Below are 72,089 nucleotides of genomic sequence, written 5' to 3'. Positions count from 1 at the left end.
TTTTTAATGGGAGCACCCAGCTGATCCGTCTCTGATCTGGGGCTTTTTGTTGGCGAAGCTGGTACCCAACAGTGCCTTTTTTCTGTACTTTACTCTCTCTGTGATAACAAAAGTGTCATTTCAGTTCTAACCATGGGAAAAAGTTATATCATACACTTCTAGACAATATATCATGAGTCATATTTCCAATGCACATAATATGTCAGTCAGTCTTTCTTGCTTTACTGCATATACAACTAGTAAAAAGAACATTAGCTGTCCCTGACGCATTAATAGAATAGTAAATAAAATAAGATGTTGGGCAAAAATGAAAACTATCATTTGAAACCCCTGGACTGGACCTCATAAAAGTAGAAAATAAAATGTACAATAGAATTATATATATATATATATACATACATACATACATACACACACACACGCACAAAGTAAACAGCTACGTTTAGCTGTTCCTGCTCGTCTACCTATAAGTGCTGTAAGAACTGTACATGTGCTGCCCTCTCTTGGCATGCAACGACTTCACCTTTGGTGGCTTAAACCCATTGGGATTTTTTTAAGTTAGCCTTTTTGACCCCTTGAGCTTGCTGTAGTGGCTCAGTGTTACAGTGCCTCAGCAGCAGATTATCGCGGTCGTGATGCTACCTTCCATTAGTGAGTTAATGTAAATTCCCATTATGTTTTAGCATCGAGCTAAGAGCTTGTTAAATAAAATCGATTTGGGAGTCAATGAATGCATACTGTTATTATTTCTTTACACATAATGTGCAATTCACATACTATTAGTTTCATACCAAGGTTTCGGACATACTAAAAAGCATAATGTTTTAGTAAACTGAACAGCATGTTGGTGGAATTTTGGAGTTTTGGAGAGACATGTCACTGTCTTTCTCTCTATAACATTACTGTAAAGATGCGTTCTCAGGTATTGAAATTTGGCACCAACTGATTTGATATGGATCAATACTCGGTAGTACTGACTTAATTCAGTTGATACCCTTTAAAACAGCGTTCAGTTCCCAAGTTAAAATTACTAAAGTACTTCTGTAAGTTCTGTAACAAATATATCTAAGTAAGTTTCCTGCATTACTAAATTAAAATAACTCCCTGTCGACTTCTGGTTTCACATTGGACATGAACAGCTGTCTCCTGAATGAAAGTCCTGTGCTTGTTTAACCCGACCGGACACCTTCTCCCTATACAGACTTATCACTCTTTATACTAGGGATGTCCCAATCATTTTTTTAACCCCGATCCTGATCCGAGTCATTTAATATTTAGTATCTGCCGATACCGAGTCCTGATCCGATACTTAGCCCTAACTAATATTTTCCTAGATAATACAGCTGCATTAAGAAAAAAATTACCTGCATCCAAGCAGTTCCTTAAAAGGGTTTTTTTTTTTTAGGGCCGGGACTTTAACGCGTTAATTAAGATTAATTAATTACACAAAAATTAACGCGTTAAAAAAATTAACGCATTTTAATCGCACTTATTTTTGCACCGCGGAACGTTTCTCACTGGATGAGTTTCAGGCGTACCGATTATACTGGAGCACATTTATTTGACGAGTTAAAAAGCCGCCGACGCTGATCACTGCCCATGGATCTATAAAGTGTTAATGTAGCCTGAACGCAGCTCAAACCGACCCGGTGCCTCAGCACTGCTACCAAGCTTTGATAAACACACCGGATCTGCGCCGGTTTACAGTATCCTCCCGTAGTTTAGCCGGTCGCTACCGTTTAAAAAGCGCTCGTCGCAGTGGAGCTGAGAACAGCGGAGTTTCCTCTGCTGCAGCTGAACAGCTGACATGTGGTCAAGACGTAGGTAACCTACAGACCTGTCACTGTCTCACGGTGCATAAGACTTCAACCTCAGAGCTCTCTGTCTTCAGACTGTCCTGACCTGTCCCTGAACATCACACAGGGAAAACATAGAGCTGCCTGTGTTTTATTAATGTTTACATCAGGTTGAGTTCAACAAATCAGTTTATGCTACTGTGATTTAAGTAGTTAAATACAGTAATCATCACAGTGTAGTGGCAGGAAAGACCATTTACCAAATAACGTTACTTAAACATTTTTCATTGTGCTGTGCTCTAAAAATAAACTAACAAACTAGTGTAGAGTCCTGTATAAGGAATGTTCAGCTTAAATTTTCCCCTTAAATTTAGGTTCTCAGGAAAATCGCATCTTATCAGGTAATCGTTAATCGATCGATAAGGTCCATCAACTAACGATTAATGGATTAATCGATAATTTGCATCCCCAGTCTGTTGGTCTTGGTTAAGTACCACCTTGAAAAAAAAATAAACAATGTTTTGTTGCTTAAGCTTATGTATTCAGCCATTATTCAATGGTATACTAAAACCCATATGAAAAAAATTGCTTCTCACTGTTCTCAAGTCAAATATTTATATGCGATTAATTACAAAGCCTCTAATTAATTAGATTAATTTTTTTAATCGGGTCCCGGCCCTAGTTTTTTTTTATTTTGTTGGAACAAAGTAAATACTTTCATATGGCTCTTTCTTATTCTGCATATGCTATTGCAACATTGGTTTTCATTTGTTTTTTTAACAAAAACAACCAAGTAAACAAAGTCATTAACTAAACCCTGCTCCTCTACCAAGGAGATGGGCTGTTTATCCAGATGAATTCAATGACCTTCTCTGTAATATTTTTGGCCATGTCGCTGACTCAAGGACATTTCTCTTTCCTTTTGAAAGTATTGGTGAGTGTTTGTTGCTTCGGTGCCTTTGCCTGTATTGCTTGAGTGAACTCGTTGTGGTCCTTTGAGTGTTTGTTTTTTATGCGCAAATATGTAGTATTAAATGCAGCTCTTTTGTTACCCCCTCGCGAAACTAGGCCTGATCCCGACATCCCTACTTTATACTACTTCTCATCACTTCATCCTTTGCAGCAGTAATAACTTCTAAAGTCGCTAGATGTCTGCACCTAACAAGGAACACATATGGGTTGTGATAAGCTGCTTGAACTTTTCACCTACATGGTTGTTTCCTGTGTTGAGGACAGGCTCACTTCAAACAGAGCCAGCATTCCTCACGATCATCCAGCTTTCCCCTCCAGTACATAATTGAACCCTCTTTATCCTTTAGAAGTTATAAATAATCCATGTTGAAACATTTTGGCTGGAATCAGTAGCAGGATGGAGGATATTTGGCTAACAAGGGGGGGAAAGAGTTGTCTTGCTGCCATTTTGGAGCTGCCAGTATGCAATTTACTGTACCTAATGCGGCTTCAACAATCTTAGCCCTCGACTATCAGCTCTGCCCTCCAGTGATATTCCTGAGCCAGCTCCTCTGCACACAGGATGAGTCACATTGTGAGAATCTTCCCAGAGGTTCAGTGATTTAATAATTGAGCCTCTCTTGTGTTTCCTTCATGATGGAAAGCACCCAGTTGATAAACCCACCGGCACACCTGCTGTTAACTGTTTAACAATTATGTCTGTGTGTCACTCAGTGGCTCAACTGATTGCCAAGGGGAGTGTACAGGTGCCCTGTCGAGTATTTGACAGTTATCCATTAACTGAATAAATCTGACTCAATTGTAGCCATGAAGTCCTGAAGGAGAGAGTTTAACAACCCAGTGAATTATTAACCCCAAATCGTCCAAATCAGCCATGTATTCCATGACTGATTTCATCTTGTAATTGTGCACCTGAAGAGAGATGAGAGGAAGCCATCAGGGAAGCCCCAGCAACAAAGCAATGAATTGATAATCTCGCCCTCAGCAGTGTTTCTGTAGTGCCATATGTGCTCTAACAGCCTGTGGGAAGTGACACGGGGGCTCTGAAGCCTAAAATAGGGTAGGCCTTGTCTGATAACCAGAAGCCAGAAACTGGAGTCAGCAAACAGAAAAAAAAAAAAAAAAAAAAAAAAAAGGAACCATGCTCAGATTTACACCAGCAGGCCAAATCAGATTGTGTGCACTTAGTATCATCGTTCAAGTTCCACTGTTGACATGCTTTGCTTTGCTGCCCTCGCCATGTTGCTACATCAGAGGGAGGAACTGCTGTGTCATTCCGATAACACAGCCTAAGATCTGGGCTCCAATACAACACTGTATTATTGCAAAGCTTCTGTGGCTGTTACATAGGGGAGATTTCCTATCTGCAAACTTTTTTTTGTTTGTTTTTAGTTTCTGAGAAAGAAAACAAGAGAAAAGGCAGAGAGACACTGGTAACCTGCCATAAAAACATCTCTAATGGTACCCATAATGATCTTTGAGCCGCTTTGTTTTAGAAATCGACCAATTATTTTGTGTTGTATTTGTTTATAGCACCTACCATCTTTGAATGATGCAGCAGTTTAATTTAAATTAAGTACTTCAGATGAAGGAATCGGATCCACAACATTTTGAATTACTCTAGTCAGAGGCCAATATGACGATTTTACTAAAGCTTTATATATTTTTTTCTCCTCAAGTGTTTAATTGAGCTACTATCTTATTTTTGTGGAATAACAAAGTAATTGATCAATTGTCAATATGTTGGATCAGTTAAATTGAAAGACAGGGTAAGTAAACTTGATATAGCTAGCTAACTTTAGCTGTACAGTTAGCTGTCTCGCTGTGGCCAGTGCAGTCTGTCACTCAGTGGAGCTGTTGCTCTGAATGGCATATGCTAGTGTTTTACAGCCCAGACCAATCCTGCAGTGGAGAGTGCAGGAAGATGCTCTAGTAATGTTGCATTTCAAATTATCTTCTGTGGCAGCAAACACAGCATATAAACCTTTCCGTAACTATTATACTGCAAACTGAGCTTATACACACTTTACGGCCGACAAAAGTAATAATAGCATTCAAGGGTAGGCTGGGCCAGTAGTAGTAGTCGTAGTTGTATGTAGGTGCATGTTAGACACTGTAAGCTTAGATATCATCACCAACATAGGCTACCATCACTGTAATAAGGGGCTTAGATGTTACCGGTGCTGTCACCATGCAATTTTGACCAGTTCATACACAAGCATGTCTGCCATCTTGGACAGCCAAGTACACCAACACCACTTGGATGCTATGCCATGACAGGCAATCGCACACCACCAGCCGAAAAATAATAATTAAAAAATGTAGTAATCATCATCAAAAATTAATTAATTATTAATTATTATTTCCATCCGGTGCACATCAGAACCAGGGTAAGTAATAAAGTATAAAAACTGCCACACCAGCAGCATTTTCAAGGTTAAGAAGCCTTAGCTAAGTGGGCTAAGCAATAATTAGTGTTAGTGTTATCGAAAACATAAGTTCCCATTAAGTGACAGGACGCGCTGGAAGTTGCGCCCATCACCTGCACAAGTTGTCATGGGGGATGGGAACAAGGTGGATAACTGACGTCAGAAAGACGGATTCATTCTGTAACACCTTTGACCATATATGTAGTTTATTTAGTATTATTTTGCACTGGGATCTAAATGTGTGTTTCCCATGCTGCCAATACAAGTATACAGTTTATTCAATGCTATAAAAAAAGAGGACACCTGATATCACTTGAAAGAAAACATATGGATGTTTTCCTGCCAACTAAAGTTAGTTAATCTATGGTCAGAGAGGTTTCTGAATGTTTAACTTTTTTACAGCAGTCTCTATGAATGTTTTTGAGTCATGTTTTCAACATTGAAATAAAGCAGACCTTTACCTGTGATGCATGCAACTTGTCTGGTTTAAGATGAGAAAGAGAACTCAAAAATTTGAGCAAGACAGTTGAGATGTATTGTTGGAGGGAAATAGTAAATAGGAAGGAGAATCAAACCCTTCCCTTGATAAAAGCTGCTCCAGCTGTCCAGATGTCTAATCATCTCTCACCATCCTGTGGAGGGGATAAGTTTTAATGCTAGGTCAATTCATAGCCTCATTATGGTCTTGTGAAGTCAATAGATTAAAATATCTGAAATAGTGATCAGGCAGAAAACAGGATTATTTGTTCTTTTAGAAAACCAGAATGCTTCCAGTATCATATGACTTCATAACATGAAGTTACATTTACTTGAATAAAAAGGAAAAGAGAAAAAAATTAAAGTTTCACAATTGTGTTGTGAACAGCTGCTTAACAATGCAAAGTCATTTTATTCGATACCCCAACCCTTTTCATAGGGATAGAGAGCCAACGTCAGACTGTACTACAATCACTGACAACTTGCAAAAAATTACTGGGGGAATTCTGTTCTGAGAATTTATTGTGAAGTATGGCTGATTATGATTCAGGCTATGCCTTTGTTTTTATGCATAGGGTTTAGCAGATGTCAGTAGATCAACCACATAACCAAGAACTGCTGCAGGCCTTACATTGAGCTGGAGGACATTTATAGGCCTTGAAAATGCATTTTCAGAGCGGAAGACTCTTCCCCAAAAGAGGCAATTATTCTTGACACTGGCTTTGTGCCTCCTCAATTCTCAGCAAGCCTCTCACAGAAGGCAACCTGAAGGCCAAACCCTGAGACATGTTCGATGTCAACCAAACATGCAGGTTTTTTGATGCAGGAAGTTTTTGGGAAATTTTATTTAAATGAGTTTTCTAACACTAGTACAAGTCATTGTATCAGAGCGATCCTTATCAATAATCAGAGGTTACTATTGGACTGATTGTGTTCATGCAGCAGCAGCCCTGATCAGTTTTTTTTCTGCAAGTAGATTCAATTGCAACAAGATTCACAAAATAAAATAAAAAAAAGAAAAAATCCTTGAAAGTGGCAAAAGCAACACTCTTGGTCAAGGACATTTGGTCTCCAATATAACATACTATTGAGGGTTTAAAACCCAGAGAACTCTTGTGACTGTTAACTGGAAAATTGCCAGCTTTTTTTTGTCAAGACTGTGTGAAAGGCCACTGATTTGTGACTAAAGCAAAACTTTAAACTATCTTCGTGGGCACAGGAGGGGATGTGAGGACAGAGAAAGTCAAAATTCTTAAAACCTTTTCCAAACGATAGTTACAAATATGTGGTACCTTCCAACACATCCTCCTACTTGAACTGTAACAGGCTGTGTACGGACGCAATTGTAGGATGCTGGAATATTTCATATGCAGTTTTCATGACTAGATTTCAGCAGGAATAGATGGAGGAGCCACTGATGAAGCACGCTGAATCAGGGAGGGAATCAGCTGAGTGCGTAGTAGAATAAGCACAAACACACTTGCAATTCAGTACAATGAAGGCTACCGTACCAGACAGGAGTGAGCAGGCGTGAAGGCGAGAGCCAGCAGATGGATATTCACACGGTGCACACACAATAGCAAGTGTGTCAACGTAGTGAGTGTCTCCGAGCCACAGGAAGCCACAGGAAAGCTGATTGAAAAACTCACTCTGTATTGTGGAGGCGGAAAGTCTTTGCCAGGCAGCCACAGGCAAAACAGTATCCAAAGAAGCAGCAGAAAATCTCAAAGCCAGGGACAGAAGGCAGGTGAGTTTACCAGGGATCAGACAGACAAGACGGGTTGGTTAGAGGCAGGCAGGGTTGGCAGCAGGAAATCCAGAGAGAAGTGCAGGACAGTCTTGTATAATAGGGGAAGAACAATCTAGTAAAGAGTGTTTGTGAGGCTGGGGTAGATATACCGGGCTGATAGGTGATGAGGAGCAGCCGAGAGAACAGGTGAGTGGAGGTGGCTGATTAGGTGAGGATGGCTGGTGACAGGACAGGCAGAAAGGAGCAGGTGACCAGCTATGCCAAACTGTGACATGAACAGTTAAATAGGTCAACTGCCAGGAACTCCAACAATATATTACTTTTCCCAAAACAACATGACTGTTCTAGTGAACCAATGACATGCGTACAGGACCTTTGTCATACGCTTGCAGTTTGGTTAATTTTGGACACTAAAACTACTTTGTTAAGTTTAGGAAAACAATGTGGTTTGGTTGAAATCACTGCGTTACTTCTGTAACTAAAGTTACGAATGTACTGACCCACGTACCTACCCAAGTTACATTACGCACGTGACGTAACTTCACTACGTTAGTAAGTTAACAGAACTCACCGCTGACTTCTGGTTTCACACTGGACATGAACAGCAGCATACTGAATGAAAGTCCTGTGCTTGCTCAACCCGACCATCCATCCCGTTCTCGTCCCTACATGGACTTTGTTACACTTTATACCTCTTTACCTCACTTCCTCCTTTGCTGTCATAATAATTACTATGGCTAAAATGCACTGAACAAGAATCATGAATACGGGTCGCAATAAGCTGCTTTTACAGTTGACCTACATTGTCATTTTTCTGATGAGGACCGGCTGTACCTTCAGGTGCACTGGGAGCTTCTGCGACTTCAGACTCTAAATTGAATTCTTCTTATTCATTCAGTGAATAAATGGACCGCCACATTATTTCAGGCAGAGATTCCAAATCATGTATATGAACCAATCAGTATCAGCTAACTCTTAAAGGGGAACTGCACCAACTTCACGCCTCAAAGTCTGTTTCCAGGTTTTTGAGAGTACTGCTGCATGTGTGAAATGTGACAGTATGAAGCCTTTTTATGGCTCCAGCGAGAGGTGAATGAAGCCTGATAAATCTCTCTCAAGTGAAGTCACAGACTACAAGTTTGAAAATTAAAAGAAAATGTGGGGGTGTGGAAATAGAAAGCAGTGAGCTTCCCAGACAAATCTGATCTGTATCTAATCATCCTACTTGTTTCAGTAATATGCCTTTACTGTGCTTTGCGCTGAATCTCTTGAATGCTGTCTGGTTTCAAGTAGTCCTCTCTAAAAGGCACAACTTATACCACAGTTGTTCAAATGGACCAATTCTAAATGCATTCTACTGGCAAACAGATCAAAGATAAATGCCAAATGTTGGTTGAAAGAGGAAGTCTCAAGGGCACTTTAACCTTAAAAGCTCCATGAAGGTTCTTTTAAGGCAAAGCTTTACAGTCATGCTAAAGCACTTGCAGAATCTGTGAATTACAAGTTAAGTCTTCTGGGTCTCTTAAAGTACATGTGTTACATCTTGTGACATCGTTCATATTTTAAGTGACTGCTGACTTGCCATTACTTGTGAAATATTTAACTCAAGTCCATTAACAGCAGCAGTTTCTACTATAGAGCAGTATAAATATAGTGGCACTAGTCTGACTGTGATACTGGTTAAGAAGAAACACTTTGCACTATTTTGTTATTGGATTTTTGATTTATCTTTATGGAATTAGTCTTAATATTAGGTCAAATAAATGATTCTCTCCAAGATATATTGGCGCATCTTCACTTGTTAAAGGCAATTTTCTAAATTTCACTGGTGCCTTGGTTACTGCTGTTTTTCCTTTTTAGCATAAGCGAGCAAATGTGGAAAAATTATGTCATGTCCACACTGATGATGCAATTTCTTCAGGAAAAAAGTAAAAAAGTATGATTCATCTGAATGAGGAAAACTCATTTGCATCAGGAATGAGGGTAGGAAGTATACTCAACCATTTGAACTTGAGCAGAGTGCATTCTGCCTGCAGCAGACTCTCTCAGCCCCAATCTCTGCATCTGAATAAATCATACAAGGAACACATCTGGTTCCTTAGAGAGAGAATTGAAGACAGGGAGAGTGAGAGCAATGATGAAAAATAAGAGAGAGCAGTAACGATGACGGGAGATAAGGAGGCGAGAGGAGAAGGGAGAGAGGGAATGAAGAAAAGATGTGAATGATAGGGAAAAGAAAAGGCAATAAGAGGAGGAGGGGGAAAAAATGAGGCAAGGATGCACTGCTCTCCCATTATAGATGTAATCTATGATCGCACCAGAGCAACGATCGCACCAGAACAACGCTCCACTGCTGTTTTTCTTCTCCCCAAGTGAGGAAATATAATATTCATACTTTGCATTATAGGCTACAGCTCAAACTCATATAGATTTTATAAGCGCTTGAAGATTTAATCATAACTTAAGCAGACATACAAGAAATGGAACGGTCACAGTTTTAATATTGAAATTTGTTGATTGATTCACGTTGTCAACTCATGCATTGACAACATGCAAGAAAACATTTCACCTTAAAGTTGCCAGTAGCTGCTGGTAGCCTTTCAAATATTGTTTTCTCTCCAGTCTATAGCTAGCTAACGCTAACTAGTAAAGAGGAAAAGACAGCAAAACATCCTCCAGAGCACAAAGACCACGTTGGGAAGAGGTTGGGATGGTTGGGTAACAGAGGCCTGACTTTGTGTCCTTTGTGTAAACAAAAGTTGAAGCTGACTTGATTTTAACTTAAATTACATAAGTTACGTGACTAAACTTAAGTACTTATTTTAATCAAAACATGATATTTTCCAAAACCTAACCAGGTAGAGCATATATTTTGAAGTTTAGAGACACTGACTAAGCTGCTGTATTTGAAGAGTCGGGAGTGAGAACGTGTTGGCCTCCACTGCAATGCTCCCTCAGAATGGATGTTACCAATGCAGTAAAGTAAATGTAATAATTCAAACACAAACGTCCTGTGCTTATTGACCTGTATTGCTTAATTCCACACTAATTCTGCAAAATGTTCTCACTTTCAACTCGTCAAATACAGCAGTTTGATCAAGCCTTAGGCTTCAAACTATGACGCTCTACTAACCATTATAGTGTCAGCTTTGCACATGCGAGGCACTGATGTCATGTTAGCATTAATATGTAAGATACAGTGTCTAGTGACACTTTCAAAATAAAGTTTGCTGACATACACTTTTTGCTGTATTTGACGTGTTGGGAGTTACAACAGGCTGAATTATGACATACTACATGCATGGCCTAACACTAATCAGCTAGATGTTTTGGCTGACTGTAATGCTCTTTAAGCCAGTCTAACATAGGTACATAGGAACAGTGGTCATGATTGAATCAACCCCTATCACGTTACACATGCGATTTGATTCATTGTTATAAATATTCAAATGATTTTTTCCTGAAAAATTCAGTTTTGGGTCATGCAGTGGACTTTCCGTCCAGAGACCCAATTTGGATCCCTTTCGTGGTAAAGAGTCAAGAATTTATTATTTTTTTCAAGTTTTGTTATGTAAGTAAGCTGACACGCGCAAATGACGTGTTGCGTCATTTCTGTAACTTACATTACAAAGTGGTTAGCATTGTAACTTCAGTAGATACATTTCAGCACAATACATGAACGTCAACACTGTTATTCTTTCACATTATGTTGATAATTGTAGTTAATTGTTGAATGTTTTCAACTTAAATTCTTACATATTGCACCTTTAAGGGCATATTGGGAATATCTTGTTTATCTGTCTTTTAACATTTCAGCAAGTTCTCATCTCGTATAGTTTGCTCCCTTTGCCATATAAAGAACTTTTCAGTGTTTGCTACCTTCCATCAGTAATATGCACGCTGAGATCTGATGCTTGTTCCAGCTGTCTTACATTTCTGGGAACAGTGAAGAATTGTATGACTGGCCTTTCGCTCTTAAATCAATAATAAAAGTTACTGTTCATGTGATGGTTCCGGTTTCTTGTTCACCCACTTCAGTTCTGTTGAATCCAGCTGAGACACACATCAAGGAGGACATTTCCACACATGCGAGATGAGGGCTGTGAGAGTGATGCAGCAGCTCAGAGTCAGGAACATGCTCTTACTGTTCAATAAATAGGACCTTTTACAAAATGACCACCGACAGGTCATTTTGCAGAGAAAATGGACTGGTTGTCGTCTGAGCATGGCTGCGCACACAATGGACACATTATGGAACTGTGCCTTTTAGATTTCTCAGCTGTCTCCTCTGTAGCGTATGCTCAGAACTGCGAGTGTATTTTCTGCACAAGAGGATGCAATTTAAAAATTCCCTCAGAACACACCTTCAGCTGTTTAACAGCTAGTGGAGTGTTGGCGAGGCTGCCAAGCAAGTGACTGTAGTTCGAGACGCCAATTTATCATTTGTAAGTGTGACAACACTGGATGTGTTTGATGAAGGACCACAATGTTTCAATATCTGTAATCATGACCACACTGGATATGTTTAACGAGACCTCGGGACAAATTCCAGCCGTGTTTGTGACGACAAAACCAGGTGTTTAAAGCCAAACCATTATGCTTTTCTAACTCTTACCAAGTGGTTTTTGGTGCCTAAACCTAACCAGAGCATAATCGGTGGTTTTGCAATGGCTAATGGGTTGTGCATTCGAGTAACATCAGTAAGCTCCTCAGAGAAAAACTCTCCACAGCATTCCCAAGAGGTGTCATGAAGGGGAGAACCTTTCTTTTAAAGGGGATGACAGTAACAAATGTGATGGGGCATGGTTGTCACAGCCTCTACGCTGTTATACTGACAGGTGGGTGTTATTCCGTTTGATCCCACCTCGTATGGTGAGCAAGGCTCTGAAAATACTAACGTTTGTAAAATCCCCAAATTCTAGGTAGCCTCCTTGTCCGATGGTGTGAAAATCAAGTGTATCATTGATTTTGTAAAGGTAAAAAAAAATAAGACATAAAATAAAAAAACACCCATCTACATAAACCAGTTATGCGTTTGAGTCAGAGACTAAAGCTCTTTCCGGGCTGCAGTATGCTTTGTGCTGCTAAAGCACTGGCATCCACCTACAGGCTCTGTTTATGTCTTGATACAACACACTCATTTTCACAGTATGACAGAAAAATATGGGTTTATTTTCTTATTGTGAAAGCAACCCTACACTGTGCTACAATGGGTTATGACAGTGACTGAAACAAAAAGCACACATACTATATATATATATAGTATACAGTAGCTTAGCAACCATCTGCAGCACAAGTGAGTTCACAGCTGAAATCATGGAAGCATACACTGACTGTCATTTGAGATGTCACTGACATCCACTCACAACATAACAAATTCAACCGTTCAGACTTGGCATCATTAGTGCCCTGCATGCAACAGGAATCTCTAATTGCCGTATTTGTTTTCCTGATATTGACAGCCTCAAACAGTGTGGTAAAACGGGGGATTTTTTATGCTATCGATAACATGCTACACATTGTCAATAAAAGAACATTATCCAGGAAAATGAAGCATGTTAAGTTCACAGTTTGTTTCTCCGGGACCCTGAAGGTCTACTTATCTGGTTCAAGCTGTGAACAATTATGCACAGCTCAAATGATCCTGTGAATGCTACCGAACATGGAGGATTATTTGTGGATAAAAATGAGCATGTGATAACTAAATGCGAAAGTGTGACATTAGCATTTGAATGCTAATCAAGCAGTCTTCATCTCTCTTTTTCTCGCAAGCACAAAAAGTGTTGCAGATTATAATCAGTACATTCAACATCTGTGTATTGAGTGTATGTGACTATGTATTTGTGAGAGAAATGTGTATGGACTGCTTTGTGTGTTTCTGAAGCCCTGGCACAAAGGGATTGATAAATCTGAGACAACCTTGAGAAGGCTTCATATGTACATGCAAAATGATGTCTGTTTGCACTATTACTGTATATTAACAGGAAAAGGTTGCAATGGTATGTAGAGCATTAACAATGCAAAGGATTGTTTATTGGAGAAATGTCTGGAACTAAACTTTATAAGTGTGTGGTTTGATGCATATGTGTTTGATTTAACAAATTGTTTAGCACTCAAGCAAATATAAGTAATATAAACAGATATCAGTAAGAATAAATTATGTGGAATACGAGCCACTGGTATGAAGTGACACAAAACACAATGTTGAGCATATGCTGCATGCTTTCTTATTTTACATTTTAGTGGGATTTGCAGTAGAATATTGGTAAAATTCACATTTTCTCTTCACAGATAAGACTGTCTTGGGGCGGCTGAAGAGCGGGTCGTCCAGTAATCGGAAGGTCACTGGTTCAGATCCCCGGCTTCTCCGGCTGCTCGGTGAGCATCCTTGAGCAAGATATTGAACCGCAAATTGCTCCTGATGAGCAGGTTGGCACCTTGCATGGTATCTTCTGCCATCAGTGTACGAATGTGTGTGGGTGAATGTGACAAGTTTTGTAAAGCGCTTTGAGCTGGTCAGTAGACTGGAAAAGTCCATTTACCATTTCTAGTACCAAGACATTTTTACATAATATATAAATAATGTTTTTGATTGCTACTTTGGACATTTATTTATTTGTCAGATATTTATATATATTTAATCAAATGATTCAACACATCCTCAAACCTAAACGACTGAATAGGCTGATTGTCTCTGTCTCAGCATCTCCAAAAATAACATGACCATTGCTGTGTCACAGCAAAACACGTACAGGACCTTTGTTGTCCAGTTGCAGTTTGGTTTGGTTAAGGCACTAAAGCTACTTGGTAATGTTTAGGAAAACGTTGTGGTTGGGAGTTACTGTGACTTCTGTTACAAATATTACCTGATTAACTTGTGTTACTCCATGTATAGGAAGTTCATTTACTGCATTAGTAAGTTAAAAGAGCTCACCGTTGACTTCTGGTTTCATACTGGACATGAACAGCAGTCTCCTGAATGAAAGTCCTGTGTTTGTTTTGACACAAAAACTTTAAGTATGGGTCATAATAAGCTGCTTTTATTTCTGTTTCTGATGAGGACAGGCTCCCATTTCTTTAGAAGTGAAGATAATGTTTATGGACTTGAAAAAAAATAAAAATTCAAACTAAAACACAACACAGCAAAGTTGGAAATATTAACAAGGAATATTTAAAATGGACAAACGCAAAACAATTTAATTACATAGCCTTCTCAACCACAGCAGAGGCACAAATTCTACATAAAATGACAAAATAAACACACTCCGTTTCTGAAACGCTACATATGAAGTCTCGTGGGAGGTAAGAAACGCCAGGTAACAAAAACATGCCCAGTGGAATCAAGGGGTAAGAGGCTTGGAGCTAAATGCTAATGCCAAAATGGCACCATGCTCACTTGCTCATGTTCCCAAAAGGAAAGATTTCAGGTGTGTATATACATATATGTATACAGTATATAGTTCCTTTATAACTATAATTATTTATATTATTTATATTTATAAAATAGATAAAGCTATGAATTGAAGAAGAAAAAGAGCAGGGGGAGTATAGAATGAGACACAAGCTAAACGAGAGTAAATATGAGCTTATTTTCCCTCAGAAACAAAGTGAGGCACAGAAAGAGAAGGATAGGATAGGGAAAGAGTCCGCTAGAATAAGAGTGCAGATATTAGTACATTTATTATGACTCACAGAGAGAAGAAGCTGTCTCTTTGACTTAGTGTTATCTCATCTGCTGCAGTGCCGGGAGGTCGGTGTGTGTGTGGTTGTGTGTGTCTTCATACACTTTTGTCTATGTAGATGTGTTTGTGTTTACATGTCTGTGCGTGCATGTGTATTCTTTTACTCACTGGCTCTGAACACCATTATTTATGTTTTTCACCCCGAGTTTACAGCACTGCTTTTTTCAGCATTCAAATGGTGGCCATGTTCCACAAAGTTATTGTTTTTGGTTTTTAAACCTTACTTTGACATGTCAGTAATCTTATCCCATTATCAAAGTCTATAAATTACACGAGTGATTCCTTTGCTGCTCAGATTGGGCTCTTGTGGGTTTGATACACATATGTGTCCACGCATCTGTGGTGAACTTTGCATGAGCTTTCTCAGCCATTGTCGAGCAGTGACACACTCCCAAGCTGCATGTTTGGTTTTGTTTGTTAACCCACTATTTAATCCACTGAATAATACATGTTGCCTGGCTTCAATCTCCCCCACCATCACTGTGATCTCATCTTCCTAAAAGTTTGATTTTCCCTTTTGGACCAAGACTATTGACCCTTTTCACTGGAGACAATTTGTCAAAATGTCTGCCGTGACTAGGGCTGCCATGATATCAGATTTTCACTGGACAATTACCAGAGCCAAAAGAATAACAATATTATGCCAATATATGTAGAAATTTTGAAAAATAAACAAAAGTCAAAGTCAAATTCATCTTAACTTTGTTAATTGTGTGTTTTGCGTGTTTTTTGTCAAATGAATACCATTCTTTATAAGAGTGTAATGAGGTGGAGAGAGAGTCTGTGTAACCATAAATTTGCACAGCAGTAGTAAATCAATGAGTAGCAGCCACACAGCAGATCCATGCCGCACACTAGCATGTTAACAGTTAACTGTTACTGCAGCTTTATCTTCTTTTTCTGTTGTTAGATGTTTGGCAACCAGTGTTAACGTGCATTACCGCCATCTATCATAACAAAGTGAGAACAGAAAGAAACAGAAATGATTTAAGCGACGCTGAATTATTTACATGATATTATCATACTGTATGTCTGTTATTGACGCGATATCACTATCTAATGTCAGCGACACACCTATTCCTGACTCAACCCTCATGTGTGCTGGCATTACATGAAGATAATTCTTAAGAGAGGTGCCTAAGAGAGGAGGTTTGAGATTTATAGATCACAGGTGCACAAGTTACAAACTCGATTCCTAGAACCTGCTTAAGCCATTTTTTTTTTAATTTCTTTTATTAATTTAACGTGAGCACACTGTCAGAAATGATCTTAAAGCTGTGAAGCCACTCCTCCAAAACACATTGACATGCACTGCAGACACAGACTGCCGTAGCTCTCGCTGGCCAGCAGGTAGATGTGTTAGTTTATAACAACAATAAATAACAACTCTGTTAAATGCTACAGTGATGTAAACACAAGCAAAATAGCTGTTATTAAAATTCCTGCTGTAGGGGTGTGCACAGTACTAATGTTAGCCGCTGTAGGAGTGTGTTGTTGTGGTTCTGTTCTTGGGCACAGGGACTGTGTGCCCTGTGCTACTTCAGTTAATGGCTAAATGACAGTCTGTCACTTGCTGCTCACTCGTTCCTTGGGTCAGAGGTTGTGGGCTAAGTGCTACTGAGGTATCAAGCTGCTGAAGAGCAGGCTCAGTTGCTGTGTACTGTGAGCACAGCACATTGTTTCTATTGCCAACCATATCCAACTACCTCATGTCTCCCTCACATAAGAAGACACCTTATTATCATAATGAACACAAAAAACACAGGCTAACAGCCACTGATACTGTTTTTTATTTATTTTTATTTGTCAGTGCATTTGTTTTATTATTATTATTTATTATCAACTGTTGTCAGGATGATGTTCTTACAACTATAACTGCTGCTGGATTCAACCCTAGCTTCAAGTCTAAATTTTAGTATTCATCTAAGACCATTTTTATAATGCCGTCAACTTTTACAGAGGAGCAATAGAAAGCTTCCTGACTGGAAACATCCCAAACTGGTTTGTGCATGGCCCAGGACAGGAAGGCTCTACAGCGGGTACCCGTCCACTAAGCATTAGTAACATCAGTGAGGTGAGGTGTCTGCACAGAGCCCAAAGATAACTAAAATACAACACCCACCTGTCAGGCTGATGAAGGTTCTCAGTCATCTGGGGCATGGAAATTCTAAGTGTGTATTGTAGGCAACTGGACTTGTTTCAGTTTCCTGAAGATGTTTCACCTCTCATCCAAGAGGCTTCTCCCTGTATGGGAGTGTCCTAACAGAGTTGTTAAGGACACTTGTGGGTCGTTGACCCAACCGGCCTTCATGTGCGTTGCTAGGGCTAGGTGAGCCCAAGTGTGATTGGCTGTTCAGCTGTCTGGGGAGAGAACTCAGTACTGCATTGTACCTGTCAGGTTAACACAAAGAGGACCCAAATGCAGAAATGGAGGCAGGCAGATTTGCAACAACTGTAATGAAAGCTGAATCCAAAATTCAAAATAGTAATAAAACAGGAGAGATCTACGAACAAAAGCAAAACTAAGTACAAACCAAAAACAAAGTGCACATCAGAAAAAACACAAGGAATCAGGAACCAAAAGCAGCAAACACACGTCAGGAAGATGGGGCAGGGATACCCAGGAACACAAGGGCAGAACAGATGAACCAATGATGAGTGAGCGGAAAACACTGACATAAATATACAGGGGCTGATTAATTGATGAGACACAGGTGTACACAGAGAATGGGCAGGGAAAACAGACAAAGGGAGGAAGTGGAAAGACAAACACGATACGAGGATACAACCTACAAAATAAAACAGGAAATAACCAAAATAAAACCGAAACCATGACACCCCCCCAGCCAAACCTCCAGACTACAGAGAAGCTTCTTTCCATAGGTTGTGAGACTCCTCAATCCTCAATTGTTTTTTATTTCCTTATGTTGCATAAAGGGACTTAAACTCAAATTCCATTCTACAACCCTGGTGTTGAAAATGACTAATAACTGAACTTTAAACCTCATCCCTACAATGAGCCCCCTGGAGTCAGGACAGAGTTAGTGTAGCTTTGCATAATGACCGGAAGCAGGGGATACAGCACACCTGGCTCCATAAAGTTCCAACCCTTAATTAAGATGTTTTAATGTGTCATTCAATCCGTGCATGAGCAGAAATACTAAAACATGTGTGGTTGCATGCTGGTACTGGTTTGATTTCAACACTTAACACTCCATCTGCCTACTACTGACACGGTTGCAAGATTGGGTCAATCAGCACAGGTTTTGGTCTCCCTAAAGGCACACATATTGCAGCTGCCACACCCAAATGTTCACAAAGGAGTAGTTAAAGCACATAACTCAAGGCTGACATTATAGCTCAGGGGTGAAGACTGCAATGTTCCAGTCTGATTAAGATGTAATAAATGGCCTTTGTTGCATCGCCACTCCTCATCAGTCTACTATCAAATAAAGGCAAAATGCCTTTATTAGGGGTTGTTGTCCTATATGCATATTATTAAGTGTATCTGTTCGATCCACACAAACTACTTATTGTGTGATATCTTGTATGTACATGTATTCTGGCATTTTTCAGTATTTATCATTTAGAGTTAGGTTCACTGTGGGAAAATAACTCAACACATGGATCACAGGCGTATTTGACAACCAATAGGATTAGGTAGAAATAGAAGAAGCAAGCATAAAATTGATTTCTGCCATATTGTTCTAACCGACTGTGGACGTGATGTTCATGTACAGTACATTGCCTTTTATGTCCTGCCCGCTTCATCTATATTTTCCACTTCTAGCTGTATATTACATTAGCAGTGATAAGCAGAGAGAGCAGAGATAAGATCGACAAAGAGAGAAATTGTTCACATGAATCATGTGCAAACCTGCATTTATAAAGAAAAATATATAAGATTGTCCTGACCGATACATCTCCCTCTATTATCCTCGATTGTGCCACAAAAACACAGTTTTCATGCCTAAAACATGCATATACATTCTGTAATCACTGCCTGTGGAAATTACAACACAAACAAACCCAGCTGCTCATGCCTTGGAAACTCCCTTTTTAATTTCCTCCACCTTGCCTCAGGCAGTTCTTATCATAGGATATAGAAGTTGTTTACTTATTCTATTTCTAAGGGACCAAGTACAACAAGAACCCTTTCATACATGGTGGAATAGTGAACAGATACTTGGATGTCATTTTTAGCCATTTAAAGGATAACTACCGTTTTTTACAACCTGGACCTTTATTTCATTTGAAGTCGTTCGGACGAAATTAGATTCAGTGTAGCGCCGATATATCCATATAATGCGAGTGACAGGGCATCGACACACAGCCTCTATATAACACACAAGTCTGGGCTCGTCTGTTGTCAACATCCGGGGTCTGTAGGTTGACCTACTACCTCTGACCTGGAAGATGTCGTCTCTGAGCTGCGCGCGCACCCGCGACAGCCCGGCTTGTTTACCTGTAGCTGCTACTGCTAGTTTGACCCCGGATGTTGATAACAGACGAGCCCAGACTCAGAGGGGAATAGCGCTAGCATATCGTAACAAAATATTAGTAAAATGAACTAGTTTCGTGGCAGATAATGCGTTATAGAGGCTGTGTGTCGCTGCCCCGTCACTCGCATTATATGGATATATCGGCGCTACACCGGATCTAATTTCGTCTGAACGACTTCAAATGACACCAAAGTTATCTGGGTGAGTAAATGATAATATGTTTTGCTAGAAATAAGGTCCAGGTTGTAAAAAACGGTAGTTATCCTTTAAGTTAAGCCATTAAAGACAAGATGCACAAAGTACCTTTAGAATAACTGTTAAATTCTGCTTCTATTAGAAAACCAGATGGATAAAAGGTTTTTTGACTAAATTATACATGCTTTTATCCAGATGTTACTGACATTTTTCATTTTACCTTCTTTTCTTTGACTGAAAATACACCGGTATTGGTGGAATGGTGAAACAGGGAAAGCTACCAATTCCAGCGCTCCAGGTGACAACTTGAAAAACGCTGGATGAAGCGAAAGAGGCAAAGAGAGCTGCCTCGAAAAAAGGAAGGTGGCGTGCAAGTGTGGTGACATAGAGGAGGCGATATCTAACTGCAGAACAGATGGGAAGATAGCTAAACTGACAATGCTTAGGCCCAATAGTCAGAATATACCCTTTAGTGCATTTCAACTTCTCGAGTGGACAGATGTATTTTCAGTCACAGAAAATAGAAGAAAAATATAGATGTTGAAAAAAAAAATCATAAATATGGAGAATAGTTTTTCTTACATCTTTTTTTTTGTTTGTTTGTTTTCTTTATAAAACGATTCAACAGTTGGAGTTAGGGTTTTCCCTGAATCACTTTGTATACCATGCATGCATGGTGTCCACTGCTGTGGGAATTTAAACAACTACCTTAAAAGAATATATTTAGAAAAAAAAAAATGATTGAAGTGAATTTTTACCAAAGCAAAAACAAAAAATGAAAAAAATAATACTTGACACTATGATTTAATTCTTTGTGCATGAAAGGTTTGAACGTGTTAGCATTTGATGCACTGTAATGGATCAGCTTAAAGAGAATGTTCATCTGTTGTTGCTTGGCAGGTAACAATAACAACATCCTCACAGTTATAAAGCAGCACTAAGCAAACTGGACACAGATTTTTGAAAACTCAGCCTTTCTTACAAATAGCAGCTTTAAGCTGTTACTTTCAGTTTGACTTTCAAGGTACTGAACTATAACTCTTTGGCTAGTCTGGCAGGGTATTCTTCTAAACTTGTGGCTTTCACAGAGAAAGCTGACTGCCCAAAATGAAGTAGCCTAAAACCAAAGGATGCAGTAATATCTCTTAAAGACGAAAGTTCTCTGAATGCAGTAAACAGTCACATAATGTTGGAGGTGCCGAGCCGTTTAGAATTTTACACACAAGTCACAAGTTTGAAGACGAACCAAAATTCTCAAAGCTCAGAAGACAATGTTTCTCTAGTTCCCTACAGCAATACTGAATAATGAATTGGTTTTCATCCAGAATTTTTAAGGTTTGTTTGTATAAAGACTAGTGGTTAAACATCTCCAACCTGCTCCCAGCATGTAATACAATAAGACATGGAGGAAAGGATTATAGCATGCATAAAAGTCTCGGCTGCAGCCATAGTGGACAGTTTCTAATTTGTCTAAAACTAGGTGTCATTTACACTACACTCCCCATTCTTTTCATCATCTGCTGCAACTGGCTGCTGCTGGTTCACGTGAGAAATTATGGCATCATTTTAACCCAGGACCTAACATGTACAGCCCACTGTGAAGTAAGGCTGCGAAACAGCTTTCAACATGTGCACAAAAACTGTTATTGTTCATGAGATAATAGATGTGATCAGCATACTGTAAAATCAGAATGTCAAACATTAGGTGGACAGATTATCTAGCTAGAACAGTGTGACTTACAGTACAGTGCTGCTCGCTAGAGACAGTCTCCATCAATCACATTGTCTAAAGTTACACAGATTGAATACCATTTAAAAATATTTTTTCACCTTAGCTGTTACGTGTAACACAAAGCGACACCCTTGGTTGTATTTAATGGTTGTTATCATTCTCTGACCACGTTCAACACTCCACAAACAAAAGTAGAAGATCTGAGCTTCATATTGAAGATATCAGCAGCTGTTAGTAACATATGTTGAAGTCCTCAACTTTGAACAGGGGGCCTTCCTTGACATTTCCAAACATCTCATCTCTGCTGTCACTACTTCATGTGTCTCTCATGGCGGTATAACGAGCTAAACACAACAGCTGCAACATCTGTCACAGTAGGGCACATGACCCCAAATCAGCTGTTGGGGGCTGAGGAGTCTTGTCATTTGTCCAACGACTTTAATAAAGGGTGTACTGACTCTTTAGAGCATCTCTGTGTACAAAATGTTTTCTTTTTGCCTGCTTTTACCCCTAGTTTTTATATCTTCAAGATTTTCCTTCTCTATACCAATTCCAGTACTTTGTAAGGGGGCTTAGTTCTCCAAAAGTATCCGCCACCAGTTAGTGTGATAAAAGAAAGTTTGGTCACTTTGTGAGTGACTCCAGATATGGCCAGCCTCTGTGTGTCTGTGCCTGGGGGTGAAAGAAGGGAAAATGGATTGTAAGGACATCCTGGCAAAGACGTGTGGGGACACTGAAAGTAGCAGGAAGTAGACACTAGAAAATGGCTTAGCAGAATATGCCACTGACGAATAGCTCCACTGTGACACCTGCAATTTCCTGCACTCACTGATGAATAGGCAGCTGTTTTATTATCTAGTTGCCATATACGTAGATAAGAAGCAAGTTTCAATACCAAATTCAGGGGGCTCATTTCTGTTTGCTTGTGGTCAAACTAAAAGACAAGCTGTTGGCGATGGACATTTATTTGGCGAGGGTGGTGGTGTAGTTACCCCTCTAGTACAGTACTATAAAGAGTGAGAATAGTCTGTTGAGGTGGTTGGACAGGTCATACACTTGAGTTTCCCTCTGGAGACCAGGGATTGTGTCCCGTTTGAGACCAAGAGTCAAGAGTGAAATGTTTTTTTAAGTTTCGGAACGTAAAGAAGGCGAAGTACGTAAATGATGTGACTTACATGACTAAGTCCTCTGAATTTTTGTACTAGTCATGCTGCTCTTTTCTCTTCAGCATGGATGGCGGTTGATAACAGAGTGGTCCCTCTGACCCTGGCAGAGCTGGGAGCTGTCCCACTTCATCAAACATCAGAGACAGCAGCAATTTTGGAGGTATGCTACAGTAATTGCAGTACACAAATGCCTTGTTTGGCAGAACGTCGGCGTAAACTGCTGTTGCCAAGAAGCCTACTTTCACTTACCTCTGCTGTCTGTATTGTGGTTCATTCCATGTGTCTTTACAGCATGTGTGAGAGTGACCTTGCAATAAGACAGGAAAATAACTGTCTCACAACTCTTTGTCTGTCATTATATGCAGAGCAAAGTAAACACAAGTACTGCTTAAAGCCAGGCTTTCCCCGTCCAAACATTAAAGCATTTCCAGCCACCTACTCTTTCCCTCCTGACGTCCTGTGTCTGTCAGAGAAACGCTCATTTTTAACGTGAAACTGCATTATTGTGTTTTTACCATTTTAATCAGGTCTGTTTATTTTCAAGAGAAGAACTCTGCGAATCAGTTTTTTAAAAAACGCATATTTTCCCCAGACTCGTTATCTAGTGGTCTGCAGAATCCCGCTCTGCCCCGCTGTGTTCAGATAACCTGAAGGTTGACGTGAACTAGACTCTTAGTTACTGAAAGCAAGTGCAATAAAACCTTTGCAAGTAAAAAGCCAAAACTCAATCAATGTACCTGTTCAGCCTGCATAAATGTAAACATGTAGAGCGCGATCTTTGAATCGGCTCTGTTTGTCCAGTCACAAGCACAGCTCAGCAGCTTATTGTTACAAACAAGTTTAAAAGAAAGCTGTCTGTATGTGGTCTAACCGTTTAGCTTCGTTTGCAGGATCTGATACTGAACCACATTCCTCATTCTTTCTAAACTTCACTCACTATGTTGATGTCAGGAATATGATTTAATTTACTGACATTTTAGATTTGTTCTAATGAGATATCATTGACTTTATTTAGAAACGGAAATAACGGAATCCAAATATTTCTTTGCACTTCGAATTACCCATGCACAGTGTAGTCTATAATTTAGCCTAATCTATAAAAAAATAAAACGAGGAGCTATCAGGGCCCACGGAGGTCTGCTGCTTCATCCCTCTCACTGCATGTAAAATGCATTTACAGACAGCAATTACAGAGAGCCATAAAAGGTTGGGCAACACTAAAAAGAAAAGGCCAAATGTTTAGATGAAGGGCTGAAGAGAAGTGCTTAATTACATTGTATTGTTTTTTTGTTTTTTTTATATAGTAGGCCAAGTTCCAGTTCCAAGTTTTATCTTTACTTTAAAGGAAATAAAATAAATATAGTAAGACTACAGCTTTGTGTATATGTGTTTTTGTGTGTAGACACGCTGCCCCCCATCCCAACTGGCTACTACTTCCACCCAGCTGAACACTGTGTTTACAATGAATAGAATGAGTGAGATAAGTGCTCATTTCATAAACATGGCCCAGTTTTATACCCTTTATAATGTGTGGTTGTTGTAGTTCATTTGTTACATACCCGTGTACAGGCTGTGTGTTTACCTAATATAATCATAGTTTTCTTTATTAAAGGTCCCATATTATACTGTTTTTCATCAATTTCACACAGCTGTCAGAGGTCCAACAACACTGTATTCGAAATGTATTGCCCCAGACCCATCTGTGGTCTGCGCTCAAGTGAGCTCTACTGAGAGCAGCTGTTTCTGTGCCTGCACCTTTAATGCTAATGAGCTCCGTCTGTCAGCACCTGCCTTGCCTGCTACACGCCCCTCTCAGGGAGAGGATGCTGCTTACGCTAGCGGTAGCATGCGCTAATGTTTACGGTGGATGTATCACTATGGCTCGCCGAGATGCTGTCGTTCAACCACACCAGTTTGACCCAGAATCGGACCCAGAAGGAGAGGCTCAGAAAAATACAGACTCTGCGGCTGCAGCAGGACTCCCCAACAAAACCACCCGGCTCTCATCCCCCACTGACCTGCAACAGGTAACATCTAAAAACAGCTAGCGAAAGCTGTGTTTGTCTCCAACACAGTCTCCAAACTCTTGGACACTGTCCGCATAGTCTCTGTCTCCAGTCTGCACATGTTTCCAGACTTTTTACTGTGACAGCCAAGCTCCCTTGTAATATTAACAACATTAAACTCGCTTCAAACGCCACTGCATAGCGGACCGAAGCGGAGCTAACTACACTGAACAAAAATATAAACGCAACACTTTTGTTTTTGCTCCCATTTTTCATGAGCTGAACTCAAAGATCTAAAACTTTATTTATATACACAAAAGATCCATTTCTCTCAAATATTGTTCACAAATCTGTCTAAATCTGTGTTAGTGAGCACTTCTCCTTTGCTGAGATAATCATCCCACCTCACAGGTGTGGCATATCCAGATGCTGATTAGACAGCATGAATATTGCACAGGTGTGCCTTAGGCTGGCCACAATAAAAGGCCACTCTGAAATGTGCAGTTTTGCTTTATTGGGGGGGTCTGGGGGGGTTCAGAAAACCAGTCAGTATCTGGTGTGACCACCATTTGCATCACATCTCCTTCGCATAGAGTTGATCAGGTTGTTGATTGTGGCCTGTGGAATGTTGGTCCACTCCTCTTCAATGGCTGTGCGAAGTTGCTGGATATTGGCAGGAACTGGAACACGCTGTCGTATATGTATCGTATACATGTCGTATCCAGAGACAATAAAAGGCCACCCTAAAATGTTCAGTTTTAATGCCACAGATGTTCATTTCTCTACCATAAGCCGTCTCCAATAAAGCAAAACTGCACATTTCAGAGTGGCCTTTTATTGTGGCCAGCCTAAGGCACACCTGTGCAATATTCATGCTGTCTAATCAGCATCTTGATATGCCACACCTGTGAGGTGGGATGATTATCTCAGCAAAGGAGAAGTGCTCACTAACACAGATTTAGACAGATTTGTGAACAATATTTGAGAGAAATGGATCTTTTGTGTATATAAACAAAGTTTTAGATCTTTGAGTTCAGCTCATGAAAAATGGGATCAAAAACAAAAGTGTTGCGTTTATATTTTTGTTCAGTGTAGTTAGCCAATTTCAAGCTGACTTCACCATATTCGTAGGCAACTGTAAATACTATCAAAACATGGCGACACTCACCTGTGGCTCGGGTGCAGTTGCTGGGTCCCGTGTGGTTGGGACTGATCCTTTTACGAGGGTCAGTGTCGAGGCAAAGCCAGCTTTGTACTGACCCTCGTTACTGAAGCAGTCCGATGTGAAGTGGTTAGCACACACAAACAGACTTACAGGAACCGTAGCCGGCATGTTGTCGTTAAAAATGAAACGCAGCCACTGTCTCTTCTGTTCTTCTGTAGCTGGGACAGAATATAGGCACTTATGTTGATTTTGAAAACCAACAACAGAGCAATTTGCGTGTCTAGCTCTAAGCGACGACATTGCTAAACACTGCTATCTTACCGCTGGACACACCGAACTTCACCTCAGGGATGAACGCCCCCCTCTCGGATATCTCCGGGGAGAGGGGGGAGTGTTTTCACACAGAGGAGCCCGGCCTATGAAAATCACTCCTGTCATCACGTAAAGAAAGGAGCTGAATCTGAACAGCCTGTAGGAGCCCCGTTTTACCAGTGGGTGGGCTGCAGAGACCATGCAGGACTCGTTTGCTTTCCTCATTCTGGGAGTTGGTAGGCTCAGGGAGGACCAGTTTATATATGTAGAGACCAGAGAAAACATGTTTTTCATAATATGGGACCTTTAAAGGATGATGAGGCATGAAGCACTCAGTCCACAGAGCACCTTGGACGATCTGATGTACTCATCTTCATCACTTCGTCATCGCTTTTGTAGACAAGGTTTGTGTGTATGTGGCTTATTTATATAAAACAAATAAACCTCAGTAGGTCAGTTATCATTTTGGGGCAAATAATACATCAGATTTGCCTTGGATTTAAATATTTACAGATATAGATATAGATATATATGTTGTGATTGGATGCTATGTCAAAGCTAAAGAAATATTTGAAATCAGGATTAAGAAAATGTCTTTGTTACTACACTTTGGAAAAGGAATTTTGCAATTTTGGAAACTTAGTGCGTTAAAGGACAACTACCGTTTTTTACAACCTGGACCTTATTTCTAGCAAAATATATGATCATTTACTCACCCAAATAACTTTGGTGTCATTTGGCGTCGTTCGGACAAAATTAGATCCGGTGTAGCGCCGATATAACCATATAATGCGAGTGACGGGGCACCGAAGCGCAGCCTCTATGAGCATTATCTGCCAAGAAACTAGTTAATTTCAGCAATATTTTGTTACGATATGCTAGTGCTATTCCCCTCTGAGTCCGAGCTCATCTGTTGTCAACATCCGGGGTCTGTAGGTTGACCTACTACCTCTGACCTGGAAGATGTCGTCTCTGAGCTGCGCGCACAGCCGCGACAGCCCGGCTTGTTTACCTGTAGCTGCTACTGCTAGTTTGACCCCGGATGTTGATAACAGACGAGCCTGGACTCAGAGGGGAATAGCGCTAGCGTATCATAACAAAATATTGCTGAAATTAACTAGTTTCTTGGCAGATAATGCTCATAAAGGCTGCGCTTCGGTGCCCCGTCACTCGCATTATATGGATATATCGGCGCTACACCGGATCTCCGAACGACGCCAAATGACACCAAAGTTATCTGGGTGAGTAAATGATCATAAATTTTGCTAAAAATAAGGTCCAGGTTGTAAAAAACGGTAGTTATCCTTTAAGGGTGTGTCCAAGTCCAGTTTGCTAGTTAAACGGCGGATAATCTGGGTGTAAGGGTTAACCCTAACCATAACCCCTGCGCACGACGCAAAGAGGTAGTATTTAGACTCTGAATTAGTCATGGGTGTGTTTTAAGCAAAACATTACTCAAACTCAAACCCAGACCTGACATGTATTACACAGCAGCACTCGTCTTCAATGAGGGACAAGGATGTGATCCTCAGCTGCTGGACCCTCTGCCCCGCTGTTTCACAATCATCTGTCCCATCAACAACTCTGTTTGACTGCATATGAGAAAATACACTGATGTTTAACTGAGGAGGAGGAAGAGCACTGCTGCGTCCCTCTGTGTGTGTGTGTGATTCTATGTTCGTGGATCAGGAGGGACGGGTCATAAAAAGTATCATCCTGATTAATAACAGGTGACCCCCCTGGTGCTTCGGAGAATATGTCTTTGTGCATGTTTGAAGTTTGTGCTGTACACTTTGTACAAAACTAAACCACTAAAATATCTTGTTCGCAAGCCACCGTTATCTAAAGTACGATTATTGCTGCCTCACTGTTTAGAAAACAGACACACATGGGGCATGGAAGAGCAGATAAACAGCCCTGTTTTCCTTCTAAATCCCATTATAATTTGTTGTGGTGTGATTCATTACGCCAGATTTAAAAGCAATAAAGAGGTATGTGTTATTCTTCTGGATTGATAATTATATGTCAGCATTTTTGTTTTGATGGTCAAAGCGGGAACTTAAAATTTTATGAGATGTTTTGGTAAGCATCAGAGTTAGAAATGAGAGATGTATGTTCAGCTGGGCCCTGAGCCCTCGAATCTCCTGAATATGGATCATTCCTTCACTGTACTTTTTTTGTTTTCTATTTATTTTGTTCTCGCCAAAAGGCATCAAGGTAAAGTACTCTGTCAATGAATTATTGGATGTTGAAGAGAGAGAGGGAGAGCGGGGAAGAGAGAGAGCTCTGCAGATTTGTCAGTAAGGTTGCCAGCTGAGAAGTTATCTACTCTGTGCTTTGGGAAAGTAATCAATTTCTGCCTCTTCTGCTAGAAAACAGCTTCACACTTTCTCTCCTGCAGATTTATTGGCATCCCTTGCCATACTTTAAGCAGTTTGGCCCCATCTAGACATAATTTATTCTTTTTTTGGTTACATTTCTCAAAATGGAGTTATATAAGATAGAAGAACCAACTGTAAGTTGATGTGAGGACATAGGAAATCATAGTGGCTGTGAAGAACGCTTTTTACAATGAGACAAATGCAGTTTAAAAGCAGCATCTGGCACACATTACAAAATGGCAAAAGATCGGGATTCAGCAAAGTTGGAAGCATAGCAGGTAAGATGCACATTAAACTCCAAAAGATACAAAGTTAATTTACTATCAAAGATGTTGTGTCATGACAGGTGCCAGAGGAGGAAGAATTCAAATCTACACAGTATAACAACAGGACGATGACATGATGACAAGTCACACTCTTGTTTCCTGGTTCCACATCTATGAACGACTGTGTACATCTGTGTTTGTGTTGTACTTGTTTATTTATACAATTGAAAAGGATGTTGAGTTGAGCTCAATAAAAGTCGTTTTTAGCCAGTGGAAAAAAACTGTTAGCTACTAAGCTATTCCATTAAACAAAGCGTCAGCACAAAGGAGATTTAAAGAGCTGTACAGGTTGTAGGTCAACTTATATCTGACAACTCTTGTGAAAAATGCTTGCTGTCAATGTTTACTGTTACTAACTACTTCTGCCACAACTTCCATACTGACTAATAAATGGCAACACTTTTTGCCCAAACTAAGTCAACAATGATAGATATCTATATCTACTCCATTTTCAGCCTTGATTTAAAACAGTTCAATTCAAAAGGTCCCATATTCTGCTCAGGTTTATGTTCTTATGTAAGTTTTGGTCTATTCTCTAGTATGCAACTGCATGTCATCATTATGTATTAAACTGCATAATAAATAATGTTAGAATTCTGTTTATTGTCCAACAGAAGCTGCTGCACAGCAGAAGAAGTTTTCCTCTTCTGTGTTTTATATTTGCAGACTTTGTCTCAAAGTCAAAAATATAAATGCAAACAGCAGCACCATAATCAATGTCTGGGTCTCCAACACTGAAATGAGAAGAGTGTTGCACAGCTGATAGCAGCCTGAAATTGAGGCTGGTTTGTTGGAGCAACAGATAAAGTCAGTAGACATTGGCTGCTCTTTCTGAATCAACAATACAGCTAGCAGACAAGAGAATGTGGCAATACACTGAAACTGCAGAAGAAACATAGTGATTATTGTCGGACAGCATTTGTATTGTTGAACTACATCAGTTTTGACTCTTGTAAACAGCATTTTGATCCAAGCCAATCCAACACACACACACACACATATATATATATATATATCAATCGCTGTCAATCGATTAGAATATTTAATTATGATTAATTGCATGATTGTCCATAGTTAACTGGCAAATTAATTGCACATTTGTTATCTCTTCTAAATGTACCTCAAAGGGATATTTTTTCAAGTTTTTAATACTCTTATCAACGTGGTAGTGGACAAATATGCTTGCTTTATGCAAATGTATGTTTATTATTATTGCAACAATCCAAAACAATGACAAATACTGCCCAGAATATTCTCCAGAATAACCTCAAAGATACACATGCTCAAACAATATGCTGAAAGCATAACATGTCACACTCAAGCCCAACAAGCAACAACACATGGGCATATAGGTGACATTCCTTAGTAATACTAACACAATGTAGTGGCCATCTTTACACTTGTAAAGGTTAAATAAACAATGTTAATCAGCCTGCAAGCTTCAGCCACCCTTTCAGCTATCACTGTTGAACGTTTGTTGCATGTAGAGTTGTCCAGGTGTCTTCGTTTCAGACTATCCACCGTGATCTGCCTTTGTACTCCAGGCCTTTGAAGCTGAACAAAAAAACATTTTCTTTTTCCATGTCTGCTCAAGGAGGTTTGTTTCTGCTTTGCAAACTATGCAAATTGCAAACTACTTTTAAACATATTACTGAAAAAATATGACTCCACATATATATTTTTTCAGAATTAAATTTCCCTTCTTCCATCAAGCAGTTGTTTTTAGCTACTTGCATTAGCCAACTTAAAAGTTAGCATGTTGTCTATAGAATGTTAAGCTAACGGCGACACTAGATTTGGAAGTGGGGGGAGCGGCAGCTTCAGGATGCTCAGATGTCCAGGTTGGACACACAGCGTGGTGGTGTGCGACATTTGCTCATTGGTGTCTGGATCCCTGTAAGGGCGATGGACCACTGCACTGCATTAAGAATGTTCACTTGACTTTTTTCCTTTAAAGCCGTGGATATTTAAAGCTTAACTCTGGAGGAGTACGTTTGTTGGAACTATATTTAGCTGTGATGATCATTTCATAGCCCTGGCTATATACGTATTTTATATTTGTGTTGAAGCCATTGTTTGGGAAAAATTAACTAATGTTAGCAGTGGGTTGATGACACAGACTGTACTACAGCAGAGTTTGACTGAAAACTGTCCATCTAGTGATGAAGAAGTGAAGGCAGAACAGATTTTTCCAAATTCCTGGAGCATGAACGGTGCCTTCAAGGTGCAGACGCATTGGGGAGGGGACAGATGCGGACACAGAGATTGTGAAGCTACAGCTGTTATTGCCATTGAACTAATGACAGATTGAACAGTTTGTGGGACGTTCGGCTGAACACAGTGCCTGTGTTTTCTCTTGCTGTCACTCAGTTGCCAGTTTATAAGGTGTCTTACGCCTGGCTAAATCTTATGTGGCATGATCAAACAGCTGTGAAATACAGTAATTCCTCGCTATTGACCACACTGAAATTGTTATAATGAATGTTGTTTATGAAATGTTTGCAACGCCGCCAAGAGGTAACTGTCTGCTAGCACATTTGCTATAACAACTGGATAAGGTAATAAAATATCAATGTTGTTTTCAGAAATTGCCGCAGAAATTGCCCAATTGGATAAAAACGTAAATTAATAAAGGAACTATCTTTAAACTATTCTTGCTACATATTTGTGACAACCCAGTGAGCAAAGAGTGGTCTAGATCACATCTTTTAGACGTCATTTAAGGACATCCAAGACGTCTAAAAGACGTCCTCTGGGGAGCCAGAATGAAAGTTTTTTATACGTCTTTTCTGGACGTTGTATAGACAATTATATATAGTGTTTATCGACTAATTCTGGCTGTCAGTGGACGTCCAGATCATAGCCAGTATGAACATCTATTCTCAACTAATTCTGGATGTCAGTGGATGTCTAGATTATGGCCTGACTATTGACATGGTCAGGCCATGATCTGGACGTCCATTGACAGCCAGAATTAGTCGATAAATGACGTTGAGAAAAGACGTCCAGTCAGGCCATAATCTAGACATCCACTGACATCCAGAATTAGTTGAGAATAGACGTTCATACTGGCTATGATCTGGATGTCCACTAACAGCCAGAATTAGTCGATAAACGATATATAAACGTCTATACAACGTCCAGAAAAGACGTATAAAAAACTTTCATTCTGGCTCCCCAGAGGACGTCTTTTAGACGTCTTGGATGTCCTTAAATGACGTCTAAAAGACGTGATCTAGACCACTCTTTGCTCACTGGGAAATGTTAAAATCTACTGTATTATATGATGATTCTCTTACTTTGTCTGACTCGAAAACACTCGAAAACGAAAACAACGGCAGCATGTGAAACTGATTTTGTGTGGCTCATAGTGACGTCACCTACATATCTTTCAGACTTCAGTCAGCCTTCATATCCCACTCCTCCATCTGCAGTGGGACACAACACCTGCTGCTCACTGTCATCTGTAAGACAAAGTACAGAGCATGCATGAGCATCAGCCTGTCCACACACACACACACACACACACACACACACACACACACACACACACTCGTACTGTGAGACAGCCTGGATAGTTTTTCCGCTCTGCCTGAGCAGAAACAAACAAGCACACACTCACAGCTCAACGCAGGCAGAGGTATCAGTCCGACACACCCGTGTCTAGACGAGGTAGACTAAAAACTAAAACATGACATTGTTTGTGTGTGGATGCATATTTTCGCACTTTTGCAGAAACAGACAGCAAAGCCAATTTCCGGTGCTTTGTGTTTACACGCAAGTTGATGCAAAAATGCAACTGATGCAAATGTTGTGTATTCTCAAGTTAAACACATTCAGCAACAGACAGACTGTTTTGTGGTGAGGACCGGGCAGCTCCTGAGTGCCAGGATTCCGCTTTGATCCGAAGCTGTTTATCGGCGGGAGGAGAGCTCAGAGGTTGTCTGCAGCAGCGAGCCACAGAGGTGCCGACCTCCACTGATGGATGTTATAATTTGATTAGTCTCTCCTTGTCCATGCTGACTGCTGACTGGAGGGGAAATGCACTTTACTTCATGAACGTACAAAGAGAAGAGGGGATAAAGATGGAGGGAAAAAGAAAACAGAAAGAACCGGAGTCTCTGTTGAGTGCTGATCTTAGTCAGAGGCTAAACTGAGCGCTAACACAGATATACACCCCGATGCTTGCCCAGCTCACGAGCACTAGCACTTAATGTACAGTAAGGTAACACAAACGACCCTGCAGACAAACACGAGTAATGTGAGATGAAAATTAGCTTCACTTTCTGTCTGAACACACCATGCAGCAGGAAAGAAGCCAGTCATCAGGAGAAAAGTAGTGTTGAAGTCAGAGTGGGGGAGAAACAGAACTATGGAGGCTGAGTCGGGGCCAACTCAATGTGTATCTGTCAAAAACTTGAAACCTCATTCCCTCCATTTTTGCCTCACCAGAAGCTCTGACCAGACTCACTTTTCATTCCATTTATCTGTCTGGCTCTTCTTTACTCCACTTATCCAGGAAGACAAAGGAAGAACCAGAAAAATGTAGCGATGGAATCAGTTGGAATTAGATTCGGGGTTATTGTTCAAACAGTGCCTGTAAAAAATTTAAACTATTCTCGTAAAACAACCTGTCTTTGCTCCCAATCCTTTTTTTAAAACACTTCTAGTATGTATTATTGTTGTTCTCACTTACGAGACCTTCCTGCAAAGCGCAGAACTAAAAGAGTTATTGACAATAAAAGAAAAGAAAAGTCAGAGTGCAGAGAACAGGCAGAATATATGTGTGAAAGTGAAAATCATGGTGCCCAAACTCCCCAAATTGGAACCTTGTCTGGTGGAAACCTCCCGTTTTCTTTCCTTCATGTTTGTTTAATTTGTAGCCTCTTTTCTCTTTTACCCTCCCTGATTCAGTACCTTACCTTCTCTTGCACTGTGATGTTCATACAACGGGGGAAAGAGACAATTTGTCACCTGTAAGTTATGGTGTTAGAACCTGCGGCTCCTTGTCAGTGGGAGTGTAGAGGACCGTCCAATGTGTCTCTGTCACAATGAACCACTGTCCATAAAACCCTCCATTTCCTCTTATACATTTTGCTCTCTCTGAAAGATGTTGTGTTTTCTTGCCTCTCTCGTGTTTTGTTTTTTATGATACTGCTTCAGTCATTCATCCACAAATACATAAAATACATTTTTCTCTAAAATGAAAAATAAAAACAAACAAAAAAGAAACCAGACTGTCCTCAGGTTAATGCTGTGAATTATTTTAACAGTTAATTTTTTTGCCCTCTGGCCAAACTGCAGCAATCATTTTCCCCTTGTGATATTTACATGCTTTTAATAGCCATGTTGGCTTGTTCCCCGTTAACAAGGGCTGCTATTGATTTGAAGGGTACGCAGTCAAATCAATAGCAGTCTGTTGTATGTTTGATTGCTGGATCATTTGTGTTGATTTAAATTACTTGCACAAGTTTGAATGAGGGTATATCTCCTACAAACAGCCAGAGTAGCTTACTGTACACTAGCTGCACGTACAAGATAGCCACTGAGGGTGTGTGTGTGTGTGTGTGTGTTTGTGTTCAGTTTTGTCTCTGACCAATGTTAGCAGCACTCACCAGATAGATCTTTCTGTTATCATCCAGCACGTCTGTTCTCTTCCCCCATCTCTTCTCTGTAGGTTTATAAAGTGAACTCCACCCTCAAAAAAGGGAAAAATACAGGATATTACAGTGGATTTTGGCTCCTCTGCAGCTTGTTAAAGATAAATCGTAGAAGATAAAGCCTCATTTCAATCCCAAAAGTTTAAAAAACAAATTCCCTATTTGGAGAAGCTGCGCATAGCACCGACAGGAAGTAGGTATTTGTCCTGCTGAAACTGTACCAGCAGCAAGACATATCTCAGCCACCTGAGAGGAGGCCCACTCAAAAAAAAACCATATCCGCTTAAGTGTATGCTATATTGTGAACATTTTTGGCACTTTACATTGGCGTCAGACAGCAGCTGGCAGTCCAACCCAAAGAGGGAATGTAGTGCCAAAGGAAAAGGCTGTCTGACAGCAATGTAAAGCACCAAAATATTCAAAGTATAGTGTACACTTAAATGGATATACTTATTCAGGTAGGCTTTCTTTTAGGTGTCGAAAATACATCTTGCTGCCGGTACCGTTTACAGCTGTACGTTGCGCTGCTTCTCCACACAGGGGGCGAGCTGATGGTCATCTACAGCAGGCAATCCACTGACTAGGAATAAGCACCTCATACAGACAGTCATATTGCTTTTCAAGACAACATAGAAAACAACATTTTGCATTACATGGAACAAGGTCAATTTTCAGGCGGAAGACAGCATCCATAACATTTCATGCACCACTTAGCAAATTTCAAATATAATTGGAAATTTCATCGTGGGTGACTAAAGTGCATTCTCCTAACAGTGTACCCATCCCTGTCTGGGAAATAATCTGTTTTGCTTCTTCGCCAAAGCGACTGTTTCTTTCTCTTTCTCACTGCTAATCCTTGCCCTTCCTTCTTCCTCCCTGCAGCTCATCACTTTAAACGCCACTTTCCTGTCTCAGTCTCACGCTTTGTTTTTCCTGTTCTTTCCAAGTCGTCTAACCAGTGTGCTCAGATACAGCAACACAACTTTGTGCATCCTGTATTTCTGGTACTTTTTGGAACAAGAAATTGCACCTTTATAAAACCTTTCCACAGTCTTGTCTCACACACTGGAAGGTGTTCTTTCCTGTTCTTTTTAACAGAGACGAGGGGGAGAGAAGTACTTTCCCTGGTGAAGTATGGCACAAGTGTCATTTAAAGGAAATTTCTCTCCAATTACTTCTTCAACATCTTGCTATACTGAATTACAAGCTAGGATACGATCTTACTTTCCAATGGCCAGCCCAACGAGTGCTGAAATAGTTATCCCGAAATAGTTGAACTCAGCATGTCACTGCTCCCACCTGCTGCCATTTCTTAGCAACAATTTTGTGTTCGGTCTCTGTGAACATATGGTTTCATTCACTTGAGAGAGCAGAAACTGTGTCAACAGCCTGCTCACTTCAGCAAGCCTCAGAGTAAACAGGCAACAGTGCTAACAGTTGGTGTAGGAAAGGTGAGGTGAATGGAAGTGGGTGGCAGACAGAAGAGAAAGATAGAAAGAAAGACGTTGAAGAATGTAAAGTATAATAATCAAAGAAACACTAGGCGGAAAAGTGGGCATGGATATGTACAGCAAGAAGAAAACAAAGAATGATAAAGGACCGAGTGCAAGAGCCACAGCAGCTCCAAGGGACTGTTTGAGTGCACAGATGGGCACATGCTCAGAGGTGCCAACACCCAGGAGAACCACATCAATCCTGATGAATACACATGATGTGGTAATCACAAAAACAACATGATTATTTCCCAACTAGGAAGTCTGGATGAATGGAGAGGTGAGGGCTGTATCTAACATCGCCAGAGCAAGACTGACAGCTGGTATCAAGGAAACAAAGCAGAGACATCAACAGAGACTGGAGACCTCAACCCTAACAATGCCATGGATGTGGCAGGGGATCATCACGGGCTGCAGGAGGAGCAGAACAAGGTTCATCTGTTGTATAAGTTCCACTCAATGTGGTATTTCTGACTGTTAATGCGATCACTTTTCAGCACACGTGTTTAGTGGCATACAGTATATGTAGGCTATGCATTCATGTATTTTTCAACCTTTCTGATACTAACTCTGTTACTAATCTGTAAAGGTATGCTCACTTACAAATAAGTGCAAAGGCAAACTATACAACTATAAAATACTTTTTAGCGGAAGCCATGTCTGCAAAAACATACAATAGCTGCCTTCATTTTCCGAAAACCTAACACAACCCAAATACTAAAAAAAACTGTGACAGTGTTTATCTATTTTCAAACTCTGGTCTGTCAGCAACATTCACCACAATATGAACTTTTCTTCTGCATATCATTATGATACTCAAGTACTGCTTTGTACTGTCTCATGGTGATTTTTAATGTCGGTCTCTCAGCTCATCCGGTGTCAGTGCTTTTGTAGAAGAAAATATAGTCAGTCAAAAGAGAAACCAAGTAGGTAAGAGAAAGGCTTTTATTTAGTACATATTCCAGGTAAAATAACTGGAGGTGAAAACCAGGGTTACCTGCGATAGCAGTCTCTCATAAATTAGTCAAATGCAGATTGTTTCAACAGTCTGCAAATGACACATGGACAACAGGTTATGTACTGTAGGCAAGAACAAGAATAGCAACAACACAAAGGCTGCTTAAGCCATGTGAAACTGATACAGGTAAAACACTGACTGCAGACACTAAGAAACTAATTATTCATGAGGTGCAGCTGGTGAGACAGGCAGCAGTGAACAAGGACTGACAAGGTAATGAGCCACAGGTGTATAAAACACACTGAGGACATCTAGTGGTCCGGTCTGCTGCTGCTCTTCGAGGTCACTCATCCTCAGCAGCTGCTGTTTGCTGGCCGAGTGTCTGGACTCGTTAAGCAGTGTGGACTGGCCAGGTGTCCGCAGGTCGGGCTGCCACCGGTCTGCCCCGCTGCTGGTCTGCCACCAGGCCTGTCCGCTTTTCGAGTCCAGAGACACTACAGTTGAGACATCCGAAAAGGTTGGTGTGTTTACCTGGGAAAATACGGCTCTCTGAACATAGAATTAGGAAATAGAATGCTAGCTAGCTAATTGTTCTCTCTTTTGTGGTGTGGTTAAACAGTCGATTCATCATGGCCCACTGACCTCCCGCCCTCCCTCCGGTTGTCCAGTGAACTGCCAGGCCACCCAGGGGTGTGTGCACGGTCGGCCATGTCCATATAGGGAGGTCAGGGATAGACGTCCGCGTTAAAACAAGCAGAGGACTTTCATTCAGGGGACTGCTGTTTGTGTCCAGTGTTACACCAGAAGTCAACAGTCAGTTCATTCAACTTAGAAACATAGTGAAGTTACGTCATGTACATAACCTAATGCAAGTTACGTAGGTACCGTGGGTACATTTGTAACAAAAGTTACAGAAGTAATGTAGTGATTTTAATCCAAACCACAATGTGTTAGTGCCTAAACCTAACCAAACAGTTATAGAACGACGATCTGACACGTGTGTCGCTGGTCTGCTGCAACAGTTGTTTTGGTGATATATGTTGTTTAGAGATGCTGATAATTGACCTATTCAGTTGTTTAGGTATGTGGATGTGTTGCTACAGAAATACAAAGTGAAACAACAAAAAAGGATTAGCACATATGTAAATGCAATGTATATGTTATCAGGATATTTAATAAATAAAAAAGACAAAATGTTACAGTGAATTGAATAATACATTGTTGCTGATACCACTGATTATCAATTTCTTATCCCCTGTCATCTAGTAACGTGTGTTAAGATTACCTGACACACTATATGGCAACAAGTCTCATTTTAATAAAAGAGATTTGGATCGCAGGGGCGTTAAGAAAAGGAATGAGGGATATATAGGATGTGGATAGAAAGGAAAAAATGAGATGATGGGAGAGTGACAAATTAAAATACAGAGGGAGGAGAAGAAACAGATGGACGCAGAAAGACAGGAGAGAGATCAGGAGATAGGCAATGAGAAAAACAGAGGAAAAAAAGAAAGATGGATAGAGACTGACAGATGGAGAGAGATGAAAAACAGAGGAGGCTCGAGAAAGTTCAGAGATCCAGGGGTGCGAGATGGGATACACAGAGAAAACATGAATAAACATACGAGGAGGGACAAGGAGAAAAAAAGAAAGAGACAATATTTTCACTTTCTTCATTCCCCAGCAGTATTCCCAGACCCAAACTAAATTACAAGCATGGGTACACAGTTCCACTTTAAAGTAGCCAAACCTCCAGCGGCAACTTCAAATCCTACTCAGCTACTGAACCGAAAGATCAAATAGCTGACCGCTCCACTGTCTTATTATTTATGCTGTGAAAACTAGATATATTTATTTGGTTCTGCTTGCTAGGCTGTTTCCAAGAAATTACATTCAGCTGCAAACAACATATTTCCTTCATTTCATCTCCACTTTCCATCTGCTGGCTTTGACTCCCTGAACTGTTACAGTGTTTCCAAAAATCTATTAAAGGCAGCTTGCAGACAGAAACTACTGCCTTTAAAAAACACATCATCAGTCATTTTTACATTAGATGTCTCTGGTGGGTTTCAGGCCAGAACACTCATACAGTTGTAAATTTCTATCGTAAACTTGAATCTACAAAGTTACTGATAATTTAAGTTATCAAATAAATGTAGTGGATTGAAAAGCACAATATTTGCTGATGACTTGTAGTAGCATAGAGGTGTAAATTAGTGTAGTCAAATATATTGATTTGTCGATACATATCTATTATGAATAGTTAAAATGGTTGATTTTCTGCAGCATTGATAAACTGCTGCCATATGTGCTTTCTCACTCTCTCTTCTCTCTGACAAGGAGTTGACACATACACATGCTGCAGTGCCCACATAGCCCCGCCTCCTGTCACCAAGCCAAAGTGCTGTCTTCTCGTCACTCGTCTCATTCGCTTGTCTTTCCTATATTGTGTTATAACTCATTAAAGATGGCAATTGCAGGAGTGCAAAAGGTGCTAACACAACACATTTAGCACAACACCTGAGGGACGGACACACACACACACCACACTTTATAAGGAACTATGAGAGGTTGGTGACAGCTCCTATTTCATCATCACTGAAGCATTAAAGAAGATGGTCCAGTAAACTGATGTTGATATGCTTGTTTTCCTGTTATTGGCCCAGCAGCAATTTTTAACTCTCAAAGCGAAGCTAATTCTCACACAGCTATCAGGCCTGAGGAGTGTCAGACTTCAGACTTTCAGTCATGACAGAAAAAAGCTGATTATAGTCAGAAGTTGATTAACTTAAATGCTGTTGTTCTTAACGCGCAGTACCCAAGCCTTGTTGTGTTTATCTTTCAATAAAAATGTAATGTATAAAATGATATGTTTTATACATATCAGCATTAATCTATATCTATCTGCTGCCGCTGATTGGTCGACAAGTCATGAACACAGCCTCTGCTTGGTTGACAGACTCAACCCAAGGCATCATGGGAATGCCAGGGAACAACTGTCAGTCATGCCAACAACAACAACTGCTTTCAACATGGGAAATAGATAAATAATCACAAAAGACATTGAGTGTTGGATTTATTGTTAAGGATTTATTTCGCGTCTTCTAAAAGACACTGCAGTTCAAGGCTGGATTACAAAGGGACACGATGGCACAGAGGCCCTCTCATACGGCATATTTTGATATGATATTCACCATATTCACGTAAATACTGAGTTTAATACCAGAGTGACAGATAACAGATTAAAGTGTAGTGTATCACTCCCAAGTTTTATAATGTATTGTTCTTTTTTCTGATTCAGGATGTAGTTAAAGCCTATTTGTCAGTATGAACAACAATCAGACCACAACAACAACTTTCCTCATTTATAAGTAATATTTTTCTTCTCACAATCTCTCATTTCCCATCCCAACATTTATTGTATCTGTATCTGTATCTGTATTATTTATTCCTCTGAGAACACATTACATGGTGTAAATACAGAATGCAGCTTTTTCATGTGCAGGTGTTTTTTAAAAAGTTGTCATGTGCAGTGGGTCAATAGTAATAGAGGCACACAGTTTGTCAGTGTAGATGTGTGCAGACAGAAATCCAGCAAAAGTCTCAGCAGTGCTTAAAGTGAACTGACAGCTAATCCTGATGCGATCTGCTAGTTACCTAGATGGTGAAACAGCTGTTCAAATATGGGCTTTGGTGTCAGATGTGGAAGTCCTGTTCCTCTGCCCATCCATTCACTGCTTTTTGATGGGAAGGGGTTAAAGTGATTCCACTGGGAAGACTGACAAGTCCAGGAGTGGATGGCTGGAAAGATCAAGGAAGTGACGTATATTCACTCAAAAACATCTTTCAGTCGAGAAAGGGTACAATTTTCATTCTCTGATGGATGTGAAGATTACAGTAATGCGATGTCACCCCTGTCTGAGATGAGATCAAAATGATGATAATTAACTGCTTACTATAGAATTGTTAATTGTTAAGAAGAAAGAAAAGGTATTGATTTTGATATCGGTGCTTGAATGTGGGATTTTGGATGTGGACAGTGGGATTTGGTGAGGCCCAGTGTTTATTGGTACAAAGTGGTGAAAAGAAACAAAATGTTCAGATTGAGTCGACTGATCTGCTTCATTACTGTAACGACAATCTTTCATCTATGCTGTGTAGGCAATCATTTTTACTGGACAAACTGTACTGCATACAGAGGGCTAGATTTATCACGGCTTTTGCAATGATTTTCAGGTGCAGATGTTGCACATTCTGTCCTTAATCAGCATGTATTTATCCCAACGTGTCAAATACAGCAGACTGGTCAATGGCGCTACACTTCTAAGTTTGACTCTGTAGTAACCCCTCTAGCGTCACTTCTTGAAGCGCCCCTCTAATGGAGCTCAGCGTAAAGTTCAATCAGGAAGACCATTCATTACCCTCTTCATCTTTTTCTCTCTCTTCCCACTAATTAATTAGCTGTCGATGGGCGTTTTCTCTTCTAGTTCAACCAACCAGGTTTTTCATTGATTAATACAACCAACCAATCATGTTGTTGCCATCAAACTTTAAATCTGTTATCACATCCAGATCATCAGCCATTCTCTCCATTCCATCACCACCACCACCAGTGTCTTGGCTCCCCCAGGGCACTGCTCAAGGCTTCAACCACCCTCTTAAAATAAAATGGACCAGACGATGGACGTCAGTCTTTTAGCTGTCATGCATCCCGTTGTTCTGATTTGCTTGGCGTTTTTGGACCATGTTCTTTTGACAGTATATTTCAGAAGGCACATTACTGGATTACAATGCTCTATATTACTAGCGATCATTCCTGAGGGAGTCCATAACAATTTTCCAGGAGATTTGCACTTTGGGGCAAGTCCATACCATATGATAGAAAGTACCTTTATCCGTTTGCAGTGTGACACTTTAGGTACTTTCCACCTTTACTCTCCTCCATGTTTCGTCACACTAGGACTCTTCTCGACTGGCAAGATGGTGACGAGCGGAGCAAGCTACTGCTAGTGTGAGTTGTTCAAAAACCTTCTTTTTAGTAAACTCTGTGTACACAAACAATGTTCTCAATGATCATGACTATGAGCAAAGATTCATGTTGTGTCGAGTCTTCTAAGTGTTTTAAAAATAGCGATTTTGAGGCTACCGTAACGTTGCCCCTAGCACGCAATTGAAAATGATTTGGACCCAAAAACGAAAATACGGGAAATCTTAAAAGTGGCTTTTTCGTCGTAATTATGCTTTTACACAAATGCTTGACTTGGGTTCCTTCACCAAAAAAGCCTAGGTTGCATTTTGGCGCGAGTTTCACTTTTAAAGGGCAAACTGGCAATATGTGACATATGGCAAGGAACATGTAAGGACAACGATTCTGACTTATCCCAATTAATCTTGTATCCAGAAATGGCTTTGAATTCATTGACTTTGTCTAGAATATATTTAAGGGATGTTGGGGGATCTGCGACTGTTAGCAAAATGTCATCTGCCAAAAAGACTTATTTTCATTTCCGTTAGCAGTGCTTCAATTCCTTTAATGTTGTCATTTTCTCTAAAAAGTATGGCCAACGATTCGAATGATAAAACAATGAGTATAGGGCTCAAAGGGCACCCCTGAGGTGTCCCTGGTCTAAGTTGAAATATATAAATATATATTATATATATAATTATAATGGGTTCATCCACATATTGTGAAATAATAGTATTAAGTCTATTGAAGTTGGGTAGAATTTATACTTGGGCCATATAAATTTCCAATAACTATAGGTTCATTGTAAAGTAAACCATCAACAATATCTTCCTCCAGAGTCAAACATAGAACCCTGGACTGTAAAAGGGGTCCTTTTGTGAACCAATATCACAACCCCCCTTCTTTTGCTTTTCCCATTTTTGTTTTAACTTACAAGCTTCGGATTGTGTAAAGTGTGTTTCTTGTAGTAGAGCTATTTCTGATATAAGCTTTGCCAGATGAGATAAGACTTTAGTTTGCTTCACTGGACTATCACAGTCCTCCCACATTCCAGCTCGAAAATGTTACAAAGTTTAGGGTCTGACTGTCTACTTGCCTTGACATTGTACGTTCATAAAAATCCCTATCAAATCGGCCCACATGGTTATTTTATCTTCATCACTTATCTCATAATTGCCACAACTGAACTCCCAGTTGTATAAAAAAAGCTTAGTCCCTCTGTATTAATGAAAAATGTATAACGAATGAACATAAAATAGCAAAAGGCTATAATATAAAGGACCAACTGGTTCCAAAAGAAAAAGGCAAACATCCAGTAGCAATCTGCAAATGCCACTGTGTGCAGACAAGTCAACCTCGCTGCACCTCCAGTATTATTGAAGTGGTTAGACAACATTTAAAGAAGAGAACCTTATGCTTACATGTCCAAACTAAACTCCTGTTCAAGTAATGACTGTTATTTATCTTTAAAACAAACAACAAACAAACAAAAGCAACTACATGTCACATATGTTTCCCATCATAACAGTAGCTTGGCAATGAAATGAGACAGTACAAGCAAAACAGAATCATTTCAGAGGTATGTGTTTGACCTGTATTATAGCAGCCAAGAAGTTATACAGACTTATTTAAGTGCTTGAACAGGATTGTGCATGGTTTTTCACACAGCCCCCGCTGCGAGCGCAACCTATGTGTCCGGTCCAACTCTGGAGCCGGTTGGTCAAATTCCGGGATGTTGACAACGGAGGTTTTTCCTTTGTGAATAGTTCTCCAGATAATCCACTTTCTGGGCTAATTCTCTTGTCAACATCTCGAGAGCTTTTCGACTCTTTGCAATTGGTAGTAACAGATCTTCCATGTCCGATATACGCTGCTCAGCTTGGTTGATGCAAGTGGCAAGGCTGGACAACTCTGTTTCGATCCATGTCATCCATTCTTTGTTTGACTGAACTGAGTTCCAGGATCATTTTGTGTGCCCATGGAGGTGCAGGGTCGGAGTGTTCAGAGTCATCATCCGAAGTCATTGTGCAGGCGCCATCATGTTGGTGGACCCGGATAGATTAGCTTCTTACTGTTAGCTTGAAGTTGTTGTAGCTTTAGTTTTGGTCCTTTTCTGTTGGCTATTTTCTTGGCTGTATTTGCTTAACTTAGTTAAGCTGAAGAAGCTGTGGAATTATCTCGATCCCAAGAGTTTTGGTCTGTATTTATTAAAGATGAATTTAACACATCAGGTCAAACAGCAGCATGCTGATGGTGGATGGATTAAGGACTCTTTCCCTTCAGCATCACTGTTGGGAGGGGTCAGATATGTACTTTGTTTCCTCTGACATACCCAACACTAATGCCAGAGGGTGATGGAGTACACCTACTTCACTGCACCAAGGCGAGAAATTAAAGAACTTAAGTTTCTCTGTAGGTGTTGTTTTTCACTAAATTAAATGTGTGCTTGACCATCGATGAACTGTAAAATGGCTACAGGCTTAAACTAAAAGTGTCTGTCTTTAGTTGAGACATAGTGTTTGAATGCAATTACCTCAGTATTTACATCTACATTAACACCATCTCCACCTCCAGCTGCTGCACTCTGAGCTGCTGCTGAATAGTGCTGTGACTGTATAACTAACACTTCAAGACAATAACTTTGCAGTTTGTGTCCAAGAATGCATTAGTGTACTACTATCTGCATATTGTGTAAAAGTCTACTGTTTCCCACAAGTTGAGAATTTACTTGTGCTGGTTTATGAATAACTCTTTTTGGCCTTGTAACGTAAACAAACTTGAACGTACCTGTGGTTTGCAGAAACATTACTTGCTACTGATTTATCCTGGTGATTGGGCTAAGAAAAGTTTGGTTTAGGCTAAGAATGGGCTCAAGTTTAAGGTTAAGCAAGTCATACTGGGGTTAGAGCAAGTCTCCAGGAAATAAAATCTACATCCATGCAATGTCCTCCAAAGTGATGGCAACACAGCTAAGTGTGTGTGTGTGTGTGTGTGTGTGTGTGTGTGTGTGTGTGTGTGTGTGTGTTTATTTGTGTGTGCGTACCCTAGAGGGTGAAAAATCAATCTCGACCAATTAACCTGTCCAAACACAACCCGTGGCAGAGAGAATGACAAAATGCACCATGGAAAAGTCTGTGATAGCATTACCCAGACAGAAGACCTTTAGTCTGTGTTTAATAAGAATGGAGAGAGACTGATACAAGCCTCTGCACTGACACAATTCCAGTATGGTTGACTTTGACTAATAAAGTGTCCCAAAGAAAAGTTAAGTCATTTATATTCAAATTGTGTTACCCTAAGCTTTTCAAAATAAGGCATTATGTGATGTTATACCCAAATTGTACGTGAGTTAACATGCAAAATAAAGATGGATTCCTTTTTCACAAATGTGAAAAAAAAAATTCAAAGAAAATGATTTTATAGACGTCAGAGGAACAGAAAACTTTGATATATTTTACCAACTTTCTTGCTAAGGAGGATGTATTATATGTTAATGTTTCAGGCACAGAGGACAAGGCGAGCCTGGTTACGTGAGTTCGATTTAAGCGTCACTTGTAAATAAACATCAATTTGTTAAAAGTAATTAGCTGTGAAATCGTTGCCAATCAGGTCTGTGTCTTCCAGCCAGGTTTGGCTCCAACGTTTCTTGGTTCTACAGGTTATGAGATTTTTAAAAAAAATAAAAAAGATCATTACACTTAAACGCAAATCACACAAATAGCCTTCAAGCCAATAATTATGAAATCATTTTGAAACAAAAATTAGAACAATTTAATAAAAGTTTGTGACAATAACTTTAACAGATAAAAAAATAACAGAAATATTATGCTTAAACTGTACAATATGAGCAGAATCTGAAGGTCACTTCAAATAAACGGGGCTGCATATTACAGAGTAACTGTTTCTATACTATGAACTATACTGTTATGATTGGACTTTGTGGTGGCCTGTTTGTGGTCTGTTTTCTGTGCTTTGTGTTACAGAGGTGCTTGGTGAGGCTGGGCGTGGCTTTGCTGCTGGTCGGAGCTGCGCCGGTCCACACACCTGCAGCGCATTGAGTGTAATCAGCACCTGCACTTATACCCAGACCTTCTCTCTGCACTGTGGCAGATTATTGTCGCCAGCTCCAGTGGTACTTGATTGCTCTCAGTAGCTCCTGAGTGTATATATTTAGAAAGCTTTCTTTTGTTCACTTGCCAGTGCTTTAATCCTGCTTTCCTCCTCTTCCAGTGTGACCGGACCATACCAGTGGACCACCTGCTACCCAGCCTCCCGCACCTCTGCCACCCCTCACAACCCTGACTTCCTGAGCCAGCCTCCTGCGTAACCGTGAGTCTCCACCTGCACCACCCTGGGAGCCACCGGCCTGCGCTTGAGCTCACCGTCTCATCCTACCAGCAAAACCTCTCCCCCTGTTTGGCGTCAACTTTTGGGTCCACCTGTTCTAAACTACAAGCGTTACATACTCTTTGCTGTAGCTATCTTTGGACAGTAGCTTTGCTGCCATTAGCATGTTAGTCCAGTTAGCCATGGAGACAGTGATCCAATTAGCTGACCGGAGTCTGTCTGGACCTCAAGCACAAAACACTGGGGGAGTGTTGTTGTTTACACTTAACTTTTAGCTTAACAAACCAACTTGGCTTCATTTTTATGTTTAGTGAGGAAAATAGGTGTAAGAATGTTTCCTCTCGACACTTTAAGAGTTTAATATTGCATCTAAAAACAATCCTAGCTCTCAGCTGTATCAGCAGGAGAGCTGTGAGTGCTTTGTTGCAGGACCATGATTGACAGCAAAACACATTGAAGACTTTCTCATACTGAGTTGAAATGAGTGCACATAAAATAGGTAAATAACATGTTGGGCATGGACCCCTGAAACTCATGTGTTGGACAATTAACCACTACAGTGCTCCGGTCTGACAACACTGAGTCATCAGTTGGATCTAACTACTTTCCTAAAGCACAAAGAAACAATGCGTGCACATCTGTACAGCAATACAGTGCAAGCTAGCTAGGTTAAACCAGTTAGCTTAACACCTAGGCCAATTTCCAAACAGGCTAATTACTGATGGCGGACATAATTAAATACACAAAGAATCATATTACTGTGCTGCATGAACTGTATAGCAGTATTGTTAGTTTATCGCCTTTCACTTATGCACTGGTAATGATGGCAGAAGCAACACAGCAGAGAAGATCAACAGGGAGCGATGGAAGCAGAATTGATCCTGTAATTTTGATATATTTAAAAAATAAATATCTCTGAACATAAATTAAGTTTCTTCACAGGGGCAGTGGGGGGTCCCATAAAGTGGACTGGCCGCCCCCCAAAGGCAATGCTATGGGAAACACTATGGCCTCTAGTGTCCTCTGACTATTCATTATTTCAGACTTAACTTTGGTGACAGTGTGAGCAACTGGATCAATTAGTTCCATCTTCCAAATATATTAACTACATCCATTAAATATTTAAATTCAATCACAGTGAGCAGGTTGCCCATTAATTGCAGGGTTAGTGGTTTGATCCCCTGCTTCTTCTTTGAGTAAGACACTGAACTGATTTGTCCATTGTGTACATGATGTCCGTAAAGTGCATAACTTCAGTGCCTTACAGTTTAGTAATCACGAAGCTGCTCTGTACAGTAGTCTGGTGGTATCTAGAGCAAAACATTTCCTACATGACTTTTTTAAACCATGCACATATTTGCTGGTAGGAAAATGAACGTTAGTAAAGCTTGATTATATTTAGGTACATTTAGTGTTTCACAAAACAATGTAAGAGACAGCCCGTTCTCACCTCTCTAGTGCAGCAGTATAAACATTGTGAAAAGTCCAAATCCGGATGGTTGGGCTCTCCCCGTTTGTGGCCAAGGGTGAAGAGTGATTTGTTTTTAGTTCATGTAACATAATTCAATTAATGTACATAAATGAAGGTAGTTACTTTAACCCGAGGAATTGTCTTCTTCTAAAACTAAGCAAGTTATGTCGGTACCCAAAGCTAACAGAACCACAAGATTTTCACAACATTAACAACAGTCCAAAGGTCATTACATGTCATCATTAGGTAGGTGGCATGCTGGATGTGGCGGTGCTGCTACCGCTTGTTGCCGACATGCAGCTGTTTTCAAACATACAGTACATCCATACTGTTACACCACTGCATTAAGTCTTAATATAAAGTAGGCACTACAAATAAGCTTTATTTAATTTGCAGCAGACAGAGAAGGACAGACAACTGCTGCACACTACTACTTGTACCAGTGGTTCAACATAACACATTATTACCTACTTGTGATTATGCATTAGTAAAATAAAAGGTTGCATTACAATTAAATAGGTACATATGCCCAACAATATGAGTAATTATTTGTCCATATTGGTCTTTGAATTTCAGCACAATGTCAAACACTCTAGGTAGGAGGAGGAACACTGAGCAGCAGCAGCAGTTAACCAGACAGCAGCAACAGTTAGCCAAATAAGTTAACAGGCTTGACATTCAGATGATTCATAAACATCTTTAGCAGCTAAAATAGCTTAATTATCTAGCATTATTAGCTATGTTTGCTTTATTTTAATTTAAGCCAGATAGTACATCTTTATACAACACGGTAATGTTTTTAATGATATAAAAGACGACATACCTCTGTAGTGGGATTTATTTTCCTCCTCCTCTTCTCTCCGTTTTCTAAATTGCGCACCTGAAGGCTCCGACCTTGAAATGTAAAAATAGAAACCTATAAGATGCCTCTTGACATCTGTCAGTCAGGCCTGCCACACAGGCACACACCCCCCACCCCCCACTTTCAACGGCATTGCGGCGGCCCACCATCATGTGGCGCTCTAGCAGCCGCCTTTATGGCCTATGCCCTGACTGTGCTACACAATGTAGTCGAAATTACTGCATAGAAATGTAATTACAGTGGATGAATATACCTACACTAAGTGTGTTCTATAACAATATGTATTCAACTGGTGGAACATTGCCACCGCCGCCCTCGTGATTTCTCCTGGATGCACAGACGTCTTCAGCAACAGCGAGCTGCCTCATTACCATTCAGCAGCTCAACCTGCCAATTATGGCGACACAAAGTGACTTTCACGACCTGGTGGGCGCAGCATGTAGCCAGCTAAGTAGGAATTATTCACCCTGCATGTATAGAAAGCCCCCATCAGTAGTACAACCTTTGGCAGTCACACAGATGGACTGACAGACTGACCTGGTGAGAAATCTGCACAAGTATGCAGCGTGTGTGAAACAAAGGCATGCTGTATGTGTGTGTATGTGCCTAGTGTGAATTGTTTAGGTGCTTTACACTCGGAACTTCTTATCTCAATGTCGTCTGTATGCACATGGTGATCTGATAAATTTTCATGCTGTGCTGATTTCAAATCACAATTATTTAATTTAGATAGATATAACAATCATAGTCACACACAAAATATATACACACAGCTACGCTTAAATCACACAGCCTCGAGCACAATAAGAGTAGCATTCACATGGGCACAAAACAGACACATAAGGATAAAAGTGCATGCTTTATAGTATGAGCAATGGCTTTTTTTTCCATGGAAACGCATACATGCATAAATAATGAGCCATATGTGCCTGAACATACTACCATACAGTCATGTAAATGGTTTGTACATCCTCCAGTTCCTGCTTGCACATTTGGGCCTTCATAAAGCTAACGACTGGCCTGCTCTGTTAATCATCTTGGATATTAAGGGGCAGCACATGAACAAAGCTACTGATAATGATGGTAAGTGATCGCGGCTGAAGCCAGGGAAGACTGTCGCTGAAAATCTGCTCACTGCCTCTCAGTTAATTTACCGACCAACAGGAAGTGAAACTCTAGTTAAAAGCTGTAATTACAGAATAATTTGACAAACATGTCAGTGGGAAGTTGGGTTGTTGTTTTTTTATTATTATCTCATCCACTTTGATTCATCAAAGGCTGAGACCTGATGTATTTCAAACTTATCTTTTTAAAAGAGGGTCTTGTATTGAACTAGAAGTGATGATCAGCTATATAAATGCTCATTCATGCACAATTCTCTCTCTTACTCTCTGTCTCTCCCCACTTCTTAATTAAATGACTATGGGCATTTAACCTTTCAGTTAACCAACCGGATGTTGCCACCATTTAAATTAGCCAATCATGCCATTTCAGTCAAACTTCAGATCTGTCTTCCTCTCTGCTGCTGTCAGCCGTCACTTCAGTGCAAAGACCCTTTTCCACCCCATTCTCCTCCAATGATTCATATTTCTCATCTGACTATGCATATTGCAAAAAAAATATTATTTATTCACTCAAAAAAAAAAAGTCTCTCCTGATTGAAATAAACCGCATTCATTTTTTACATAAGCTGGACTAAAAGTCTACCTCATGCTGTTAGCTCTGTGAGGCAGGCACAGAAGGGCTCTGCACAAAATGCTAATTTTAGCATGCTAGCATGCTCACAATGACAATGCTAACATGCTGATGTTTAAAAGGTATAATCTTTAGCATGTTTGCCATCTTAATTCTGCATGTTAGTGTTCTAGCATTTGGAAATCAGCACTAAACACCAAGTACAGCTAAGGCTGATGAGAGTGTCAGTCTTGTGTTTAGTAATATACCAAAGAACTAGACAACTTACAATTTTGATGGTGGCGCCAAGGGAAAAGTCACGTGATCACCAGTCAGTTGCCAAACATTATTATAACTAAACAATGTAATAGGCCAATTGGCAGCGTCTCCCAAAATGACATATATCACCGTTTCCAAAACAACAATACCGTTGCAGCGTAACGGCGACACACATACAAGACAGACCACAGTTTAGGGGTAGGTTTAGGAAAACATTGTGAATTAGGTTAAAATCACTACGTTCAATATAACTTCACTATATTAGTGGTTACATGCTGCTATTCCGACATGCCGCTATTTAGACAGTGACCTGTAATTGTCGGAATAGCGGCATTAAAGTTATTTTTCAAGCGTCCCACTATTTCGACATTGTTTTTTGTCATTGTCAGAATAGCGGGCGGACCCCTATATTAGTAAGTAAAAATAATTCACCGTTGACATTACAGTAGACATTAACAGTGGTCTTGTGAATGACAGTCCCGTGATTGTTTAACCCAGTTGTCCATCCCTGACCTCCTCCCTATACAGACTTTTCTTTATACTGTTTCTCCTCTGCCGCTGTAATATTTGTAACGGTCTCGGCCTAACAATGGACATGAATATGGGTCGTAATAACCTGTGTTCATTTTGACCTATATGGTTGTTTTTCTGATGAGGAAAATGTCTAAAACCTGAATATGCAGCAACAGTGTGCACACCTTGGTTGGCTTTCAAGGGTGAAACCAGTGTAATATGGTGAAGTGGAAATGAAAAACAGAGAGAGATAGAATCTTATTATAAAACGGTCATCGTTGAGATAACGTTGCTCATTCCCCTGATTGTGTATGTTTGCAGTCACAGATTTCCATTATGCAGCAATCATATTTTACCTTTTTAGTTCATTTTCATTTTACTTTTTGACTGATGAAAGCATTTTTTTGTGTGTATCTCTTTTAATGTATTTTTTGTTATGTACTGTTGTTACATGAGCACTGTAAACCAAATCATTGATTACCTTTGTGCAGTTTCATGATTAATAAAAGGTTTCCGGGTATACTTGAAACAGCATTAAAAATAGCCAAAATGTATTATGTCTATACTGATGGATAAGCAGCTTTGGCATTGTTGAACGACACTACACGACTAATACATTTGCATTACTCCTTTTTGACTTTTTTGTTCTTGTTGTTTTAAGACAGATCTAAAGACTAGTGAAGCAGGCAGAGGTATTGATATAAAGTCCTTGAAGCAGCTCATTTAGAGTGTGCATATACATTCAATCATGAATAATTGTGGTAGTTGGAAATGGATAGCATCAATCTACACCAAAAGAGAAAGGAAAAGGGAGAAGATTGTTATCTACAGAGCACTGGATTCATCAACAATCCTGTATTCTAACAAACAGCCACCAAACATCACAGAATTTTGCGGTGTTGCCCTACACAGAGAAAAAAAATAGGATTTTTTTTCATGATAAGCTTTCATTGAGGTTTGGGTCAGGCTTGAGCAATTTGCTGTCCCCTGTTAAATTGCCTGTAGTAGGGATGCAAATAACGGTTGCATGCTGCTATTCTGACATGCCGCTATTTACAGTAGACAGTGACCTCTAATTGTCGGAATAGCGGCATTAAAGTTATTTTTCAAGCGTCCCACTATTTCAGCATTGTTTTTTGTCATTGTCGGAATAGCGGCATGTCTAAATAGAGACATGTCGGAATAGCGGGATGTCAGAATAGCGGGCGGACCCCGCAAATAACCACAACTATTATCCCTTGGCTGTAAATGCAGCAGCAGTGGTGCTTACTGTATATGGACAACCGACATAAATCCCCTCAACAAAGGCCTATTGTATTCTGCTCCCTTTGCTGTTTCTATTTTGAGAGTAACCTAACAAGCTATATGCTATTGATGTAGGCTGGCAATATAAGATGAGATCTACACAAAGGCAGGTAATTGACTGTGTGGTACAACAGCATTCATCCAAACCAATTACAATTTATTGCAGTTACAGGATAGAGCTTGCCTTTTTCTGTATTTTCCTTTTAGTCAATATATTCCCCAAAATATAATTGCAACAATTTATCGGTCCTTCGTTTAGTACTTTCCAGCTTCTCTACCCGATACCCGTTTGAGAATGAAAATTGAATTCATAGCTGTTCCTGTAATTGACAGAAGCGTGCTGAAGATAGGTTTGCAGGGGTGGATGCGTTTATTATGTTGTTGTAATGGCAAAGGAAGCTCCTGCAGATGCAGTGGGCGGTACTTGGCTTAATTTTTGAAGCACATATTGTGCATGGCAGAAATAAATTCATCGGCACCAGAAAAGAAAGTGCACAGGTTTTGAATTAAGAGCAGTGGACTTTGAGATGATCACTGCACACGGCATCTTTTGACCATCCAACCTGACCAGCCTAACTCCCACAGGGAGGATACAGGAGGGTTCCTGTAGCCATGCTAATCCAGCTTGGATTTGAAGCTGCTTCTGGGCTAATGCCCAGTTCCAGAACAAGCATGTCCAAGCAATGGAAAATCATAGACAGATCTTTACAGGGACCTGTCTCCGCCACAACATCCTGGATCAAGCTTTTGATCTCAACAGCCAGACCATTTTCTGACAGAGCGCAGGACTATAATGGGATGAGAAGAGGTGGACACTGCCTATCAGCAGTCAGTTGATAGACAGTGTTTTACTGATGCACTTTAATGTGAAGATGCCGACCATATTATCATCACCATCTTGTTGCTGCTGTTTATATTCACCCAATCACAAATTTAAAAAATGCACTTCAGAAGTACACTGAGCAGCCACAACATTAAAACCACTGACAAGTGACATGAATAGCATTGATCATCTTGTTATAACACAATGTTTTGCTGGTAAAACATGAGTCCTGGCTTTCATGTACAGTAAATGCCACTTGACATTCAACACCTACCCGAATACCCAATAGGATAATGTGCCCTGCAACACCACAAAAACACTGCTCACAAATGGCCCAAGGAACATGTCAAAGAGCTCAAGTCATCAACCTGGCCTCCAAATTCCCCAGATCCCAATTTGATCAAGAATCCGTGGCATGTGCTGCACCAATTGTGATCCATTGATGCCCCAATGTGAATCAGACTTGGCTTTGACCCATCAAAGCTTGGCAGCAGGACCTCTGGGGCGTACGGTAGTGTCTGGCATCGGGGCGTTGACAGCGAATCCTTTGAGTCCGCTGGGTTACAAGATTGGTCCTCCATGGATAAGACGTGTTCCGAGACCTCCTATGGATATTCAATCAGATTGGGATCTCGGGAATTTGGAGACCAGGCCAGGTGTTTGGGTGGGTGATTTTGTGTCGACTAAAGTTTGGTAGGACCAAAAGTTTCCCTGCAGAACATTGCATTAAAATGAAGTGATCAGTGTTAAAGTACTTCACTTGTCAGTGGATATAATGTTGTGGCTGATTGGTGCATTTACTGGATGTATAGCTGCCTATGTATGTACAGTATGTCTATGGACTACAAAATAGTATAGGGTGTCTCAAGGAAGGAGTTACAAACTTTCATTTAGTTATGCAACTCTGTGCTGTATAATACAAATATATTATCTTATGTAGTCTTAATTCATAAGGATGATGCCAAGCGACTTTTCTATTTGCAAAACACTTGCAGTCACACAAAATCACATCTTTAAAAACACAAAATTACATGAATGCTTACACTGAAGTCATCCTTGACAAGTACCTTATTGGTGCAGTCAAACACGTACAAACCTACACACATACAACACATACACATGCTATAACTATCAGGTTTTGTTGCAACAGCACCTCATTGTGCCTTGATTAATGACTCCATGCATGATTAACCTTCTGACGAGGACCCAGGAAATTACTCATGTATTTACACACACAAAAAGATGTATCTATGCACACACACACACACACACACACACACACACACACACACATTACAAAATAGTGCTGTTGCTTTCCAAGGTTTACTATTTTAAAATTACCAGGTGATTAGGCGAAACAGAACGTTAACAGACACAGACACAAATGCACATTTACTTATATACACACACAGAGTTTGCCAAGGTTCATTAATTTCACATTATCAGGTGATTAGGAATTGTGATTAAGAAGCTGGTAGGAGAGAGTCGAGACAATGAGATGAACATTGATTTTTCATTTTCTTTTAAACTCATACAGAGCTCAATGAGCTGTGAAAATATTTAAAATTTCATTGTACTATTAAAAAAAAATGCAATACCAAACCAAAGTGATAAATTGTTTTTGTATGAGCAGCAGAAATGCATACATCGAAGCAAAGTAGTACATTTGTTGAAAAGGCGTTTACTGTCAGCTTGTATTCTCTGGCTGGGCATTTCCCATGACAGCAACTGACTGACATCTGAGAGCTGGTGTTGCTAGGAGATTTGGTGTTCTACTTACTAAAGAACACACTGTATAGACTGAATCATAATATTTGTTGACAATAACTTCCAGGCCGGAAACCCCTGCATCAAACACCGGCTTACATACAGTTTAATTGTCTTTTCTAATGATGTTATATCAAAGTGGGTACATCTCATTCACCTTAAATGCAAGTTTGATGCTTTCTTATCTCATTAATAAGAACACTTTAACTAACATTTGGTTGGAGACCAAATTTACCTGTTGGTAAATCTTGTGTTTACCCAAACTGGCAGTTAGTCTGAGTTGTAATGTTGTGCAGATATCAAAGATGCTAGTAGAGCTACACAGTACAAAAAAAAAAGCGCAGCAGAAACATCTGATAGGTCAGAACATTGTGTTTTACAATATATCTTTTAAAGGTTGTCATTAAAATCACAACAGAAATAAACAAGTTTGTCAATTTCACATATCTTCGCAATGCTAATCAACTGCCAGTTTCCTACCTGGAGGTGACTGTTGTTGCTAGTGTGACATCACAGCGATTTAGTCTATATACTTTTATTTATACCTCCCACTTTTTTGGTACTCTATGAAACTATCTTAATATGGAATGTTGTAAGGTGAAGTGATGTTTAGTTATTCTGTGTGGAAGCAAGTTGTCTAACAAACCAGTTAGCCTACCTTGCTATCATTATATGCTGCCATCAGCCACTGACGTATGCAGTTGTTTGTTCTAGACCAGCAAAGTGTTAGTGCCACTCTGGAAAAAGTTTTCCGGGCTAGGAGTCGTTTCTTTTGCTGTCGAAATGCAAATAACTGGTTCCAGAGTAGGCACTGGCTCGGAACCAGCACCTGAACTGCCTTGGTCGAAAAGTGGTATCCGTGTTGTGTTTGTCACATTATTCATTGTAGAGGTTCTAGTTGTAGCATTTCTGTCTTTTTAAGTTGGTTTCTTTGTTCCAAATTACAACATAATCAGTACTTACAGCAATATGTTGTTATGGATCCCACCATAATCACAAGGAGGATCTTGTGTAAACTCTTTGCTTCACCTTTGCTTGGTTGGCTGCAGTGGTTGCATATGCTTGACTCAAACTGTTAACTGACACAGTAGCTCTGGTAACGTCTTTTGAGCTGTCATTGTGCAGGTAGACACACAGATCTCTTCGGCCTCTCTACTGGTCTTCTGCTCCTCTCTGGGTCACTCATCCGTCTGAGCCACTCCTCACTGCAGGAGTGTCTCTGAGCTCATTAGAGCAGACTGGCTGGCTGTCTGCATGGCATGCTGCTGCTGCTCTGCCACCCAGACTGGCTGCTCTGCCGAATGAGCCCATTGACACTGCAGTTGCGACAGCCAAACACAAGCACAACCCATTAATACCAGACAACCACTGAAAATACAGGAAATAGCATGCTAAGTAGCCAATTCATGTCTGTTCTGGGCTCATTAGGTAGAGTGGCCAGCCTCTACTGGGGCAGTCCGGCAGCAGCCCACTTTGCATACAGCTGGCTGGTACGCTCGTCCAGCTCAGAGACACTCCTGCAGAAAAGAGCAGCTCTGATGGATGACTGACCACAAGAAGAGCAGCAGAAGACCAGGAGAGAGGCCTAAGTGTTTGGTGTCTACCTGCAAAACTAGAGCACAAAGAGCACTGACAGACATTAGAGCTACTGTTGACAGTTAACAATTTGAGTCAGGCATAAAAAACACAACCAATGAAGCCAACCAAATCAGAAGTGAGTAGGGCAGTTCTCGCGAGAACTGGGGTGAGATCCATAATAACGCATCAGCAACAGGTAACCTCCACACTCCAAACTCTACCTCAGTAGTTGAATGTGAATACTCAACGCACATGCATTAGGGCATAAATTATGAGTTTGTGTGTTTGTGCTACTGCTCCTGGCTTTGACCTGAACACATTTCTGTTCGGTGACAATAAAACCTATTTAGGCAACCTAGTTGAGGGATCAGACTTGTAGAAATGCTTTACAAATGAAAAAAAAAAATGCATTAGTGCTAGTCAAGTTATCCATATCAGAGTTGTTGCTTCAGCTCAACAGTCACTGACTAAACTTCATATAATGTTTTTCTTTTAAATAAAAAAAATATTATTTTTATTTTGAAGTGGCAATCTCAAAGTTTTCCAGAAGCGGCAATTGCTTCCCTGAGATTCAGTGTCACCTGTGTGACGTCAGTCAGTTGGCAGCTTTGCCACACCTCCATACCAACACCACATGAATGCGAAAAGGGAATCATGTCTTCTGAGACAGTAATTATAATACGTGCTATTTACTGACTAAAAAAATGGTTGCTATAAAAGTAATGTTATGTACATACTAGGGTATGATGACATGAATTTGAGGCACTCAGTGTTGTCGTTAGGCAGCAGTTGCATATTAGCTCACCACTGTCTCCAACTGTCTCACCCTGCAGAGGAAACCATCTCCCGTTATCACCGACATACATCCCTGTGCCAGGTTTAATAGCATCATCGCCTCCGTACCACATGGCCTCACATTCAGAAAAACAACGTTGAACGGTCATTATGATGTAAACCACCTACTCTCTCTGGCCGACAACCACTGCTGGGTGAACGCGTCACTAACTGTGATATATAGCGTGTGATATTTTCCAGGAAAGTTGCCAACTACACCCAGTGTAAACCTTTGGTATTACAGCAAATGCAAGGCTTTCATCAGCTGGCCATAGGCATTTATTGCATAATTGTATTACCTCATTCAGCGATAGATTGTGACTTTACAGATATTTATTTACTTGAAAACTTTCAAGATTATTACATAGACAACTTTTTCCAAACTTTTCTGGTGTATTGTACATGTTTCAGCTTTCCATGAAGGTAGCAGTGCTGAATGCACAAAACTGAGCACTGAAACTGAAAACTGTTGAGCTACTCATTTGTGTGCACACACTAATTATATAGTGAAAGTGAAATTTCTGTCAGTTGATTTCAGAGTTTTCTCCATTTTATTCTAGTGCCAGCAGCTGCAAGTGAAAGTGTGCGTAGTCCTGGGTAGGTTATTAATGGTTTTATGACAGTGCCAATATTCTCTCTTTGATAAAGGGATCTATCACATAAAGACATGCAAACAGGAAATGCAGGGAGAGAGAGCAGGATGATATGCAACAGTCCCTATCTGAAGTAGAACTATGGACGCCCCATGGCATACATCCCAGACACTCATAAATACTTGACACCTGCTGCATTTCACATGTGGTAGAAGAGACACACAAAAACAAACTCAAACTCAACACATTGTACAAATCTTCAAGGCTACAAAGCATTGTAGCCACAAGGATGCTGCTGGGATGCTGCATTAATGTCCACCAGGTGAGAAGTTTACTCATAGACACTCAGGGCCGCCGAAAAGGGGGGGTAAAGGAGACGGATTCTAGGGGCCCATGATTGAGGGGGGCCCAGAGAGGCCCCTAATGATGATGAAATTATTTGCTAAAATAGCATCAAAAAATTTCGCCGCTGTGTTGGGGGGCCCTGTAAAGATTCTTTTCATGGGGCCCAAAATCCCTAGCGGCGCTCCTGTAGACACTAGTACACTAGTACATACACATTAATTTATTCATACTGTACATTAAATTCAAACCACTAATGTTACATACAACTCATAAAATGTACCTTCTAACTCATGGTGGAGTAAGTTAACAGAGTGAAGTTCACTTTTCAGGTCACATACCCCAACAAGCATTAACCGTTCCCTTGATGGATCATTCATGCAGGTTAAATGATACGCGTCAAACATGAGAAGTATTAGCAGTTTTATTTTCAGAGGCTTTCCTGAACAATCATCAATCATTTATGAAGGTAAACAGGAGCGAGCGGTCACTGAGGCAGAAAGAGCAGCGAGGGAGAGAGAAAAGAACAGGACATGGAGAGAAAGGAAAAGAAACTGGAGGAGATGTAGACCTATGTTAATTAATTAAACATTTCACGGCAAAACAGAGGCATTAATACCATAAACATTAGTGAAAAGCACTGACAGGAGGCAGTAAAAATGCAGCCCTCTCTGTATGGACACAGTGGGCTGTAATGGATTGCCTTTTACTATCTACGGACATGCTCAAACTGTGAACTGATAGTTCTGTGTGTGCATGACTGAGTTTGACCTGCGTTTGACTTGCCCAATGCATCCTGGGATATGGGGATTACTGCATGAATCTAAACAGTGACACTAAGAGACATTTAAGGATACTTCTGGTTTATTACACATTGGGTTTTTTTATTTTTGTGTTTCTTTTTTTTTCTGTCATCATTTCCATCACTTCTACCAACATTGCACTCATAAAAGGAAGTGCATGATCTGGGATTATGGTGACATTGCTACATCAAAGTCTGCGCCTGGTTCTCCTGCTGTTCATTAACCTCAATTCCTTCAATTAATTTGTCATAGTGTCCATCTCCTAGAAATGAATTAAAGTGTTTGTTAAAGCTGTGCTTGTCCTAGCTTTACTGGCATCATCCTTTCTATAATCCACTGTACACTGACTGACTCATACACTGCTGCCAGGCAGCAAACTAGGCAAGGTGCTAAGAACTGCAGTCCTTGGACTGGCCACTTGAGGCTGACAGCATAAGTGAGTCAGTCCCCATAAAAGCCCAGGTTAACATGTCCGACTGTCATGTTTACAGTTTGGTACAAAAAAGGGTTTTGATCTAGAAAGCTAAATTCCCCATTCATGACAACTGAACAGGAGGTGATTTTTTAAATAAACCACTTGTTTAAGGTACTGCTTTAAGTTAGTCATTATTAAGGGCGTGGTAACTTTGAATGACAGCAGGCTGCTAGGTGTCATGCAAGCGGTCAGCAACCAGGCTTCATTTGGCAGGCTCACCTTCACCTCTTTACCCATTTTTGGATTAGCCAGGAGTTCATTTGAATCAGGCACTGTCAGGATGCCGACGGCTGGAGCCGCCACACCGAGCTTTACGATGGCTCTTTGGATTATTGATTTAACTAAGATTTAACGTTCATATATGTTTACAAAGGGGGATTAACTCTCTCAGCAGAATCCTCAGTGCTGCTTGGATTCTATTTGTACCCCCTCAACAGCAGAGCCTTTCCAACAAGCTGTGTAGCCATTTGCCGTGAATAGTCAATTCTTTGATGTGTCTCTGACTAACGTACAGGTTGACAACAGTTGTGTTCTGTGAACAGCAAAATGAGTGACGGTGATGGAATGGAGATAACGTCTTAACTTATTTGCCACACATTCCTTGACAGCGACCGGACTGACTTGCATCTTCGTTTTGCAAAAGGTTTGTTTTCCTCATACACACTAGAATGCCATAGACTCCCTTAGACTGTGTTGTGAAAGCTACGGTTTGGGGTGAGAAAAACATTGGCTTGGTGTGGACAGAGGGATAAAACAGGAGAAAAAGGATGCAATTTTAAGTTTAACGTGCTTCATTTGGTGCACTGTCAGGCTACATTCCTATCTGATGAAAGGAATTACTGTCACTCCCTGCTACGCTGACCTTTGTGCTTGCTTATAAGGAGTGAACAGACGGCAAATATCAACTTTGTTCATAGTCTCAGACAGTTCTCTCAGTCCCAGGTTTTGAAATACCAACATTTCATCGTGCCCCTTGGTGTCTCATACAGTAACATATATGACACACCAGACTTTCAACTAACTCCAATGTAAACGCATCTGCAGGTCAGAAGTGACATAGTATAAAGAGCCAAAAATGTTTGGATGGAAAGATCAATGTCAGGGCTTTCACCCGGCTGATCACTGTTCATGTATCATGTGTAACTAATAGTCCAACTTTTCCGAGACTCAACCAAACTGCCACAGTTTCCCAAGATTAACTATGTGTTAGAAAGACTTATTGGTAGGAAGGCTTTTTGGCAGAGGATGTTGCACACAGACGCTAAACGGAACGGTGTTTGTCGACCTGGGAATGAGAACATGAACCGAGCTATGGCAAGTAAAATGATGGATTTTTGTTTGGGTGGATATTTACAATAGACAATTTGGCTAATCATTTTTGTTAACCTTCATTCTGTCTTCCAAATAAGTTGTTTGAATGCTCAAGTTTCTTCCGATTTACTTACTTTCTTAATTCTCATCATTGAATTTGGTCCACAATGTTATTAATGGAGCTCAGTATTAAGTTCAATCAGGAAGACTATCTTTAGGCTCATTCTTTTATAATTCTTTCTCTCTCCCTCTCTCGTTCTGTCCTTTTCCCTCTCCCGGCACATTTTCAATCAGCTAATCATATCCTTTCTGTCAAAACTTTAAATCTGTTCTCCTTTCTGCTGTTGTCAGCTGTCATTTCAGTCATTGCAACCCTCCTCAGTAATTCAATCAGGAGATACTCAATTCTGATTGAAGATTGACAGAGGACAAAAATTGTGAAACAGTTGAGGGAAAGGCAAGTTTTTTTGATTGGAAAGAGGTAACAAGTATCAACAAAATGTGTGTGTGCAAAGTGAGAAAGATTCAAGCGAGAAAAGGTTAGAAAAATGCAAAAGAGGAGACAAACTGTGAAAAACACAAAGCCAGACAACCAGAAAGCAGTACAAGCCTTGCAGTCAGACAGGAAGGCACGGCAGAAAATGGCCAACCTAGCCGATCGCGAGTTCAAGACCTTGTTCCAGTCCATTCCTACCCCCCGGCCTGCATTCAAGGAAGGTCAGAAAATGGGTCTCAGGCCTGCTGCCCTACAATGCATCCCTCTGGGACTAAACTCCACATTGACCAGACTCTTTCTTGGGTTGAGTGATATAGAAGAGGAAAGGTGGCTGCTGTCTGGTTATTCAGCCAGAAATACAGCTTTTTCCCTCCCGTGTTCATTTTTGTTCACAGCAGTTACTAAAAAGTAGTTTTGGAGTTGATCATATGGAAAAAGAGCTGGAAGCATGGCACAAACTCTGATTAATCTCAATATATCATCATTTAGATATTTGGCATATGCACTTGGGGAAAATGTGGGCAGCAAATTTATGAGGATGTGTGCAAGATGAGGGATATAGTTAGAGAACAAATTTAAGTAAATGAAGGGCAGCTTAAGTTAACCCATAGCGCCCAGGAGCGCCCGTCATTTTTAAAGCATTCCCAGTGTATCAAAACACACACAATATTATCCTGAACGCTGGATTTAAGACACATCAAGTTGTCAGTAATAACCGGAACTGGAAATAGACATCGTAACGTTGACAACGGTGATTTTTTTCCTGGGTTTCCAGCCAGTCTCAAAACAATGACTCTGCCGGATAAACGCCCCCCTTATTTATCTTGTGGATGTCATAAGATTATGTTGTGAGAGACATCCTGACCCACCATGCATCGTCTAAAGTGACAAAGACTCTGTGAATTCAAGTCTTTTGCTTGAAATCACTTCACATAATTAACTTCAATAAACATCGGGACCTACCAGGCTCTCACTGCCGGGGCGGACTCTATTTTCACTTCCCAGCAATAAAACCCAGTTTAATTCTGATTAACAGTTCCAGACAAACATTTTTCTTTTTCTGTCCATCCATTATTATAATATAGCAGCTTCAATCTGTGATATTGTATGACTGACAGGCCTTTGTTCTGTAATCTCTAGTATCTGACACTGGAGTTCATGCTCACAAATGCCTAGACCACTCATTCAGGAAGTTTACATAGCATATTCTGTTTCAGTGAGAAAAAAAAGATACAGATTTTAATATATGTATGTACTGAAATGTTTAATGTTTTAGCCAAATGAATGTCACTGATACAATTTATGAAAAGTTGAGGACCCAAATGCAGAAACACACGGGAGGCAGGCAGGATCAGGAACTGAAAATACGCTTTTATGAAAAGCCATGAAAACCATATAATACAAAAAAAAATACAAAGTAGCAAACAAAAGCTAGACAAAGTACCAACGAAGAAGAACAAAGTACAACTAAGTAAAATTTAGAGGAACAGAAAACCAGTAACGTAATACAGGGAGACGCTAGAGAACACTGGAACGCTCTGAACAGGCTCAGGTGAAACACGCAGGGAACCACACAGGAGGATTAAACAGGAGGGAACACAAGAGAAATGACACAATAGGAGGAAATGAAAAGCAACACACGACACATGAGGGCAAAATTACAAAATAAAACAGGAAGCCATGAGCATAAAACCAGAATCATGACAGTCATGTGATCTGAAATAACTTTTTCCAACCTTCTACAAAGTCATGTCTTAACTTTACAAATGGCCACATTACTCCCACTTTTCTCACAGTTGCCAAGAGAACACAACTTTTTGGTTGGGTCTCATAGATAAAGCAGGAGTTACATCTGTCTGAAAAGGAAACTCAAATGCTATATTAACACTTATAGCATTTCATCTTGTTAAGTTAACACTTAACAAGATGAGTGTGGGTGGTGTAAGACAAAACTGTCAGTTGAGGGAGGCAAATACAACTGAAATAACTATTGTGAGAGTAAGACAGAAAAGTGTAGAAAGCAAGTCTTTGACAAGTTTAGCAGTGACATTTTGAAAGGTGTGGTAATTCTCTTTTTAATTAAAAACAGCAGTCATCGTACTGCAGCTGAGACTCTACGGTTTCAGTTCAGATAGGGAAACTGTTAGAATTCACAGTGTTATACAGCTAGAATGACTGCAGTGCTTAACTTATTCAATAACAAGCTCAGTCTGAGCACTTAAAACCCAGACTCAATCAACTCATCTATCAGTCAGCTAACACTTATCAAACCAGTTCTAAGCATTCAATGAACCACTGAAGCATTTTTAAAAGGTCAATCAAACAATCAACAGCCACCTGGTAAATTTGCACATACTGGGTCAGGGCTAATAGTGACTGTGTCCCAAAGGGGAACAAAATAGGACTCTCATTCGTCTTTGAACACACACACACACACACACACACACACACACACACACACACACACACAGTCTTGTTTTCATCACTTTTAAGTTATTGGGGCCGTAGCATACACCTACATTAATTTCCTGCAGACTTACCCTAACTACTACTTGTCAAACCCTAATGTTAACCTAGACCTAACCTTCACCCATAATATTTGATCATTTACATTATGGGGACTTGTGTTTTGTACTGATTAGGAATATGGGTCTTGGGAGTAATTAACCTCAACATCTCGGACGACCTGGCCATCACTATGGACATTGACATTCCCATCCCCATCCCAAACAACAAACACATTTCATTTAGAAATAGGAAATCCATCTCCCCCTCAGTTCTCTTAGCCACTCTTAAGAGTAAAATTTCTGCCTCCCCTCCCCTTTGATAATCCCACTGACCTTGTGACCTATTACAACAACACTCTCTCTCTCTGGACCCTGCTCACAACATCGTACAGAAACGCCCTCATTCTCCCCCATATCTGGAATCCTCCCTCAATATCACTGACACTGCCCTCTTTTGGCTGAGGCTCACAAACGGACTACAGCTCATTAATAGCATCCAATACTATATCCATGCAGAAAAGGAGGCTGCACTGTCAGGGCTGCACTTCTAGGACATCAGTTCTAGGACCCTAGTTTTTAGCCACAGCACCACCTACTGTAGGAGGTTGCAGTTTCAGGAGTTGCAGTTCTAGGACCCAGATACTACTTTCCGAGTCATTATTTGTAGTTTTAATGGTTGATTCCACCTAATTAATACTTTATTTCATTATTCATTATTTTAAGTTTTAAAGGTTGGTTCACTTTCTTCCAAGTATTCTGTCAAAATACTACTTTGCCTTGCAATTAACCTTTGTTGCCAAGACTTGCAATTTGGACAAAAGTCCAATTAAGTTAATTATACTCAGGAGAAAAAAAATAATGTACAGCTCAGTTGCTACCTCCATGTAAAAAGTGCCCTAAGCGACAAACAGAGATTTCTGTTGTGATTTGGTGTTATATAAATGAAACTGACTTTACTAGGTCTCAACCATTTATTTTAAAGGTTAAAAAAGTTTCACAAGGATGACAAACAATTATAGAAACAATTAACAATACCAAGGAACAAACAGATTAAAGAAAAACAATATGAACAGAAGTTATAAAACTAGTGAATCCAATCCTCCAATCTCCAGTCCATCAAGCCTCAACAACTCTGAGAGCGAGCGAGAGAGAAAGAGAAAGAGAGAGAGAAAACTTACCAGTTGAATGATCGTCCTTCTGTCTTCAATCGTTTGTCTATCCCTGTTAAATTCTTCCACTTCACTGAATTAGTAAAACAGAAACCATTATCATTGCTGGGTTGACAAAAATATTTTATTCATTTTATATATTTATTAAAAAATGACATTCTCTGTTCTTATCTCTGATCATAAACTGGACCAGAGAGATAGACTTGTTCAGCCTCCTGCAACAACAGACTGTGTAGCCACGCCAGGCCATACCCTCAAACAAGGAAGAAGTTTAAGGATAGTATCGCCTTTGCATCCTTATTAGCACATATAAGAATTTTGTTGGAATGGAAGTCGCCGTTTGCCCCCAAAGCCTCCCTGTGGCTTGAGGACCTCATGCTGTACTTAGACCTGGAGAAAATTAAACATAATCTGAGGGGAACACCTGAAAAATGTGATTCTGTCTGGGGCTGTATGATTAGTTACATAGCTAAATTAAAGACATTACAGGACAAATGAAACACTCACCTCTGACAATTAACCTCTCACCATATTTAATTTCCCTCCCTGCCTCATTCTAACCCATGGACAATGCTACTTCTCTGTATGTTGTTATTTTCTGTGTACTTATTTATCTGCTCACAGTAAAAAGGAAGGATGTGTATTATTTCTCACTTTTACTGATCCTTAGGACGATTATGTAGGATTATGTAGGACTGGGAGGGGGGAGGAGGGGATAAGTGGTTGTTGAGAAAAGAAAAAGTCCTTATTTCTCATTGTATGTACCTTTGCCTGTCAAATGAATAAAAACATTTATTAAAAAAGAAGAATCAAACGTGGTTATATGTAGTGTAGGTCTGCAGAATAAGACCTGTGAAAAATGCCAAATGCCTTATCCAAAATTACACAACTATGTTAAATTGCCTGGACGCTGCCTGATAACATGTACTGACAGGTAAACAGGCAGTTGGCTCAGTTGAAGATTATTTAAAATATATATAATGTTAAAACAAAGAGTATTAAACAAGCATTTACACTGACGACAATAGGGTACCTCTGATTTGACATGGTTTACAGACATGGATCATATCGACATGCTTTTATCATTCTTTGAAGTTGGCTAGAATTAATTATAGTAGTCATTAACTCAACAATTAAAATAAGACACCTAGTTGGGCTCACCAAATCATGCTATGGTCTCACAACACAAATATTAAACGTATGATTGCGCTAAAATCACAATAAGACCTTAAAGAAAGACGAGGACAATAGTCAAATCTGAGTTATTATTACTTGGTACAAGGACGTCTGGTGAAACGGCCTCTTCTGCATATACCCTGGCAATTCACTGTCAATATACACAGGTGTGGTTATTTATAAGTGACCACAACCACCTGTATAATTAATCCCACCTATTTATTGTGAAATTGACACAATATGGCTATAGGCTAAATAAGCGAGTCTTACTTGAAATGTTGCAGCAAAATGTCATAAGCTTAGAATCAGAATCAGAATCAGAATCAGCTTTATTGGCCAAGTATGTGAAACACAAACAAGGAATTTGACTTGGTTATTTTTTGCACACGATGTACATAGACGTAAGCATGAACATAAACAAACATAACAAACATTCAGCTAGAAGGAACAAGGACAACAAAGAACAGTAAGTTAAAGTGTTCAGAAGTCCAGTCTATTATAAATATATATTTAAGTATATATTATATTATATTATATTATTTACAGTATTATACTTAGCTAACGTTATGCAAACTTATTGCACACTTTGTCGAACCAACTTTAACTTTCCTGTCCAGTTCAAGACAATGGACTTGTATATAATGTCAAACAAACTTTCTTCACTTTCAGTACTCACACGTGTTTGTTGTCCGTCTTGTGACGGTTTTTAAAAGGGTGACTTTTTTGGTCAATGCTGGGGTGCCAGTCAGGCGTCTGTGTACTGACAAAGAGTCTGTGTCACACTTATTGATTAACCCCCACAAAGGATATGTACCTTGTCAGTAATCTATGATAAGCGCATAACCATCATTTAAAAACACATTTAAGCACACTGTACCCAGCACAAAGGACAAGAAACAGGACACAAACAACGCTTTTTCGTTTTCTTTTCAAAAATGTATTTAAGCTGTCCATAAACAATAAACAATGTTCTTTAATGAGTCCTTGTCTCAGTTCTTTAAACAAAAAATCCGATCTTGAGGAAAAAAAAGAAGGTAACAAGACTCTGTCTTTTTCTTCAAAAACTTGCTCTCTCCTGTATCGGTCGTAGTTGAGTTTTTGGTGGGTTTTAGCTTTCTGTATGGTTTGTGCGACATGTTTCTGGAGGTCATTTATGTGTTCCATTTGATGATAGGCTGGCTCATCAGGAGTGCAGGTCTGAGGCTTTAGCTCAGTGTCAAGTGGTCCCTTAAGTGTCCGGCCAACATTGAGCTTGGCCGGGGTCACTCCGATGGACTCATGGACTGCAGTGTTGAGGGCAAACCTGAACTCTGTAAGTATTTGTCCCATGTTTTATGTTTGTCCTCCACATATGAGGCAATCATGGCCTTCAGGTTCCTGTTTACTGGCTCCTGTTTACCCTGGCTAAGGTTGGTTTGGGGGTGATATGGAGTGGTTTTCTTCTGTTTCAGGTTCCATCTTCTACAGGTTTCGCTGAAGACAGAAGAGATGAACTGAGAGCCCTGATCAGACAGAATAAAATCGGGCACACCCCACCGGGTGAGGATTTCCTTGTGTAGGACCTGGGAAACTGTCTCGGCAGTAGCTTGGTGGAGAGGGAATAGTTCGACCCAGCGTGAATAGTAATCTACGAAAACAAGTAGATACATATTGCCAGACAAGCTGTGGGGAAAGGGCCCCATAAGGTCTACCCCCAGCATCTCCCATGATTGTGTTACTGTTGTGTGTTGCAATTCCCCAGGGCATTTCTGGTTCTCCGGTTTTTGTATTTGGCAGGTTTGACAACACTGGATGTAAGTTTTGACGTCTAAGCTCATTTTGGGCCAGTACGCCAAAGCCTGTAACCGTTTATAAGTCTTGTATCTTCCCAGGTGTCCTGCCAGTGGGTGGTCATGGAAGAGCTGCAGCAACTGTTCACGGAGAGGTAACGGTATGTAAATCTGACACAGGGTCTTATGTGGCAGCTGCACAATATGATACACCTTGTCCTCCAAGATGGTGAATTTAGTATCAGAGGTTACCGGTTGATCGGTAGAGTCCAGGATGGACTCTTATAGTTTCTGTACTTCTATATCGTTCTTCTGAGCCTTCCAGATGTCTTTGTCTGAGATCTGGAGATCCTCAGATGTCTCCCTCTTTGCAGGCTGAACCGCAGCGCAGGTGGGAAGCAGGCTGTCAGCCGCATTCACTGGAGCTCTGGATAAAGCGTCAGGTAAAATGTTATATTTCCCCTTGCAATACTCCACTGTGAAGGAAAACTCCTGTAGTCTTAGTGCCCAGCTTATGAGCCTGGTACTGGGTTTCTGTGTTTTGAAAACCGAGACCAGGGATGAGTGATCAGTAACCACTGTGAATTTCCTACCCTCCAGGTAGTAACGCCATTTTTCTAAGGCCCAGACTACAGCCAGACACACAATAATTCCTCTCACCCGGGTTCAGGGTGCGGCTGGCGAACACAATGACTTGCTCGCTGCCAACCCCTGTGGGCTGAGCCAGAACCGCACCCAACCCAATCGCTAGCATCTGTGTAGACGATAAAGGGAAGAGTGAAGTCTGGGTGGCCATGGATTGGAGGAGAGGCAAGATGTTGCTTCGCAGCGGCGTTCTTCAGCCCAAAGGGCATCACTTCAAATTGGAATAAACCAAAGGGACAGATGAAGGCAGTTTTCTCCTTGCTGCGCTCATCCATGGGCACCTGCCAGTAACCACTGTTCAGGTCAAGGGTCATGAAAATGGAAGAGCCAGCCAGGGACTCCAGGATTTCCTGAATGTTGGGTATTGGGTAGGTATCTGTTTGTGTAGCAGCATTCAGTTTCCTGAAGTCCACGCAGAAACGGGATTTGTTGGTGTTTTTCTTAGGCACTAAGACCACGGGAGCCGCAGAGGGTGATGTTGAAGGCACAATAACTGCCTCCCCTAGCATCTCTTCTTCATGAGCCTTCAGTTCTTGAAGCTTGGCTAGCAACGATATGGTTTCTGCTTAACACTAGAACCGCCAAGACGGTCTGAGAGACCGTTTGTGGTTTTATAATATGAATAACTTTATTTGAATAAAATCTACAGGTCTCCCAGTCCATGACTTTTCCTAAATGTGTGTGTTTTGTGTTTTCTGACATCTGGAACGTATTAAAATGAAACACACTGGATATCTGAGCACTTCTACCTCGGACCGTCAACAGCGGTCCCACAGACCGCTGTTGTAGATCACAGCTGGCACCAGGCCAAAAGCAATGATGGCCATATTAGGAGTTGCTACAATATTTCGCGGGATTCGCGCAGGGTGGTTTCGCGGGCTTGTGCATTGTGTTCTTTTTGTTATTGTTTCCATCATACCGGTAGAGAGAGGGGGGAGGAGAAGAGGAAGTGGATTGCCGTTTTGCAGTTATAGGCTTGTCAGAAGGAAATGGATAAAAAAAAGAAAACGTATAACGTGGAAGAGGCTCTTGCCCTGCTTCAAGAACTAAGTGAGGGGGAGTCTGATGGAGGTGAGGTAGACTTCAGTGATGAGGACTGGGATGAAGAAGGCAGTTCAGACTCCGAGCCTGAGCCTCCGCCGAGGAAAAAGAAAAAAACTAAGTCACTGTCCGCTGACACGTCCACTGCAGGTAGGAAAGGGCCTGGCCACAGACATTATTATGTGAATAAAAAACGATTCATGTAGCCTAAACATCCGAAAATACCGTCATAAATAAAGAATTATAATTCGTTCCCATAAATCTCAACAGAGCGACTGCCGGAGGCTCAAGCGCTGCCGGCTGCTGTCCATTTCAGCACCCAAGCCACACCGGTCCCTGTGAGACCGAGACCCACATCACCTAGTCCTACAGGTAGAATCATTGTAAATAAATATCTATGACTATTATCATAACGCCAAACACAATGACGCAAATTATAAAGAATCCATGTATCATTCCTTCTTTCTATTTTCACTTGGCAATCAAATGAAAAAGTGACGGATTATTTTGTTTAGAGAGAGAGACTAGCCTGGTATATGAATATGAATGTGTGTGTGTGTGTGTGTGTGTGTGTGCGTTTTGCAGTCTTGTGTGAAGTGGGGAAAGATGGGACTATCTGGACTCCCGTTCAGCCAGGCATGTCCGCGGGGAGACAGCCGTCCCAAAATGTGCTGTCTGAGTCTGCAGGCCCTACAGCACACGCAAAGCGCAACATTGATAATGCTGTGAGCGCTTTCTTGTGCTTGGTGGACAAAAAAATGTTGCAGCATATCCGTGACTGCACCGTGGAAGAGGCTCATCGCGTACAAGAAAATACGGAGTGGGACGTCTCCATGGCAGAGATGATGGCATTTATTGCACTCTTGTATGTTAGAGGGGCATACAATAAAAACATCAATCTGGAAAGTTTTTGGTCAGAAGAATGGGGGCTTCCTTTCTTCAAAGAAACGATGCCCCGCAACCGGTTCTGGGAGATATTGCGCTTCCTGCGGTTTGATAGGAAGGAGAGCAGGCGCACCCGTCTCTCCACAGACAAGTTCGCACTCATATCCCATGTGTGGGATGGGTTTATGGAGAACTGTGTAGCTTGTTACAAGCCAGGAGCCAACATAACGGTGGACGAACAGCTGTTCCCGACTAAAGCCAGGTGTCGTTTCACTCAATATATGTCCAACAAGCCAGATAAATTCGGAATAAAATTCTGGTTGGCCGCAGATGTGGATACCAAATATTTAACTAACGGCTTCCCATACCTCGGCAGAGATGACACAAGACCAGCACATCAGGGTCTGGGAGAGAGTGTGGTCTTGAGGCTGGTGGAGCCATACGTAGGGAAGGGAAGAAATGTCACCACGGATAACTTTTTTACATCCCTTTCCCTCGCAAAACACCTGTTGAAAAAGAACACCAGCCTGGTCGGAACAATCAACAAGGCGAGAAGAGAGCTGCCTCCATCAGTAAAGCAGCAGAGAGGGGAGCTGTTCTCCACAAAGGTCCTGAAGCATGAGCGCACTACCCTCACCATTTACCAGGGCAAAAAACGAAAAAGCGTTGCACTCCTCAGTACAATGCACCAGACCGTGGCCATCGGGAGTGACCTGAAGAGGAAGCCCGATACGGTCACATGCTACAATGTGACCAAGGTAGATATGATCATTATTTATTATTATTATTATTATTATTATTATTACTATTCATTATTATTTTTTATTTTATTTCATTTCAATTTACTTGTTCAAATAAGTGCTGCAAATTAAAACAGGAACGGTGCATTTCCAGTGAAGTGCAAAATATATTTTTTGAAAGAAAATAAACCAAAGACAGAAACGAATAGGAGGAAGGGTTACAAATGTTAATTGCACTAATTTCTGTTATAGACCGGGGTAGACACGCTTGACCAAATGGCGCGGCTCTACTCAGTGAAAGCTGCAACACGAAGATGGCCAGTCGCCGTATTCTACAACATCCTGGATATGGCAGCAATAAATGCACATGTCCTGTTCAAACAGTGCACCTCCACCTCCATCCCCAGACGAGACTTCATCTTGCAGCTGGCGAAGGAGCTCCGTGCTGACCACATGCGTGTCAGGCAAAGCCTGAAGATACTGAGGGAGCCAGTACCACAAGCAGCCAAAAAGAGACAGTGCCAAGTGAACACCAACTGCCGGCAAAACAAAAGCAGGGTCTCTTGCAAAGGATGCAAGCGACCCGTGTGCGGAAAATGTACCGCAAGAGTAGACAGTTTTTGCCCCAATTGTTAGGGTGCTGTGACGAACCAGGC

Source organism: Pagrus pagrus (genome assembly GCF_965226575.1).
Source record: "Pagrus pagrus genome assembly, chromosome: 5".
In the NCBI taxonomy this organism is placed as follows: Eukaryota; Metazoa; Chordata; class Actinopteri; order Spariformes; family Sparidae; genus Pagrus; species Pagrus pagrus.
The sequence above is the reverse complement of the archived record's forward strand: the minus strand, read 5'-3'. Positions refer to the sequence as shown.